This window comes from Chiloscyllium plagiosum, unplaced genomic scaffold, assembly GCF_037043375.1.
Source record: "Chiloscyllium plagiosum isolate Xiang-an unplaced genomic scaffold, Cpla_swu_hap1 HiC_scaffold_34, whole genome shotgun sequence".
Classification (NCBI taxonomy): domain Eukaryota; kingdom Metazoa; phylum Chordata; class Chondrichthyes; order Orectolobiformes; family Hemiscylliidae; genus Chiloscyllium; species Chiloscyllium plagiosum.
The window spans coordinates 9,420,919-9,492,832 of NW_028270172.1; the positions used below are offsets into that span (position 1 = coordinate 9,420,919).

General features: G+C 47.0%; 1 protein-coding gene across 1 annotated transcript; it reads left to right on the forward strand.

Annotated features, from left to right (window-relative positions):
• Window positions 1–337: 337 nt before the first annotated feature.
• Window positions 338–47,397, forward strand: LOC122564549 (uncharacterized). Its single transcript, XM_087978428.1, has 10 exons — window positions 338–406; window positions 4,278–4,356; window positions 9,725–9,850; window positions 13,661–13,804; window positions 18,550–18,643; window positions 25,218–25,306; window positions 37,063–37,170; window positions 38,135–38,196; window positions 40,806–41,466; window positions 42,345–47,397. Exons 1-10 carry the CDS (start codon window positions 338–340, stop codon window positions 42,794–42,796), a joined length of 1,884 nt encoding a protein of 627 aa, XP_087834554.1. The 3' UTR covers window positions 42,797–47,397.
• Window positions 47,398–71,914: the final 24,517 nt, after the last annotated feature.

The following is a 71,914-nucleotide window of genomic DNA, read 5'->3' on the forward strand; positions in this document are numbered from 1 at the left end:
CTGTAGTGATGCATTCAAAGAGAGGCTTTCCCCAATACACAGCCTGCACCACAGTCATTACGCCAAACCAGACTCACACACACACACTGTGGGGAGACAAAGTTAAAAATCACATAACACCAGGTTATAGTCCAACAGGTTTAATTGGAAGCACACCAACTTTCGGAGCGACGCTCCTTCATCAGGTGATTGTGGAGGGCTCGATCGTAACACAGAATTTATAGCAAAAATTTTCAGTGTGATGTAACTGAAATTATACATTGAAAAATTGGTTGGTGTGGGAAAAATGTGGGGAGACAGCGCTGCAGAGACCCCTATTGACAGCAGGGAATAGAGGATGGGGCTCATTACCAAAACTTTCAGAATTGTCAGTAAATCTCACAGGAGGGACGAACTGAAGCTGAAGGTAAACAAAGCAAATGGAAAATTCATCCCTCATTATTACTGCTGCTCCCAAAACTCTGCAAAGCCTCCCATCAAAGGGAATCATGAGGCTGTTGTGTGCTCTGTTTTACAGACACATGGCTCACTCCTCCTTCACCTGATTGTGCATTACAACCTGAGGGCTTCGTAATAGGCCACACGGCATCAGGGGTCTGCCCCATGACCAATACCTCAGGGTGCTCAGACGTGAAGACCCTATTCTCCAAACCCAGAATATCTAACAGTGAAGTACCATCTCTACCTCCTGCTGTGGGAGTTTACTTCTGCAAATCTGACAGCAATTTACATCCCACCACATGCGGAAACAGAGAGTGCACTCGGTGAAATGTACACTGTCAAAAATAGATGAAGCAGAATGTTCCAAGACCTTGTTCATTGTAGCCAGTGACATCAATTGGACCAACCTAAAGACCTCTCGTCCCACCAGAGCCCAAAATGTCCTGGACCATTGCTATGCAACTGTCAAAGTCGCCTACCACTCCATCCCCACCCTCCCAACCCATATTTTGGTAAATCGGACCATAAGGCTGTGCTGCGTCTCCTGGCTTACAGCAGAAACTGAAGCATGACAATCCAGGAAGAAAGTCAGACAATGCCTGGATGAGGGTACTGGAGCTCCAGTGTGTCTGCTTGGAGTCAGTGGACTGGTCCATATTCAAAGAACTCAGTTGCCAACCTAAATGAGTATACCACTACCATTACAGACCTCGTCAGTAAAGGGTTGCTTGCTGAAGAGGTTTATCCGAGGGTTCCCCACCTGGAAACCATGGATGAACCGAAAGATCCACTCCCTACTGAAGTCCAGGTCTCAGGCATTCAAGTTGGATGTCCCTGACCTACACAGAAAATCAAGGTACAATCTTCACAAAGTCATCAGGAGTGTCAAGAGACAATACCAGACTGAACTGGTGTCCCACACTGACCACTGGGGCGAGGCTAACATGATATAACAGGCTACAAGGTGAAATCAGGTAAGAATCACTGACAGCAATGAATCCCTCCTCAATAAGCATAATGCATTTTATGGTAGTGTTGAAGAAAAGGTGAGTGAAATGATGTCACCTGCTCCAACAGCCTTGCGTGCACCTGTACTCAGAGTCACCATCGCAGATGTCAGACCGGCCTTCTTGAGAGTGAACCCATGCACAGTGATTGGGCTGGGTGGAGTCCCTGGCTGTGCACTCAGATCCTGCGTGGACCTGCTAGCAGGAGTATTTGCAGATGTGTTGAACCTCTTCTTGCTCTGATGTGAGGTCCCCCCCTTGCTTCAAGACAACCACTATTATCTCAGTGCCAAAGCAAAATCAGGCAATGTGCCTTAATGACTACTGCCCAGTGGCTCTGATATCAATCATTATGAAGTACTCCGAGAGGTTAGTAATGGCACACATCATTCCAGCCTTCCAGATTTTCTTGATCCACTATAATTTGCCAACTGCCCATGGCAGGTACCATTTCCCTGACTCTAGAACATCTGGATAACAAGGACACCTATGTCAGACTCCAATTTATTGACATTAGCTCTGCCTTCAATACCATAATTCCAACTAAACTCAACTCCAAACTCCAAGATCGAGAACTCTGCTCCCTCCTCTGCGACTGGATCTGCACTGCTGCCACATCCAATGGAGAATGGCGGTGGACAATTAAAGAACTCACTGGAAGAGGAGATTCCACAAATATCCCCATTGTCAATGATGGAACAGTCCAGCACATCAGTGCAAAAGATGAGGCTGAAGCATTTGCAGCGATCTTCAACTAGAAGTGCTGAGTGGATGATCCATCCCAGCCTCCTCCAGTGATTCTCAGCATTACAGATACCAGTCTTCAGCCAATTTGATTCCCTCCATATAATATCAAGAAACAGTTGGAGACACTGGAAACTGCAAAAAGCAATGGGCCCTGGCAACATTTTGGCAATAGTACTGAAGACTTGTACTTCTGCAGGAGCTCCTCAGGGTAGTGTCCTAGCCCCAGCTATCTTCAACTGCTTCATCAATGACCATCCCTCCATCATGAGGTCAGAAATGGGGATGTTCAATGAGGATTGCACAATGTTCAGCATCATTTGTGATTCCTCACATACTAAACCAGACCACGTCCAAATGCAATAATACCTGGACGATATCCAGGCTTGGACTGAAAAGTGGCCAGTAACAATTGCGCTACATAAATGTCAGGCAATGACCATCTCAGACAAGAAAGAACCTAGCAATCCCATGACATGCAATTGCCTTTCTATCACTGAATCACTGGGCAGTAGTCATTAAGGCACATTGCCTGATTTTGCTTTGGCACTGAGATAATAGTGGTTGTCTTGAAGCAAGGGGGAGCCTCACATCAGAGTAAGGAAAGGTTCAACACATCTGCAAATACCCCTGCTAGCAGGTCCACGCAGGATCTGAGTGCACAGCCAGGGACTCCACTGAATCATCTTGAGGATTACCGTTGACCAGAAACTGAACTGGACTAGCCATATAAATACAGTTATAACAGCAAGTCAGAGGCTAGGAGTCCTGCAGGGATTAATGTAGATAAACAGAAAATAGGAGCAGGAATAGACCAGTCAGCCCATCTAACCTGATCCACCATTCAATATGATCATTAATGATTACCCACCTCAGTACCCTGTTCCTATTTTCTTCCCATACCCTTTGATCGTTTTAGCCCTAAGAACTATATGTAGTTTACCTCCTGTCTCCCCAAAGCTTGTCTACCATCCAGAAAGCACAAATAAAGAGAATGATGGAATACTCCCCATTTGCTTAGATGTGTTTAGTTCCAGCAACAATGAAGAAGCTTGCCACCATCCCCAGGTCAAAGCAGCCTGCTTGATTGGCACCACATCCACTTTCTCCAGCATCGACATTCGATAACAGCAGTATGTACAATCTATAAGATGCACTGCAGAAATACGTGAAGGCTCCTTAGACAGCATCTTCCAAAGACATGATCACTTCCATCTAGAAAGGCAAGGGAAGCAGATACATGGAAATACCACCAGCTACAAGTTTCCCTCCAAGCCAGTCACTATTCTGACTTTAATTTATTCATTCAGGGATGGGATGTGGGCGTTACTGGCTGAACCAGCATTATTGCTTATCCCTTGACAATACGGTGGTGAGCTGCCTTCTTGAACCATTACAGTCCATGTACTGGAGGTGCATATACAATGCTGTTAGGGAGAGAATTAAAGAATTTTGACCCAGCAATAGTGATGGAACCGTGACATATTCCCAAGTATGTCTGCCCAGCCAGCAAAGTCCACATCCCATTACTGAATTTTCTTTAGATAACTACCTGGGAATAGGCTATTTCAGATTCAATAATGCAAAAGTGGTAGGATAAATAAGAGAATTCATAGTTAAGGATCCACTAAGGTCTAGCAATTTAAAATTCAATTTGAGGGTGAGAAACTTGGGTCTCAAACCAGTGTCCTCAACTTAAATAAGGACAATTGCAGAGGTGTGACGAGTTGTCCAAAGAAAGCTGGGAAAATAGTTGAAGGGGAATGTTGATTTTGAGCAGGGAAACCGATAGTCCATAACACTGAGCAACAGGTTCTTCTCCCAGAGTGTAGTGAATGTCTGGAAATTGCTGCCCCAGAGAGAGATGGAGGCCAAGTCACTGAAAGAGGAGGTTTAAAGAGGAGATTGGTAAACCTTTGAAATATCAAGGAGCTGAGGACAACTAGGAATTGACATGAAAGAGAAGATTTGAGGTTGGATCAGATCAGATGTGATGCAAGTGGGAAGGTCTGAGGGGCTAAGTGGCCTGTTCCTGCTCCTGTTTCTTATGTTCTTACATTTCTAACTTGTTTTTACACTTTGCAGGTAAACCCACAGCATTCGAATGCAAGCTGTACCCAACATTATGACAAAAAAAATCATTGCTGCAATGAATGTCAAGCAGGTGAACCTTTTTCTCTCATTGTCTGTAATATTTCTCACTGTAGATGCTGCCGTAGTTGGAATGTTTTCATAATATTCCTGCCCTGTGACTCAGTGGTTAGCACTGCTGCCTCACAGCGCCAGGGACCCGGGTTTGATTCCAGCCTCAGGCAACTGTCTGTGTGGAGTTTACACATTCTCCCCATGTCTGCATGGGTTTCCTCCGGGTGGTCCAGTTTCCTCCCACAATCCAAGGATGTGCAGGTTAGGCGAATAGGCCATGATAAATTGCCCATAGTGTTCAGGAATGGGTAGGTTAGGTGCATTAATCAGGGGCAAGAGAGTGTTGCTGGAAAAGCACAGCAGGTCAGGCAGCTTTTCGAGCACCACACTCTTGACTCTGATCTCCAGTCCTCACTTTCTCCACAAGAGTTAGGGGAAAATGTACAGTAATAGAGTAGGATGAGTGGGTCTGGGTGGGTTACTCTTCGAAGGGTCAGTATGGACTTGCTGGGCTGAAAGGCCTGTATCCACACTGTAAGGATTCTATGATTCTATGTTTAGTGTCTGTCATCATAGAGGAGAGCATTCTATGATCCTTTTTGATTACATGTTGTACCGATGAAGTAACTTTTTGTGACTCTTGCATCAGAATGCCTAGACACCTCTGCACCAGACAATTCTACAGTTGTTCTCCATTTAAGCAATACTCTGCCTTTTTATTCATCCTGCCAAAATAAACAAAAGCACATTTCCCATATTATACGCTAATGCCAGATTTTTTGCCCAGACGCTACACCGTGTCTATCCATCTGCAAGTTTCTTCACAATGAGCTTTTTCTACCTTTCTTGGTGTCATCTGTGAAATTAGCTATCATTCCTTTGCTCCCCTCATCAGCGTAACTGGTGGATATTGGACAATGTTGAGGTCCTGAGCACAGAGGCCTGCATTGAGGAAGATTCCATCAGAACTAAAACGTTAACTCTATTTCTGTCTCGACAGATGCTGCCATTCTGTGAGTTTCTCCAACATTCTCTGCGTTTTACTCTATATTTATTCTTGTATACTGTGTTCCACATTGTGAATGCAGTTATAGAGTCATACAACGTGGATACATGCCCTTCAGTCCAACTCAACCAAGCACCAAGTTTCCCAAATTAAACTAGGCTCACTAGCCTCCATTTGGCCCATATCATTGGAAACCTTTCCTATTCATGTACTAAGTCAAATGTCTTTTAAATATTGTAAGCATACCTATATCTATCGCGACCTCTGGCAGCTCAGTCCACCTACGCATCACGCAGACTGTGAGGGATCCTGTAATGTAGATCACTCCACGGTACACTTCTCTCATCTCCTGTTCATCATGCTGTCCAATCAGATTCTACATCCTGATCTTCTGAACCAAGGTGATGTCTAGTTATTGCATAAATGCATTCCTTGATTAACACTGCCACACCTCCAGCTTTATGTAGCTTTCTTCTAAATAATACTGACTAATTACACAGTCCTCCCAGTCTGTTACAGTGATACTGATCCATTGCACACTCCTCCCAGTCTGTTACACCGTGATACTGACTCACTGCACACTCCTCCCAGTCTGTTTCACAGCAATACTGACCAATTTAGTTGCCGGCACGGTGGCACAGTGGTTAGCACTGCTGCCTCGCAGCGCCAGAGACCCGGTTCAATTCCTGCCTCAGGCGACTGACTGTGTGGAGTTTGCACGTTCTCCCCGTGTCTGCGTGGGTTTCCTCCGGGTGCTCCGGTTTCCTCCCACAGTCCAAAGATATGCAGGTCAGGTGAATTGGACATGCTAAATTGCCCGTAGTGTTAGGTAAGGGTTAAATGTAGGGGCATGGGTGGGTTGCGATTCGGCGGGGTGGTGTGGACTTGTTGGGCCGAAGGGCCAGTTTCCACACTGCAAGTAATCTAATCTAAAAATTTAATTGTGTAGCAGATTGGGAGGACTGTGCAATGGGTCAGTATTGCTGTGAAACAGACAGGGAAGAGTGTGCAGTGAGTCAGTATCGCTGTGTAACAGACTGGGAGATGTGTGTGGTGAGTCATTGTCATTGTGTAGCCAACTGGGAGGAGTGTACAATGATACTGACTCACCGCATTTTCCTCCCAGTCTGTTACAAAGCGATACTGGCCCATTGCACACTCCTCCCAGTCTGTTACACAGAGATACTGACTCACTGCACACACATCCCAGTCTGTTACACAGCGATACTGGCCCATTGCCCACTCCTCCCAATCTGTTACACAGCGATACTAACTCACCGCACACTCCTCCCAGTCTGTTACACAGTGATACTGACTCACTGCACACTCCCCCCAGTCTGTTACACAGTGATACTAACTCACCGCACACTCCTCCCAGTCTGTTACACAGCGATACTAACTCACCGCACTCTCCTCCCAGTCTGTTACACAGTGATACTGACTCACTGCACACTCCTCCCAATTTGTTACATAGTGATACTGACTCACCACACACTCCTCCCAGTCTGTTACACCGCGATACTGACTCACTGCACACTCCTCCCAGTCTGTTACACAGCGATACTGACTCACCACACACTCCTCCCAGTCTGTTACACAGCGATACTGACTCACCACACACTCCTCCCAGTCTGTTACACAGCGATACTGCCCCAATACACACTCCTCCCAGTCCGTTGCACAGCAATACGGTCTCACTGCGCACTCTTCCCAGTCTGTTACACAGTGATATTGACTCACCACGCACTCCTCCCAGTCTGTTACACAGCGATACTGACTCACTGCGCACTCCCCCCAGTCCGTTACACAGTGATACTGACCCACCGCACTCTCCTCCCAGTCTGTTACACAGCGATACTGGCCCATTGCACACTCCTCCCAGTCTGTTACACAGTGATACTGACTCACTGCACACTACTCCCAATTTGTTACATAGTGATACTGACTCACTGCACACTCGTCCCAGTCTGTTACACAGTGATACTGACTCACTGCACACTCGTCCCAGTCTGTTACACAGTGATACTGACTCACTGCACACTCGTCCCAGTCTGTTACACAGCGATACTGACTCACCACACACTCCTCCCAGTCTATTACACCGCGATACTGACTCACTGCACACTACTCCCAGTCTGTTACACAGTGATACTGACTCACTGCACACTCGTCCCAGTCTGTTACACAGTGATATTGACTCACTGCACACTCGTCCCAGTCTGTTACACAGTGATATTGACTCACCGCACACTCCTCCCAGTCTGTTACACAGCGATACTGACTCACTGCGCACTCCCCCCAGTCCGTTACACAGTGATACTGACCCACCGCACTCTCCTCCCAGTCTGTTACACAGCGATACTGGCCCATTGCACACTCCTCCCAGTCTGTTACACAGTGATACTGACTCACTGCACACTACTCCCAATTTGTTACATAGTGATACTGACTCACCGCACACTCGTCCCAGTCTGTTACACAGTGATATTGACTCACTGCACACTCCCCCCAGTCTGTTACACAGTGATACTGACTCACCACACACGCCTCCCAGTCTGTTACACAGCGATACTGGCCCATTGCACACTCCTCCCAGTCTGTTACACAGTGATACTGACTCACTGCACACTACTCCCAATTTGTTACATAGTGATACTGACTCACCGCACACTCGTCCCAGTCTGTTACACAGTGATATTGACTCACTGCACACTCCTCCCAGTCTGTTACACCGCGATACTGACTCACTGCACACTCCTCCCAGTCTGTTACACAGCGATACTGACTCACCACACACGCCTCCCAGTCTGTTACACAGCGATACTGACTCACCACACACTCCTCCCAGTCTGTTACACAGCGATACTGCCCCAATACACACTCCTCCCAGTCCGTTGCACAGCAATACGGTCTCACTGCGCACTCTTCCCAGTCTGTTACACAGTGATATTGACTCACCACGCACTCCTCCCAGTCTGTTACACAGCGATACTGACTCACTGCGCACTCCCCCCAGTCCGTTACACAGTGATACTGACCCACCGCACTCTCCTCCCAGTCTGTTACACAGCGATACTGTCTCACTGCGCACTCTTCCCAGTCTGTTACACTGTGATACTGACTCACTGCACAATCCTCCCAGTCTGTTACACAGCCTTACTGACTCACTGCACAATCCTCCCAGTCTGTTACACAGCGATACTGACTCACTGCACACTCCTCCAAGTCTGTTTTTACAGCAATTGTCTGTCTTTGGCACAGATGTCAAAGCTGATGGAGCATAGATGGAAATGTGAAATTCAGAACTCAGCCAGATTGGCCATGTGTATTTTGAGTGGCAGAGCGGACCCAAAGGGCCGAATGGTCTCCTTCTGCTCTTCTATTCCATCTTCATATGTAGCTGACCCCTGAAATTCATCACTGTTTCTCAGCGTTCACCAGTTTGCCGCTTGTTTTCTTCTCATCAACTCACCTTGAATCTGTATCGTTACATTTCCTCCCAAAATCTAAGACATTCAAGAACTGATGGTAGTGCTCTCCGGGTCAATCAACAAAGGCAACCAGCAGACTTTAGTGGAAAATTTTCTTGATGTGACCCAAATGCTTAAATGAACAACTGGAACATAGATTCTAACTGAGGGGAAGTCACTTCGTTTCATGTGCACATCATATTAATGGTCCCATCAAAAATCTCTAAATACATGACAATCACTGACGTAGTGTGTGTTCCTCACCGAGTGGGAATGGTGTTTGGTTTGGTGAGTCACTGGGAAAATAATCCAGTTCGATGAGTTAAGATCTTGATGGTTCTTTGTAATTGTATGATCTGTATGTGGGTTTCTGAGGTGGTCCAAAGAAGTTTCCCTTCCTCCCTCCAACATGCATGGAATGCCCAATTGGGAGCACATTTTAACCAAATGCTCTGACATAGGTAGCACACAGATTATTTTTATTCGTTCATGGGATGAGGGTGTCACTGGCTGGGCCGGCATTAATGGCCCACCCCTAATTGCCCAGAGGGCAGTTAAGAGTCAACCACATTGCTGTGGTCTGGAGTCACATGTAGGTAAGGATGGCAGTTTCCTTCCCTAAAGGACATTAGTGAGCCAGATGGGGTTTTTCAACAATTGTTAATGGTCATCACTAACCTCTTAATTCCAGAGTTTTATTGAATTTAAATTCCACCAGCAGCCATGGCAGGACTCAGACCGAGGTCCCCAGAACATTAGCTGGGTCCCTGGATTAACAGTTCAGGGATAATACCAGTAGACCATCACTGCCCCTTGCAGTAATATCCCTGAATAACTTTTCATTGGTGCCAACGAAGTACATTTGTGCCAGAAGACACATTCTGATATTAACCCTGTACCTTCTCTTTTAGGCTTCTACGTCACCATTCCATGTACAAAAGAGAAACCTGTGACCTGTCAGCCGTGCGGGGAAGGCGAATACCTGGACCACAGTAATTCTCAGACAGAATGTTTAAAACAGATCGAGTGTGATAACAGTTAGTATCTTTTGATAAACACTATGACTGATACAGCCAAGCTGAAAGTAGCTAACTATTCGAAAGGTTTGAAAATAATTACTATCGTCAATCATTACTTCTTTAGAGATGCTTAGAAACCAACACAGAACTGAGGAGAGGGAGTGAGTGTGTGCAAATATATTCAGATGTCGTACCCAGTACATCCCCGAACTCGAGATCATCCCAAACTCTGCTGCATTACTCACACTCAGAGTGTGGGACAGATATTTGGACCCAGAGAGAGCGCTATGCTGGGTTCAAGGGTGTGGCAGCACTGCTCGGATTGGGGGTGGGATCACTGTGCTTGGGGGCAGGGGGATGGGGTGGTTGTTTTATCAAATAAAAGGTACGGGTTCTGCAATCCAATTTCTAGCCGAGTGAGTTTTAGTGTAAGAGATACTTGGTACAGAGCATTCCAGGCTCTGAATGATGTGGACTATGGCAAGAAACCTGGGACAATTGCCTGGGAAGTCCAGCAAGTCCTTTCTCAATGCTGAAGCAACAAGCCACAATTTCCAACTAAGCTCTGGACCTGGAGACAAGGTTCTATCCCGTGAGCATCGACAGGCCCATTAACACGAACTATAATGGGGATTATTGCTCTTTGTCTCTCTCATTATTACTGCATTAATGTGCAGGTTCCCATTCTACCAAGAGAAACTAGACGCTGAGGATTCCTGAGATGAAAGTCAGAGCAGGTACCTGGTGACTCCAGATCACCACTTGCTCCCTCAGACATCTGTCTCGGATACCAACATCTCAGAGCACACTCCATGGCCAGCAGCTGTATCCACTCCAAATCTACAGGCCCTGGCATTCGACACCTGCCAGCCTTTCTGCATCAATCTCTCCAATCCACTTGCCGTACACTTCTGCACTTTAATGCTGCAAGGCAGCTGCAAAGGAAGCTGTGTGCTCAGCGACAGGCACCCGGCTCACAGACTGGACCAGGTTGCATCTCACTGGTCATGCTTTGTCAGTGCAAACACTCACTGAGCATGTTCCTGGATACTCGCCGCATTCCTGCTCTGCCTTTAGCACTTTGCCCCCTCAGCCTGAGCTAAAGGTACAAGGTACCCCGGTCCTGCCTTGCCTTTTTGTGCAGACAGGCGGCTTGTCCTGGTTGTTAGCAGTCATCAATGAAATGGGGTGGACATGTAACTGTATGGCACCATGCTGCATCAATCTCACACTGGTACCGTGTGCCAGCAGTGTACCTGGCAAACACGTGCTATGTGCTTCAACCAGATGGCCATGTCTCAAAATCACAACCCATTAAATCAAGTGCAGCCTCCAATCTCTGTTCAGGAGCTTGGGCACAAAGATTATGTCAGGATCCTCTCCTTGCATCCTCCTGTCCTACTGTGGGGCTGTTTTCTTCTGGAGTGAGAGAAAGGGAGGGTAAGAAAGCAGGCATCACAGCTGTTAGTGCTGGAGCAGGAGGTGAGGTTTCCTGACTGAGTGAGTAGACAGTGCAGATACCATGCACTAATCGTGGGGTGAGGGAATTGGGTGTATGGAAGTGAGTGAGGAATGACACTCCATGCAGTACTGACAGCAGTAGAGCATGAAGCATAATGTGAGGTGTCCCAGACAAACTGAGTAAGAGTTGGTTGCAGAGAGAAACTGGTGGTACTCACCCTGGTGGAGTAGGGAAGGTCATTGACCTTCATCCTGCTCTGCTGGGCATTCCTGTAGAGGGCTGGGATCACACTGACAGGAGTGGGAATGTCGGAACAGGCTGCAGGCTCTGGTGAATCCTGAGGGAAGAGGACATCTCACCTCCACACCCGAGCCTCCCATTTCCTGCCCGCAAGGCAAAGTGCCAATTTCCCCTTGTCTGCCACGTCCAGGGCAAATGTCACAATCCATGCAGGCAGCTCTGGACTGACTGCACTGCTCATGACAGTCTTTTAAAGATGGCACTGGTGCCATGGATCCAGGCAGTGACAAGATCTTCTGTCTGTGATGAGTAAGAGAATCAGGCTAGCGTCAGACCAGAAGAGCCCCATAGTTTCACGTAGGCACGTAAGGAGACAAGTTTGGGATGATACCGCGAGAAAGCTCACAAAGCTTCAAGAAGCAAAACCCTCCATCAAACTCCATGAAGGTAAAACTTTACCAAGGTATAGTAAGATTCAGCCCAATGAAAATAGCTTGAGAGAAGGAATAATGGAAAAATGAGACATCCTTCTTAAGATGCCACCAAACGTCACCATGTTATTCTGTCCTGAAGCTTGGCACATAGAGCAGAAGTTGCAATTTTTCAAACCATTGAAAACAGTAGGCCATTCAGCCCTTTGAACCTGCTCTGCCATTCAGTATAATCATGGCTGATCATCCAACCCGCTACCCTGTCTCCACTTTCTCCCCATATCTATTGATCCCTTTAGCCATAAGATCTATGTGGATCTTCGATTAGAAAATCATAAAATCCCTTCGGCCCAACAGGTCCACTCCCACCCTCCGAAGAGTCAGACCCATTCACCCTACATTTAACCCCTGACTAATCCTTGAACACTGTGAACAATTTAGCACAGCCAATTCACCTAACCTGCACACCTTTGGATTGTGGGAGGAAACCCACACAGACACAGACAGAATGTGCAAACTCCACACCACCAGTCTCCCAAGGGTGGAACCGAACCCAGACCCCTGGCCCTGTGAGGAAGCAATGCTAACCACTGACCCACCGTGCCACCCAAAATCCTTCTAGAAGTCATTCAATGTTTTGATCGCAACTGACCCTTTGAATGAAGAAATTTCTGCATATCCTCAGTCCTAAATGCCCTATCCTGTTTCCTTAGACTGTGGCCCCTGGTTCAGGATTCTCCAATCATGGAAATATCCTTCTGAAGAACATTCTTCGCTATACCTTTCTCCTCACTGCAATTTTAATTTGATACAACTCGGAATCTGCCCAAGGCTGTTGCAATAATATCTTGGCAATAAGGAACTTAAATATTTTATGAAAACTCTCAATTGAAAAACAAAATCTCTTGAGGGTTGAGTGAATTATTATAATCTGTGGCGTTATTAATGCATTGAAGAAAAGAGTTCATATTCTTCAAACAAATACATTATCAATTCTGACGCTAGCTCTCTGCTTCAAGTGGATGTCAGGGGAAAGTTTAACTTCCATGTAGACAGGTAGGCTTGGGTCAGAGGGAAAGTTAGAAAAGGCACAAGTGTCTAATCTGACCAATTTACATCAGATGCACCGAATGTGGTTTTAATGAGTTGACCAACTGATCTATTTTCAGGATGCAAGCTGCCCTTTGTTACAAGTTAAAGAGGAGTTCCAGCTGGATGTTATCACTTATCATTGAACTGTAACATTGCAGCAATCTTTATTCTTTCATGGGATATGGGTATCGCTGTCAAGTGATGTGCCCATCCCATATTGCCCTTGATCTGAGTTGCTCACAAGACCATTGCAAAAGTTAGTTCAGTGTCGACATATTGTTTGGAGTCACATGTGGGTCAGACCAGGTGAGGACGGCAGATTTCTTTCCCTGAAGGACATTGGTGAACCAGATGGGTATTTATGACAATTGGCAGCTTTGTGGCAACTATGGTCAATACGAGCTTTATTTTGCAGATTTTTATTAACTAAATTTAAATTCTACCGGCTGCCATTGTGGAATTTCAATCCGTGTCCACAGATTTCCTCTGGATTAATTCTCACCCCAGGACAGAACCACAACAGCCCCATTTCTTCCTGTGTATGTCAGCTGCGAGTGGTCATTAGTTATGATTGAGTCTGAGACTGTCTTGTTTCCTTTCTAGTGAAAGGATTTGAAATTCTGCATGAAGGAGATTCGATGACTGCCACACAGTGTACCTGTAAAGCCAATTTCCACTGCTCCCAGGATTGTGAATACTGCCTCAGAGACAATTCGTGTTTCCCTGGATTTGAAGTGGAGGTGAAAGGTGAGCAAGTATTGCATTGGAACGCTGTGGACTTGAGGCAAAAGTTAAATTCCATGAAAACATAAATGTGTAATGTTTGTGTAAATTGAACTGAAAAAAAGTTATTGGGAGTTAGGTATTTCTTTTACAGATCAACGTACTAGTGCTAACATCTTGTTAATTTGTGTTTCACTACATGATCAGTTTATAAACCTGGCCAAGTTGTCTGATATGTACCAGGAAGATGAGAGATGATGAGCTGGCTGTAGAATAGATGTATTATTAGAAAGAGTATTGTGTATTCATCACAGCAGGTGTTTGTAGGATCCTGGGAGGATATAACATAATAGTTAACAGTTCTGGGCAGATTTCAGATCTGGCGTTACCTCTAGGTGGTAATATAGGCATGGTATAATTAATAGGAAAAGATAATGTCACCATATCCTTAGCAGACCTTAGGGCTGCTCTCTCTTTAGAGACTGACAATGGTGGTGGTTTAACCTGAGGGTCACCACGCCTCAGGCAAGGGGAGAGGTTGAGAAGGAGAGTCCTTCATGGTCACCTCAACTGGTGTGGGAATTGTACCCCACACTGAAAGTGTCACTCTGTCACAACCTGTCTGTCCAGCCAACTGAGCTAGCCAACCCCCATAATATAATTAACCGTGACCAAATAATAAGAGCACAGTCGAATGTTTTCTCAATGTGTTAAAGAGATTTGATGACCAATCAATCAATCAACCCTTTTCTCTCATATATGTTGCTAGCAGTGTTTAATTACCAGAACTCTTAAATTGGCAAAGTAATAGTCACTGGTTTCTGTATGTCTCATCCTCTCCGATCTGTGGTATTAAAATAGCACAGATTGTATGTATGTGCCTGAATTGGACTTTGTGGCTGATGTGCACCAGTACACAGACTGAGAAGGCTCCCAAGCAAGCAATCCAAAACCTCTATGTAACTGGGACATTACAATTTCCCAGATTAATTTTATTTTGTCCAGCTGGCCTCAATTGCAAAATAGCATTTCTGAATTCGAAATATATCAGGAAACTATTTCATCCATGAAGAAGTTGTAAATACAGGAAATCTATCAGGTGCTTTGTTGTTTTCAAATCAGATCAATTGACAATGTGCAGCATTTTGACTGTCCTTCATATGAAAATAAAGCACATTGCAATCGAGTCACTCCTTTGAATTAAGGAGAAACACAGGAATACATTGATCTCATTAAGGACATGGGAATTTAGCCTCACTGCCTAATCTCCTATTCAATGAGATCATGGCTACTCTGTGACTCCATTCCAAATTTGTCCCTTATCCCAGGAGTGTTTCCTGATTTCACTCCTGAAAGGTCTGGTCATAATTTATTGACTCTTCCCAGCCCGTTCTAATCACCCTAAAGAGCAGAAGCAATTTCTCTCCGTCTTCCATATCTATTCCACATCAAAACACATCAATATTTGCACAAACAATTTAAAATAAGGCAAGTTTCGATTCTCAAAGCTATACATAAATAAAGTAAATCATGATGTGGAGGTACTGGTGTTGGACTGGAGTGGACAAAGTTAAATATCACACAACACCAGGTTCTAGTCCACCAGGTTCATTTGGAAGTACAAGCTTTTGGAGCACTGCTCCTTTGTTAGGTAGCTAGTGGGGCAGGATCACAGGAGACAGAATTTATAGCAAGAGATCATTGTATCATACAACTAATGCGATATATTGAATAAACCTAGATTGCTGTCTTTCATCTTTAAGAATGGGTTGCAGGTTTTGATTTATTAATATGTAAATCCCAGAACTTCTTACAAGTCACATTCCCGAGATAACTTAGGGTTTTATAAAAAAAGGTGACATCTCAGCCCAGACAATGCATTAAAGCTGTGAGGTTAGAGTCTGTCTGTATTCCAACCTTGAGTCAGACTGGTTCTATTTCCAAAGTAGGAATTTATAAAATGTCACATGGATTGACTGCCTGCAGATTGTGCGTTTTTTGAACAAAATAAAATGTACCCGCAAACACAAATTCACCCCATAGACATATGTGTATGTGTGTGCGTGTATGTGAGGGACAGTGTGTATGTGAGAGGGAGGAAGAGAGTGTTCATGTGCGCCTACTTGGTAGAGTGTGTGCATGAGTGTGATAGAGTATGTGCCTGTAAGAGGGTGTGAGCATGGGTGTGAGTGCAGGTGCGTGTTTGTGTCTGAGAGACAGCATGTGTATGAGAGAGGGTGTGCATGAGTATGTAAGTATGTAAGAGTGTGTGTGTATGTGTGAGTGTGTGTGAGAGTGTAGAGTGTAGTGGGGTCACCTGTAGTATGGCATGAATCCTACATGAAACCTGAAGTTATCTCAGGAATGTGACTTGAAAGAAGTTCTGGGATTTACATATTAATAAATCAGAACCTGCAACCCATTCTAAAAGATGAAAGACTTAACAGCAACCTAGGTTTCTGTTAAGTCTTTCAATATATTGCAGCAGTTGTGTGATACTATGATCTTTTGCTATAAATTCTGTGTCTTTTATGATCTTGCCCTACTAGCTACCTGAAAGCTTGTAGATTACTTACGGTGTGGAAATAGGCCCTTCGACCCAACAAGTCCACACCAACCCTCCGAAGAGCAACCCACCCAGACCCATTCCCCTACATTTACCCCTTCACCTAACACTACAGGCAATTTAGCATGGCCAATTCACCTAACCTGCACATTTTTGGACTGTGGGAGGAAACCGGAGCTCCCAGAGGAAACCCATGCAGACACGGGGAGAATGTGCAAACTCCACACAGACTGTTGCCTGAGGTGGGAATTGAACCAGGTCTCTGGCGCTGTGAGGCAGCAGTGCTAACCACTGTGCCACCATGCCGTACTTCCAAATAAACCTGTTGGACTATAACCTAGTTTGTAAAATAAATCATGGCTAATTTGTAGCTCCCACATCCCTAACCCTGATGTTTTGAAGATTGAGCGATCCTATACCAGGTTGTCAGTTTGAATTTCTATTCCTGATTCCCTTCCCAGTGACCCTGACATGAAGGTAAAAATGCCTCCTCAGTCAGGGCATGAAAACTCACTGCAAGATATTTCCATCAGATGATTGTTAAAGTCAGCAATCTGACAGTTCAGTTTGCCCATGAAAAAGCAGAGTGCCTTCCACACACTAAATACAAATTGGTCGCATGCTATTACCTGGCTATAATGGTAACCCTAACATCATTAAAGTTAGGGAGTTGTCCAAGATGTGGTGCAGTTGTGTAAAAAAATCAATCCCAAGTTGGCATTCATCTTCACAGCTTTCCTCATTTTACTGAGAGATTGCTAATGATTCTGTACCTGCGCGAGAATTATAATGGTAAAGGACAACAGGGATTCATTATATTGATCCTTGGGATGAGACTGTTGTCCCATGAGGAGAGTTCTATATTCTCTAGAGTTTGAAAGAATGTGAGGTGTTCTTAATGAAACATTAGATTTTGAAAGGACTTGGCAGGGTAGATTCGAAGATGCTGTTCCTTGACTGGATGGTCTCAAACTAGGAGGTGACTAGCGGGAAGGTCTGGACTTGAGGAAGTGACTTTCTTGGGTAAAGATAAGGAAAATTTCATCTCTGAGGATTGGAATTTTCTACCCCAGACAGTTATGAACGTTCGGTTACTGAGTCAAGGATGATAATCGATAGATTTTCATTCATGAAGGGACTTGAGGGACATGGTGATAGAATGGTAAAACCATCATGGAACTGAGTGGCAGAGCAGGTAGAAAGGTCCAAATGGCCTCTTCCTACTCCATTTTCCTGCTCATTCCTGATGAAGGGCTTATGCCTGAAATGTCGATTCTCCTGCTCCTGGGATGCTGCCTGACCTGCTGTGCTTTACCAGCAACACACTCCTTGACTCTGATCTCCAGCATCTGCAGTCCTCACTTTCTCCTACTCCTTATTCATGTTGATATTGAACTTAGTTTCAATTTGGAAAGGATGTTAATGGGATGCTGATTCGTTATTATCTTTTGGACATTACACACAACATTAAGATGTATCCACAAGTACGTTAGGCTTAATGGGCTCAGCTGTTTTTTGCGTTTGAGGTACTTTTCAATCAGTTGAGCAGTATGGGGCACCATTTGCTCAGTGGCTAGCACTACTGCCTCACAGTGCTAGGGTCCTGGGTTCAATACCACCCCTATCTGTGTGGAGTTTGCACATTTTCCCTGAATCTGTGTGGGTTTCCTCCTACAGTCCAAAGACATGTAGGTTAGGTGGGTTGGCCATGCTAAATTGCTCATAGTGTTCAGGGATATGTACGCAAGGTGGGTTAGCCATGGGAAATGCAAGGTTACAGAGATAGGATGGGTCTGGGTGGGATGCTCTTTGAAGGGCCTGCTTCCACACAGTCGGGATTCTATGAATAGGATGCATTCTGAAATTGTCAGTTCCTGCCTCAGTACTGTGAGTTCAGTAGTTACATTACTGACCATGAATCTGCCAGTTTGAAGTAAATCCCATTAAATTCCTTAATGTCCTTTAAGGAAATCTTCCATCCTAACCCAGTCTGGCTTCTATGAGCTTTGGGGTTGACTTCTAATTGCCCTCTGAAATGGTTTAGCAAGTGATCAGTTGCCTAGGGATAGAGAATAGTTGCCGGCCTTACCAATGACACCCATATCCTGGGAATGAACGACAAAAGTAAGTCTTTCATCACTGACCTTTTCTTCAAAATTTTGCTTGCATTCCGTTTTCTAATCATTATTATGATCTTTCACAGCAAACCGGATATCTGATACTAAATGTAGGCCGTGCCCTCCAATGCACTTTTCCAATGAGATCTCACTTACCCTGCGGTGTAAACCAAGGACCAAGTAAGTCTACTATTCATGATAAGAATCATAGTGTTACAGTGTGATAATTTTTTAAATGACTGATTTTGTTTTATTGTTCTTTAATATGTGTTGCAAAGAATTTTACACACACAGAAACAGGCCATTTGGCCTCGCTGATGTTTAAGTTCCACTCTTGCCCAGCCCCACTTGATCTTCATCCAACCTCATCAACAAATATCTCTATTGAGTGTTATGGACCAGGCCAGACATCCTCAAAACATTTCAATAAAGTAGCCCGGACCCTAACTTTGCTAGTTGTTTTAAGCAGGTGTGAAGATATCCCAGGAGAGATGCAGCTGGTCAAATCACTTAATTTTAAACAAAACAGAATTTATTTACAAGTTTGCTGAATGAAGCACAAACAAAAGAAAACAGAATACCGAATAACTTAACTTATCCAAAAACCCAGCAGATTATCCCAAGTTAACAATGCTGTTCCAAGTACTTGTTACAATCCCCACATACACGCCTTGGCACAAAAAGGAAAAATCAAATACAGATTCTTACAAGAGAGATAGCGGAGAGAGACGATCAACATGGACCTGCTCCTTTGGGTCCAGAAGCTTCACAACATGACTGCTTACTAAACAAGCCAAACCAGAGGAAAGCTGAGCTGGGAGAACTGGCCACTGCCCTTTCATTGGGAAAGTGTTTTTATTAAACTTTAAAGCCTTTTGCTTGAGGCAGTATCTGTTAGCTGTAATCCAATTGGCCCTAAAATTCATCCAAGCCAATCTTTTCAGAATCGCTGCTTTTATGACTTCTCTGAAAAAAAAAGCCACGGACAGCGTAACCATGTTAAAGGAGCAGCATCGTCACACTTGAGGTACTTTCATGAAACGTGGTTATGCCATAATACCTTTCTCGCAATATCATGACAATAGCTGAAAATGTGTTGCTGGAAAAGCGCAGCAGGTCAGGCAGCATCCAGGGAACAGGAGAATCGACGTTTCGGGCATAAGCCCTTCTTCAGGAATTGAATATCATGACAATATTCAATTGTGATCAACTTTGTTTTGCATTATGAAAGGTATTTTTTCAAATAACCTGATAGCAGTTTATGAATCTAAATCTTCACAACTTGAGCAAACATACTTTTCAGTGAACACTGTGACCTTTAGCTTATCCCACTGTTATGAAGTTGAAGGTGTGTACTGTACCTTTAAGAGAGAGAGTGAATGCTGTTTTGCACTAAGTGCCTACAAGCACCTGTCATGTGACTAACTAGCAGTCTCAGAGTGTATTGGAAAATTGAAAATATGTAACATTTGGCCGTGAAATGGATACCTGGGTTGGTTGCTGTTTTGCCAATAATTCAAATTTAGTCAATCAGTTTAAATTATGCCCCAGGATACTAAAACCCAATCGCATTTGAATTTATTGTTTTTGCCATCCTCAAACCAATGAGATGATCCAACGTTTGGGGATATAAAAAAAGTGGTGTAACTGCCATCGAGAAAGTCTGCCACTCAAAAACACTGTCCATCAAAAGTACCTTTCTTATATGAAAAATATTTGCAGTGAAAGAAAGAAGATGGCCCAGGGAGATCTTCATCTGGGAGAAGACAGACACAAATGACAACAACCGCTGTATGGTTTTGAAATTAAGTTGGTGTAATTTTAATAAGTTTTATTTATTGGAACAGAATATTGTTATAGAGTTAGAAGCAGATAATAAGCAGTTAAGAGAAAGGGGGCTTAGAGTTGTGAATAGTTGTTTAATGTTCACTTTTAGAGTTAAGGAATAAATTGATATTATTCTCTTTAAGTAGTGGAACTTGGGAGTTCTCTGTCACTCACATTTTAAGAGATTACGAGGCAAGCTGAGGTTTTCTGGGTGTTTGGTTTAATTAACAGAAGGGTTCACCGCTGTGTTATAACACCACCTCTAGGTAATGGGCTGTCATGGCTCAAATTAATTTTGCCAGAGCACCATGCAAAACAAGGGTTAGAAATCTGTTTTGGGCCTAAAATAAATAGAGCCAGAAGCCTAAGGCCAACTCAGTATTGACTCAGGGCTCTCTGCAGCATGTTATCCATCCATGAGATTAAAATAGAGCCCCACCGGCTCATTGAGTGGAATAGCTGAGGTGTTGTATTGGGCAAAACTCAATTATAAAGGTAGCGTTTCATGGGCTATAGCTTCTGCTTATTTGTACAGTTTCCCAGAAGGTTGCAAAAGATCATGGAATCTATCACGTTTTCATAGTCTTTAAAAACCATGGACTAGAATATTTTCCCACTCACCAAACTGGCCACGTCCATTAGATGTTTCCGCTAAATGTGCTTGTTTTCAGGACTTTAAGAAGGTTTTGGGAATCAAACTGGATCTTGTGCCCTAAGCCACTAATGGGCACATTTCAAAAGCTTTATACTAGCTCAAGATTTATTGTATCCAATATAATTAGCAAATGTTCTGTATGTTTCTTCAGTTATTTAAAATCAGGTCATTTATAAATGGTGCACACTCTGATTAAAATAATTATTTTTCATGATAAAACCATTTTTAGCTGAGTTGATCAAATGCACAAAATTGACACTCTTTAAACATCAGGAATTATTTTTGAACATTAGGTTTTGAAATGCTGCCTAATTGCTTTGTATCATTACACATTCATTGATATGCAAATATGTTTGAGTGAAAACTTGAAGGAAATGTATAGTTCTTAAAATTAGTGCATGTTTGGATCCAGCTTGCATGTAGATCACCTAGCCATCAAGTCCAAACCACAAACTCTACCCTGCATTGAGTCAGTTGACAGAGATAGCAAGCGAGCTGTGAAAGTGTGGGTAATGTGCCCTTGTTCTTTCTTCTTCCCCTGTCATTGTCAGTCTGACAGCACCAACCTTTCCTGCCACTGCCTCATTACACTAAGGCTTTAAGAGTCTTTTATGCAATGGCTCATGCTCTCCCCATGCATGGACAATATAAACGTTTTTCCTCAGTCTATCATTGTCAGGTAAACATCAACCCTTTGAGAATATGTTCCATGTCAGCTCATTTGCTATGTTCAATATTATCAATGAAGTCATATCACTTCTAATATGAAACACAAGCAATGTTATAATAATTTCATAGAACCCTACAGTGTGAAAGCAAACCATTCAGCCCATCGATTCTGCATCGACCCTCCAAAGAGCAGCATCCCACCCAGACCCACAAACCTGCATTTCCCATGGCTAATCCACCTAACCTGCACATCTTTGGGAAGAAACTGGAGCACCCAAAGAAAACTCACGTAGACTCAGAGAGAATGTGCAAACTCCACACAGACAGTCACCCAAGGTTGGGATTGAACCCAGGTGCCCGGTGCTGTGAGGCAGCAGTGCTATCCACTTGCTGGTGTACCTACTTTGCTATTGTAGTGTCCCTAGCTAGGTCAATATTTATTGCCCATTGCTAACTGCTCTTAAAGTTAGTGTAAGCTGCCTTCTTGAATCACTGCGGTTTCTGGGTGCAGGGACACCCACAGTGTTGCTATTCTGCCCACATCTCAGGCACTGCAGTGGTTCAATTGGTCTCTGTGCTTCCTATACATCACCACTAGTTGGAGTCACCCTTTCTCCATCAATTAATGAACTTGTGCTGCTGGATCAGGGGATTCTGAGAGCTGTCTCATAGCATGATAGATTTCCTTGGTGCAACCTTTACACACTGTGTGCTGCTGGAGGGGTTTGCTTTGTGGAACCTGTCTGCTGTATTGATTATACTCTGTGAATCTGTTGCAATTATACTTTTTACAATCCTGCTGTCTGTCTGGCCACATCCTCTGTGGATCACCACACTCTCTGAGTATGCAGAAGGCACAAGGGCTAAGAGTTCCACATTTTGCCCTATTTAGTCTGCAAAACAACCTTAGTGCTGTATCTCCCTCTCAGGATTAGATTTATTGGAGAAGCAGGAAAGAATTCAATGGTAATATTTTATGCCTCTTTAAATGTTATTGGTTCTTAGTTGCTTGACCTGTTATGTTGTTACAACAACCATATGAGGTCAGTTGTATAAATATGTAAAGTTCATTTGTCACCAATCTGAAAAGATATCTAGTACAGTGTATGTTACAGGCAACCTAAATGGACTTATTGCAAAAGTAGTTCTGATAATGAAGCATCTGCGATCTTTCCCAACACATTGAATCTGACACACTGTATTCTAACTATGGCCCAGCCAAACACAAATCTCAAATCATATTTCCCTATACTGCAACAGTGAGTACTCTTTGGAGGAACATCATTGGTTATAAAGCACTCTGGGATGCCTTGATGACATCAAAGCTTCTACATACAGTAAATACAAGCTGTTATTCCTTTTCCTGTATTTGCATTTTATGTAAATTAGAATGTTCAACTGTATTACTCTTGGTAATACTGTTCTCCAATCCCTGTTCCAATTTCCCAACCACACCGAAAAGTGCCTTCCTCTTTCCAAATTCCCAACATTTAAATATGGTACTTTTGTTTGGGAGGATATGTTGTGTGTGTAATAACATGTATATAACCATTGTAATATTTTGAATAATAATGACAGTTGCTATACCTGATTTTATTGAGAAATATTCTGGCCAATTTAGCCCTCAATCAACATCATTAAAATAATCTTGTCATTATCTTGTTACTGTTTGAGGAAGCTTCCTGTTTACAAATTGTCTGCCACATTTTGTAAGTTGCAACACACACTGTGGGCGGGACCTGAATGATGTGGGCTATGCTGAGATTTCTGGTAAAATCTTTCGCAAAGTCCAGCGAGCTGACCATGACATCAGGAGCCACTCACTGCATCTTTTATATTTGCGTAAGCAGCAAATTCTTGCTGGGCAGTGGTGAGTTATTGTTGAAGCTTACCAAGTGCCTCATTAATGCCACAATTTACCTCACTAATATTCTGCTTCCAAACTTAGCAAAACGTGCTGAACCAGCTGGACATTGCCAGTTCTCGACTTGAAAGTCGAACAGGCACCAAGTCCATTCAACTTGTTCCAAAGGAACTCCAAGTTGCTCACTGGGCACCAATATTCTCGGGCATGAGCCTGCCACATGTCGCCCACATCCACAGACATTGGCTTCCAACATGTGGTAGCCCCTAGGAGCCCTCATGGCATATCTCCAGGACACATCAGCATTTTAATGGTGCAACTTGGAGTGCAGCAGTAACTCTCATGGTAATGCTACATCAAGGACACTGTCCACTCAGGGACATGCTCCCAGCTTGAGGGCTGGATCAGGCTGTGTTTCCTACCTGTTTCCTTGCTGTCTGAGTGCTCACTCACTGTGAGTATCCCTTAGCCTTCCTCGATGGTCACAGCATTCCTGCCTTGCATTGCCTTTTGCAGTATTCCCCCTCAGCCAGTGATACCTGCTTCATGATGCAGCTATATTGCCAAGCCTTTTGGTGTAGTCACACTGCCCAGGAACCTTGTTATGGTTGTCGGCAGTCTCAGCCAAGTCAAGGGAGATAGACTTTGGTCAGGGGTAGGTCAAGGGCAGCCTTCAATATCCATCCAGGAGCTTGGACATAGTCAGTCAGCTGCTTGGGGTGATCAGTCAGGATGTCGGGATAAGGAAGTAAATATCAGACAACCCATCACCTACCTTAACCCTTTCTGCCCTACTGGGGAGTGTTTTTCTCCTAAAATGATAGAGAGAGGTAGGTATTGAGAGAGATGACAGAGGGTGACTTAGCTGTTACAGGGGGGAGGGGGGGAAGATGCCCCAAGTGAGTGAGAAAGTAACACAAGGGAGCATGCAGGGTTGATGATGTTGGAGATTGGGTGGTAATAGCAGCAAGGGAAGATATTGCAAGCAATGGTGAGAGTGGCAGAGCATGAGCCTTGGAGAACATTGGGTACAATAGCAGTGAAAGCGTGAGTGTGAGGTAAAGGAGAGAGGATGGTGGCACTTGTCCTGGCTGAGTGGAGAAGGCCATTGACCTTCTTCCTACAGGGTTGGGCATTCCTCCAGCTGTCTGAGACTGCACTGACCCGGGGTGGGGGGAGTGTGGTAACCCCAGGCCAGGCTGTTGTTGTGATCTTCACTGCTGGTCCTGGGGGAAGAGAATGTCCAATGTCTGCAATACCCAATCCTGCAGAGCCTCCAGGACCCTCCGTGCACAGTGGAGTAAAGATCTCCCCCTTGTCTGAGGTGTCTGAGGCAAATGTCAGGAACTTTGCAGAACAACTGATAGTGTTTTTCCAGGTCTGTAAGAGTCCTTATATAGATGGCATCAGTGCAGGATCCAATGAAGTCCGTGTACCCCAACAGTGGTGAATTGTTCTGGGAATGGTGTGCGAAATTGGGCAGGAGGGACACCATAGGGTTGGGGGCAGTAGTTAATGAGATGCATTTGGTAAAATACAGAGTCAATTCTCATGAGGGCTCAAGCCTTCCAAAAAAACTCAACACAATTAGCATTTAGCCCATAAAATCTATGATACCTGCATTTCAAAAAAAATATTTAGTTGTCTGTAAATTGGTTTGGGATATCCTGAGGTTCTGAAAAGTATTTATTATATTTAACTTTGCTTTTAACATTTTTATTGTATTTTATTTTCTATAGTTGCACAGCCCTGGGGATGGTGGAAAAGGCTCCTGGTAATGCCACTTCTGATGCAATGTGCATTCGTGCTTCAACACCACCCAGTCCAGGTACTGTGGCTGTAAAATCTATCAGGTGCAGTTAAGTACCATTTGGAGCTTTTCAGTGTAATACAAATATTGAGCCTTCAATAATATCATTTTTGTTTTATGTATTTTCTTTCATGGGATGTGGGTGTCACTGACAAACATAGACCATAAGGTATAGGAATAGAATTAGGCCATTCGGCCATTGAGTCTGCTCCACCATTTGATCATAGCTGATGTTTTTCTCAAACTCATTCTGCTTCTTTCTCCCTTTACCAATCAAGAACCTATCTATCTCGGTCTTGGGCATTTTATTCTATGAATGGGTGCTAGGTAGCACATGTCTGTGTGGAGTTTGCACATTCTCCCCGTGTCTGCGTGGGTTTCCTCTGGGGGCACCGGTTTCCTCCCACAATCCAAAGATGTGCAGGTCAGGTGAATTGGCCGTGCTAAATTGCCCATAGTGTTAGGTGCATTTGTCAGAGAGAAATGGGTCTGGGTGGGTTACTCTTTGGAGGGTCGGTGTGGACTTATTGGGCCGAAGGGCCTGTTTCCACACTGTAGGGAATCTAATCTAATTATCCATCCATCTCTCCACACCTCCCCCACCCACTCCCCTGGCAAGATTACTCACCAGCATGTTTCCCACCCTATCACAGGCCTTGACATTAGCAAACTGGGTTCTAAAGTCTGATCATCGTAGGAATCTGCTGACGATCCAGTGAAGAGAAAGTAAGTCTTGCTTTCCTTCTTCTCGTGAACGTCCTGAGTAAATGGGTTCATGGGATCATGGAAGGAAAGAGAAGATATGTGGCTTTCAGAGGCCACCTCTTCTCTCCACATTCGACTGTCCCCAGATTCCGGCAAATGGAAGTCAACACCTCGCCCTGGCTCGGCACATAGCTGTTTAAGTAGCTGTTTCTGTCCTACCAGGGATGCACACAATCGGGGGATGGCGAGCTGAGGTCTTTAAGTGACTATTTAATGACCCTAATTGCCAACAATTTAAAGGAGATGTACGATTGAGCCAGTATTTAATGCTGGCCTTGTTTGGGATTCCTTTCAATTTGTTCATGGGAGGTGGGTGTCACCGACTAGTCCAGCATTAAATGCCCAACCCCAACTGCTCAGTAGGTAGTTAAAAGTCAGCCACATTTCTGTAGGTTTGGAGTCACATGTAGGCTAGACAGGGTAAGGACAGCAGATTTTCCTCCCTAAAGATGGGTTTTTGTGCCAATGGTTACGTGATTCTAGATTTTGATTGAATTAATTCAAATTTTAACCATCTGACATGGTGGGATTTGAACCTACGTCCCCAGAACATGGACATGGAATTCTGGATTACTACTGACTGGGATGTCACCACTAGATCACCTCTCCCCCATGGAGCACAAAGGAGGTGAGTTTCTCTCCACAGTCAACTCGTCCAATTATTTCCCCTTTGTGCCATCGCTGTGCTCCTCTCCAGAAAGGGGAGAATTGTGGCTGGTTAATCATTATCTTAAAATGCTCATTACTAAGGCAATTAGCATTTGGTGTTTAATAATGGAATCAGAGATTGACCGGTTATATTTTGAGAGAAGTTGAATTTTTGTATGGCTTCACCCACTTGTCTGTAATTAAGACTTGTATGATTTCATAGCACAGAGGAAGCCACTCGGTCCATCAGTTCTGCACTGACTCTGTCTGAAGGAAATGCACAATTTAGTCAGCTGTCTTCAGATTTTTCCTTTAGCCCTTCACGTGTTCCAGATCGCATCAAAATTCTACGTGAAAAGAATCATATGCACTTCTCCTCCTCTTATTGTTCCGTGTCGCTGTGTAAAAATGTTTTTGGATCCAGCTCTCTTTTTAACATGTATTTTGAATGTGCTTCCACTACCCTTTCAAAAGGATTCAAAGAGTTTGGGCTCCCTGGCACCTGTGCTTTGGGCAAACATGCACACATCTGTCAGGATCCAGACCAGACTCCAACTCTGTGAGGGCCTTGCCAGTGTATACTAGAACAGTACAGAGTTGGTACATCGTGGTGTGACAATAAGACGTAGGAGCAGACGTATGTAAAAGCAGAAGTATTAATGCTAGTACGTGCCACCTTTTTCTAACACTATATTAAATTTGCACAGCTGAAGGTGAATTTGGCAAGAAAGAAGCCAATTTGGTGCCATTAAAAGGGATCCTCAACTAGTTTGGAGCTGATTAACTTCCACTCTGGCCCTGAGTTGCTCTGTTTGAGAAGGGCTGTCTTTCTGATCATGAGAATAAGGTGTTAATGTAATAGTGGTACTGGCAGACATGTGCTACACACTGAAGGAAGGATTGAATGGTCTGTGCTTTAAGAGATTTACTCAACAAGAACAGTGTTAAGCACAATCATGCAAGTTCGAGTTTGCAGAACTTTATAGAGTCACATCTGCCAAAGTACTTTGGGCTGACATGTGAAAGGGAGATGGCATAAAAGTGACAAAGAAGAGGAAGAGTTGTTCATAGAGGGAGATGAAGGAAGTTCTTCAAAAAGTGGAGTTGAGGATTATCAGATCAGCCATGATCTCATTGAATAGTGGAGCCGGCTCAATGAGTGAATGGAACACAACTGATCCTTCGTCTTATGGTTTTATAAGAGGCTTTAACGATTCAAGTCTTCAGGAAGTGATTGCCTCCCCAGAAGTTAAGCTAACTTTGCTCCATCAACACTCTTCATAACGTTAAATGCCTCTCTCCTAACCTTCTCAGCTCTGGGAGGAGAATATGACCAGCTTCTCCAATCACTGCACATAACTCAAACCCATCAACTTTATGTTTATCCTGCTAAACCTCCTCTATATTCTCTCCAAGGCTCTGATGTCCTTACTAAAGTGTGGAGCCCAGAATGGAACACAAGCTCCAGGAGAGCTGGAGGATCATTTAAACAGTAATTCACAGAAAACACTAAAGAAAACAGCAGTTATTTCTCTATAGTTGATAGTGTAATATTTCACCAAATGGAGAAACTCCAATTAGGAAGCAGTATGGTCTACTGAAGTTAAAAATTGCTTCCAGTATTCTTGATCATTACATCTGGAGCATGGTGCCTGTTGCAACTAATATTTATGTGGGGGAGGTGATGGTCTATTAATCCAGAGACCCAGGTTCAAATCCTGCCAAGGCAGCTGGTGAAATTTGAATTCAGTTTTTTTTTACTAGAATTAAGAGTCCAGTGATGACGTTAAATCCATTGTTAACCCACCTGGTTCACTAATGTTCTTCAGGAAAGTAAATTGCCATCATTGCCTGGTTTGGCCTACATGTGATTCCAGACCCACAGCAATGTGGTTGACTTTTAACTGGCCTATGGGTAATTAGGGACAGGCAATAAATGCTGCCTAGCCAGCAAAGCCCTCATCCTGTGAATGAATAAAAAAACTTATTTCAAAGACACTACATATTTAATATTGCTTAGATGACTTCAGTTTCGAAGTATTGTGAAAAATTTGGCTTATTTCAAGTTTCATGGAAATATTTGGAGGGTTTTATTTGAAAGAGGTCATTGAATTGTCATTGGACATTGGAGATTTAGCATAGCTTCTTAGAAATCACATGACTGACGATGACTGTTTTCTTTGCTGTAGACCCCTGCTGGATTATTTGAACAGTGACTAGATTTAGAGATTTGGTATTTAGTCTGCAAATGGGGAATAAGATGACTGTGTTGACTGGCTATCCAGTTGATCTCTCCCCTTTCAGGTAGTACTGTCATGTTGAGTTCAGAGTCTTATGAAGTTGAAGGTATGTACTGTACCTTTAAGAGAGGATGAAGGCTGTTCAAACCAGAGAGCTTACAAGCACCTGTGTGATATGACTAGATGGCACTCTCAGAGTGTACTGAAAAATTGAAAATATGTAACGTTTGGCTGTGAAGTAGATACCTGAGTTAGTTGTTGTTTTGACGACAATTCGAATTTAACCAATCAGTTTAAATTATGCCCCAGGATACTAAAACCCAATCCAGTTTGAATTTATTGTTTTGCCAACATTGAACCAATGAGACAATCTGATGTTGGAGATAAAAATGCAGGCATTTTGAAAATTAGAAACAGAGCAACAGATCCAAGAAATTAGGAAACACTCGTTATCAAAGGTACCTTTTCATATGAAACATATTTGCAGTAAAGAGAAAGAAGACGACGCAGAGAGATCCTCAGCCGGAAAAAGGCAGACATCAATGATGACAGCCGCTGGATGGTTTTGAAATTAAATTGGTGTAATTTTAATATTACTGTCTTATTGGAACAGCATATTGTCATAGAGTTGGAGGTAGGTAATAAGCAGTTAAGAGAAAGGGGAGCTTAGAGTTGTGAATAGTTATTGTTTAATGTTCACTATTAGAGTTAAAAAATAAATTGATATTTTTTCTTTAAATAATGGAATTTGGAAGTTGTCTGTCATATTTTAACAGATTACGAGGCAAGGTGAGCTTTTGCGGGTGTTTGGTTTCATTAACAGAAGGGTTCACTGCTGTGTAGAAACATTGATAGAACATAGAACAGTACAGTAGAGGCCCTTCGGCCCACGATGTTGTGCCAAGCATTTATCTTAATCTAAGATCAACCTAACCTTCACACCCCTCAATTTACTGCCATCCATGTGCTTGTCCAGCAGTTGCCTGAATATCCCTGATTCTCTGATTCTACTATCACCGCTGGCAGTGCATTCCACACACCCACCACTCTCTGCATAAAGAACCTACCTCTGACATCTCCCCTAAACCATCCTCCAATCACCTTAAAATTATGACCCCTCATGACAGCCATTTCTGCCCTGGGGAAAATCTCTGGCTGTCTACTCTATCTATGCCTCTCATTACCTTGTACACCTCTATCAAGTCACCTGTCTTCCTTCTTCTGTCCTGTGTGAAAAGCCCAAGCTCACTCAATCTCTCTTCATAAGACAACCCCTCCAATCCAGGCAGCATCTCCTGGTAAATCTCCTCTGCACCCTCATTAAAGCATCCACATCCTTCCTATAATGAGGCGACCAGAACTGGACACCATATTCCAACTAGGTAAAAACAATGACTGCAGATGCTGGAAACCAGATTCTGGATTAGTGGTGCTGGAAGAACACAGCAGTTCAGGCAGTATCCGAGGAGCAGTATATTCCAAGTGTAGTCTAACCAGGGTTTTATAGAGCTGCAGCAAAACCTTGCGGCGCTTAAACTCAATCCCCTGTTAATGAAAGCCAAAACACCATAAGCCTTCTTAACAACCTGATCAATTTGGGTGGCAACTTTGAAGGATCGATGTACATGGACCTTAAGATCTCTCTCTTCCTCCACATTGCCAAGAATCTTTGGCCTTCCAAAATGTCCAAGTTCAACTCCATCTGCCATTTCTCAGCCCATCTCTGCATCCTGTCAATGTCTTGTTGTAGCCTGCAACAGTCCTTGATACTATCTACAACCCCACCGACCTTTATGTCATCGGCAAACTTACTAATCCACCTTTCCACTTCTTCACCCAGGTCATTTACAAAAACTACAAAGAGGAGAGATCCAAGAACTGATCCCTGCAGGACACCACTGGTCACCGACCTCCAAGTGGAATACTTTCCATCCACTATTACTTGCTGTCTTCTTTTGGTCAGCTAATTCTGTATCCAGGCAGCCAAATTTCCCTGTATCCCATACCTTCAAACTTTCTGAATGAGCCTACCATGGGGAACCTTATCAAATGTTTTACTGAAATCCACGTCCACCACATCCACTGCTCGAACTTCACCAACTTGTCTTGTCACATCCTCAAAGGCTTGTGAGGCATGACCTGCCCCTCACAAAGCCATGCTGACTATCTTAAATCAAACTATGTTTTTTCCGAATAGTCATAAATCCTATCTCTCAGAATCCTTTCCAGTACCTTGCTTACCACAGACGTAAGACTGACTGAGCTGTAATTCCCAGGGATTTCCCTATTCCCTTTCTTGAACAGAGGAACAAAGTCATCTCCCTCCAATTATCCATTACTACTCACCAGGAGAGTGAGGATGCAAAGATCATCACCAGAGGTGCAGCAATCTCATTCCTCACTCTCATAGTAATCTTGGATATATCTGGTCTGACCCTGGGTGCTTATCTATCTTGATGCTTCCCAGAATTTCCAGCACATTCACTTTGTTAATATCAATCTGTTCAAGCCTATTAACCTGGTCCACCGTGTTCTCACTGTCAACAAGGTCCCTCTCTCTAGTGAATATTGAAGCAAAAAACTCATTTAGTGTCTCCCCTATATCTTCAGACCCAGGCACAAGTTCACTCCACTTTCTCTGATCATTTTCTTATTCCTCACATACATATAGAATGCCTTTGGGTTTTCCCTATTCCTTCTCACCAAGGCTTTTTTGTGCCCCCCACCTCGTTCTCCTCAGTCCATTTTTGAGTTCTTTCTTAGCTACCCTGTAATCCTTTAAACCTGTGCCAGATCCTTGCTTCCTTGACCTTAAGTAAGCTTCCTTCTTCCTCTTAATGAGAAATTCCTCTTCTCTTATTATCAAATGCTCTTTCACCTTACCATTCCTCGCCTGTCTTAGTGGGACTCGCAGCAAGTGCTCCTTAAACAGCTTCCACTTTTGTGTTGTGCATCTCCTGTAGAACACTTGTTCCCAAGTTATACTCAACAGCTCCTGTCTAATAGCAGTATAATTTCCCCTCCCCCAATTAAATACCTTCCCTGTTTGCTCCTGTCTCTCTCCATGGCTGTGGTAAAGGTGAGGCAGTTGTGGTCACTGTCACCGAAATGTTCCCCCACCGAGAGATCTGACACCTGGCTTGGCTTGTTTCCGAGCACCAAATCCAATATTCCCTCACCCACTAGTCGGCCTATCTACATATTGAGTCAGGAATCCTTCCTGGACACACCTGACAAAATTGGCTCCATCCAGACCATCTGCACTAAGGAGGTTCCAATCAATATTGGGGAAATTGAAGTCACCCATAACAACAAGTGTTACATCTGCACCTTTCCAAGATCAGCTGTCCAATCTGTCCTTCCATCTCTCTGTTGCTATTGCTCGGGGAGGGGGGGGTCTATGGGAAACACCCAATAAAGTGACTGTTCCTTTCCTGTTACTGACTTCTACCCTTACCGACTCAGTAGACAAACCCTCCTCAACAACCTCCTTTTCTGCAGCTGTGATGCACTCTCTAATTAACAATGCTACTCCCCCTCCTCTTTTACCCCCTCCCTGTTCTTTTTAAAAGATATAAACCCTGGAACATCCAACAACCATTCCTGCCCCTGTGAAATCCACGTCTCCATTATACCCACAACAGTTCCCAGTACTGATCCATGTTCCCAGTCCATAACTCTTATTCCTGAGATTCCTGGCATTGAGGAGAAAGTGAGGACTGCAGATGCTGGAGATCAGAGCTGAAAATGTGTTGCTGGAAAAGCGCAGCAGGTCAGGCAGCATCCAAGGAACAGGAGAATCGACGTTTCAGGCATAAGCCCTTCTTCAGGCATTCTCCTGGCATTGAAACAGAAACACTTTAACCTATCCCTTTGCCCTATCAACAGTGTATCCTTCCTGAAAGACTCGCTGCATTCTATTTCTGCCCATTCAACAATTCCCTCTCCTCTGATCTGTAGCTCTGGTTCCCATCTCCCTGCCGAACTAGCTTAAACCTTCCTAAAGTGATCGAGCAGCCAGGACATTGATGCCCCTTCAGGTTAAGTGCAAGCCATCCTTCATGTACAGGTACCTGAACATAACCCAATGATCTACGTATCTGAAGCCCTCCCTCCTGCACCAGTCCTGTAGCCATGTGTTTCGCTGCACTGGCTCCCTGTTCCTCGCCTCATTAACATGTGGCACCAGTAGTAATCCTGAGATTACTACACTGCTCGTCCTGCTTTTTAGTTTCCAACCTAACTCACTGAAATCAGGTTTTAGATCTTCATCCATTTTCCCAGCTAATGTGCACCACGACTTCTGGCTGCTCACTATCCCCCTTCAGAATCTTGTCGACTCGATCAGAGACTTCCCAGACCTTGATACCTGGGAGGCAACGTACCTCCTGGGAGACCCATTCGCGAGCACAGAATCTCCTGTCGTTCCTCTAACTATTGAATTTACTATCACTAGCACTTTTCTAATCTCCCCCCTTCCCTTCTGAGCCACAGAGCAAGGCTCAGTGCCTGAGACCTGGCCACTATGGTTTTCCCCGACAGGGCATTCCCCTCCCCACACAGCCGCTCCTCCAACAGTATCCACAACAGTATATATGTTATTGAGGGGAACGGCCACAGGGGATCCCTGCACTGTCTGCCGGTTCCCTTTCTATCCCCTAACTGTAACCCATCTACCTTTTTCCTGTACCTGAGGTGTGATTACCTTCCTGTAACTCCTCTCTCTTAGCCCCTCCACCCACGAATGATCTGAAGTTCATCCAGCTCTAGTTCCCTAACACAGTTTCCAAGGAGCTGGAATTGGGTGCACTTCCTGCAGATGAAGTCAGTGGGGACACAAGTGGTGACCTTTACCTCCCACATCCTACAGGGGGAGCATGCAACTGCCCTAACATCCATTCCCACGGTTCTGAATTTCCAAAGAGACAATTGAAAAAGCTCGTAATCTTACCAAATCGGCACACAGAACCTTTTTTTTGGCTAGAAGAGGAGGATGGGTGGCAGACACTACCTAAATAGTGTTTTGGGTAAAGCAACTGCCCAAATATATTACCTCACTTACTCAGCAGTCCCGTGTCTGCTCCTGCTCAGCGGCGCTCTGCCTATTTATGAGATAAGTTAATGATGGATTCATTTACCTTACTGGTCCTCGCTCTTACCACTCCCACTGCTGCTGCAGAAATGGAGGCTGCTGATCCCACAAGGTAAGTTTTTAAAGGATTAATTGACCTTCCCAGCAGCCCCCCGTCCTCACTCTCACCGTTTCCATTGCTCCTGCAAAAGAAAAGCGTAAAATCTATTTGTAATTCTAATAGATTGGGGAAACTTCTCAGCATTGAATTTCCTGAGCAAGCTGTGTCTGCCAAGACTCCAGCAACAACTGTGCAGTATTAGTGACTTGACTGTACATGCCAGACTTTGTATTATGATAAAGTTTATCCTTTTGCCTTCAAAATAACCCATTGGCTAAAATGGCCTTTTTTTTCAAAAAGTCAGTCTCTACAGAGAAATTATTTTTATCCTTCTCGTTTCCTGAAGTTTTAGGGATATTTTGAGTAATAAGCATGTATATTTCTACATTATGGACTGTGAATGTTAACTAAAAGTTGCATCCTTATTAAATAAGTTTTGTTTTGATAAACCAGATGTTATCTTTATTAAGAAACCTAGTTGATAGATCTTGTTGTTTAAAATATCATATAGTTAAGAAAATTAATTGACCATTATCGTAACTAGGGAAAGTGATTTTATTTCATGTTGTGATCCATGGAGCCATTGGACCAGTGATGGTGCACTCTCTAGCCTTGATCAGAAGAATAGACTATCAAATTTCCAATGGTCTTGCTCACAATAAAATCAGAAACTTTACAAGGACAGTAACATAAGGCATCATATTCTTCTGTCAGGTCTATCATGATCACAAAGTCTAATTCTAGCCCAAAATATGATGAGCAAATATCAGTCTGCAAATCACCCCGATCGAACAACAATTAAATTGAAAATGCTGTGTTCAGTCATAGTAATTAGATTTTCCAGTCCTTCAAGAATTAACCAAAGCTTCACATTGGCAGCAGAACAGCCTTATGCAGCAGACAGTGTAATATTCTCAGCATTATAAAACAGAGCGACTTGCTCAGACTAACGCCACTAGAGATCTGCTAACACATAAGTGCACACATTAAGGTGAAGCCAGATGCATTTGTAATAAATTTGCCCTTAGTCGTTGTTGGGAATGCAGACTCCAATTTTGTTACTTTCTTTTCATTTCTAATCTTATAAAGCTTGCATGAAAATAAATGCATTACATATGCATTTATGCCATCAATGAGTTCATGCTACCAATTGCAAATTACAGAAAACATAACTTTCTATATTCCACCTGTACAAGCATTCTCCATTCAACTGCCACCAGTCGTTTTATCCATGATGGAGTTTGGAAAGTTGAGGGCAGATCTAATTGAAACTTACAGAATATTGAATGTCCTGGACAGAATGGATATTAGGAAGATGTTTCCATGGTAGGAGAGACCAGGACCCAATGGGTCCTTAGAGTAAAGGGAATACTATTTAGAATGGAGATAAGGAGAGATCTCTTCAGCCAGAGAGTGGTGAATCTATGGAATTCATTGCCACAGAAGGCTGTAGAGGCTGGGTCACTGAGTATATTTAAGACGGAGATAGATAAGTTCTTAAGTATCAATGGGATCAAGGGTTATGGGGAGAAAGCGGGAGAATGGAGTTGAGAAACTTAACAGCCATGATTGAATGGCAGAGCAAACTCGATGGGCCAAATGGCCTAATTTCCGCTCCTGTGTCCAATGGTTTTGATCTATTACTTGAAGTTCAGGTACCTGTGCAACTGAGAACTCTTGACACTCATTCAGGAGAGAAACCCACCTCAGTGTGACTCCAAACAGGGCTGAAACCGAACTGGAAACTGACAGAGTGAAATTGAATGACAGTCACAGAGACAGAGAGAGAGAGAGAGAGAACTGCTCCCCTTCAGGTTGTGTGCTGTAAGAATCCAAGGGGAATCCCTTGCACAGGGCTTTTTCCTGTTGATGTGCAAACATCGATTCAGCCCCCTCCACAGCTTGCCATTCAATAAATTCACTTTGGGTCAGACGTGACGTGATAAAGACAAGGACGTTGCCAGGGTTGGACTACAGGGAGAGGCTGAATAGGCTGAGGCTGTTTTCATAGAATCACAGAATCCCTACAGTGTGGAAACAGGCCCTTCGACCCAACAAGACCAACCCTCTGAAGAGTAACCCACCCAGACCTATTCCCCCACCCCTATTACTCTACATTTACCCCTGCACCTAATCTACACATCCCTGAACACTATGGGGCAATTTAGCATGGTCAATTCACCCTAACCTGCACACCTTTGGACTGTGGAAGGAAACCGGAGCACTCGGGAGAAAGCCACACAGACACGGGAAAACGTGGCTGGAAGGGACCTGAGGGACAACTTTTTCACACAGAGGTTGGTACCTGTATGGAATGAGCTGCCAGAGGAAGTGGTGGAGGCTGGTACAATTACAGCATTTAAAAGGCATCTGGATGGGTCTATGAATAGGAAGAGTTTGGAAGAGTGTGGGCAAAGTACTGGCAAATGGGACTAGATTGGGTTGGGATATCTGTTCGGCATGGACGAGTTGGACCGAAGGGTCTGTTTCCCTGCTGTACATCTCTATGACTCTATAACATAGTGTACTTAATGTATCAGCTTTAACATAATTATTTATCCCTAGATCTAACATGAAAGGATGGATTGATTGTTCCATCAGTTGCAGTGTAATGGTGTGCCTGTCATGTAGCTAATTTATCCATGGAATTATAAAGCCTGTTCGATATAATTTTTAAAATGTCTTCTTTCTTGGAATGTGGGCATCATTTGATTAAGACCGCAATTGTTGCACATCCCTAATTGCCCTTGAATAGAGTGGCCTGCAGGACTATTTCATAGGGCAGTAGGTCTGGAGTCACCCCAATGTGTTTTGACAACAAAGTCACAACAACATTACCTGTGTCTCAAATTATTAGTTCAGCGATGTTACCAATTTCTATGCCACCATTTCTATTGCAATCTGATTCTGTTTTATTCTTCTGTTGTAGGTTACTCAATACTGGCAATCACTGTGGGCCTTGCATTTGGATGTGGAATAATTATATTGTTTATCTACACCTTAAGATCCCAGAGAAAGTATCTGACAACACTTACAGGTATGTTGTGACCATCCGTATGGTTTCATACAAAGTCATAAGTTAATGAAATGATAGTAAATCTAGATTGTCTTCGGTTGTGTCATTCCTGAGACGTTGACGAGAATATTCTTCAGAACTGCTCCCTCTGTCCCAGAATCCCATTGGTAGAAACCCAAACAGTTCCAAGGCAATTCCGGGCCAATACATTCTCTACAGTTAATGCATGCACTTTTATATTTGCCAGTGTGAAGGAATATTTTGTAAGTTTGATTGCCACAACATCTCTTCAGGACATATTTCTAAACCACCACTGCAAACTTTCAACAGAAATGCAAACTCTAACTGCGAGTGCATATGGATTTTCACCAAAGGTGATGAGGCTCAGAGCAGGAGAAGCCTGTCAAATACATTATAGGAGAAATAAGATTTGCAAGTGGTTTCAGTCAGGACTTTTCTGCTTTTTGTTATACAGTCTATCTCTTGTCAAGAGAGTAAATGTTACAGGCTGTGGTATTTCGTTGGGTTTTTCACTCCAGCAGTGGTAGTTCATTGTGTTTATTGCTCCTGTAGTGATAACCCATTAGGTTTATTCCCTAGTGGGTTTGTTGCCCTGGTAGTGGTAATTCATTGGGGTTTTTTTGCCTCACTACCAGCAATTTGTTGAGGTTATTTTCCTATTAGTGGTAGTTTATTGCCGCAGTACTGGTAGTACATTGAGTGTTTGCCTCAGTAGTGGTAGGTTATTGGATTTTTTTGCCTCATTAATGGTAATTCTTTGAGTTTATTGCTCCAGTAGTGATGATCCACTGGGATAATGGCGCCAGGAGTAATCTGGGTCAAGTTATGGGTCATTTTTTATTCTGCCTATACTTCACAATATAATGCAACTGTTTTGTTGGGAAATAAGGATTGATTTTAGTTACAACTTCTGGTTTTGATACTATATTACAATCTGATATTTGACATGTTACCTTCCATGTAGATTGTGTTCAACAGAGATTTGTTGATGCCTGGTGCAGCATTAGAGGAAAACAGAGAAATGAGGTGAGTTCAAACCAATTAAAACTGCAAAACTGTGTAGAACTGAAAAAGTAGTCAAGACTTTCATAATTAATAGAGCCCCTCAAATTCTCTTAAAGGGAAGTATGCTGCCCTGACATCTGAAACTATTATAAAAGGAGAGACATGAACTATTACAGTGGGTCTCAGTCCAATTTTAAGTTTAGCATAATAATTAAATTTGATGATGTAAAATCCATTAGCTAAGCTATGTGGTGTTATTATGCTGAATTACATGGGACAAAATTCCTCTTAAACTGTCTAATATGCCCAAAAACCTTGGGAAGGGGATATTTTCCAGTTCAGTCAATAAGCACCATCAAATGTCCAATAGTTGAATCTCGATGCTCAGAAGACTTTTGATTTGATTTGATTAGCGATTGTCACATACCTAGATACAGTGAAAAGTATTGTTTTGCATGCTAACTGGACAAATCAACTCTTACATAAGTACATCAGGGTAACAGAACAGAATGTAGTGTTACAGCTACAAAGAAGGTGCAGAGAAAAATCAACTCTAATATTTGAGAGGTCTGTTCATAAGTCTGACAACAACAAGGAAGACGTTATCCTTAACTCTGTTGGTACGTGTTTTCAAACGTTTGTATCTTCTGCCCAATGGAAGAGGATGAAAGAGAGTATAACCAAGGTGGGAGGGGTCTTTGATTACGATGGTTGTTTTCCCAAGGCAACAGGAAGTGTAGACAAAGTCAACTGATGAGCAGTCTCTTGGGGAGTTGGCATATCATTATTCCAATTTTCACAAGGACAGTTTTGCAGTTTATCTGGTTGGATTGTAATTTATACTGAGTTGGGAATGGTGGTTTGAATTTACGCCAGTGCCCATTGGAAGCTGAATCAAGAGTTCCCAAACTAATTTCATGAAGCAGTTTTGTAAGGATACTTTTGACCTCCAATCTGTTCTGATTTTAAAACATTGCAACCCCTGATTTCTGACAATGCAATACACTGTCAGTAAAACAACTCCCAAAAGGAAGCCAATTTTATTATCAAGTGACACAGACTATAAAATTTGAATCTACAACTCAGTTATTTAGAGATGTCTTGATAATGAAGAAAGTAAAGAACTTTTAGAAAACAGGAGAAAATATAGAGGAAAGGGATGGACAGAAGTAATTTTTTGAAGGTGAAGGATGTATTAACAAGAAAACCCAAGTTTATAACAAGGAAAGAAGAAGTCAGAAGATGCTACATTCTATTCATTTTTCATTATACCTTAGAAGGCAAAGTCTTTTCCCTGGGGTCAGGGAGTCCAGAACTAGAGGGCATAGATTTAGGGTGAGAGGGGAAAGATATAAAAGAGACCTAAGGGGCAACTTTTTCATGCAGAGGGGTGGTACGTGTATGGAATGAGCTGGCAGAGGAAGTGATGGAGGCTGGTACAATTGCAACATTTAAAAGGCGTCTGGATGGGTATATGAATAGGAAGGGTTTGGAGGGATATGGGCCGGGTGCTGGCAGGTGGGACTAGATTGAGTTAGGATATCTGGTCAGCATGGACGGGTTGGATAGAAGGATCTGTTTCCATGCTGTACATCTCTATGACTCTATGTCTCTATGAATAAGTATGGGAAAAAATTGTGCGCTTTGAAATGTGGCTACTCGGACATCTGCTAATCTTTTGTTGGTTCAGTATCCCATCTCAGATACCATTTCTTGGTGTATGGTTTCATGCCACGGTATAAGGTGGATGCTTTACAGATTGGTTGAGGAAAAAACAAAGATTATCTTCAGGCTTAGACTTCATCAAAATTATTCATTAAAAATGAATAATCTCATACATGATAGTTATAGACATACCAGGCACTGACTGACAGTTACATTAGGTAATCACTAGTATGTTTTCTTCATATGTTCATGTCCTATTGCTGTCAGTCTCTCTTCCAGGGAGACACATTCCAGCAGGGCCTTCCAGAAATCTCCCATCTTTCTCTGTACACTCTGGTATTTATAGTCCGTGATTTGCAGCCCTGAGGCATGTTAGCAAGATTGCTCTGGGATCCTGATGCCATTACACAACAGTTAACATTCCATGCATGGAACATCAGACCAAGGAAGAGGTACTTGAAATAACAAGAACCGAAGAATCTTAAAAAACTGCCAGCCAGAAAAGAAACTCTCAGTATTTTGAGCATTTGATTAGAGCTGTGCACGGCAGCACAGAGATCCCCTCCAGAGGACAAGGTAGAGGGCAGCATGAAAAGAGGTCAAACTAGGCATTGGTGGTTGGTGGACAGAAGTGACAGAGCAGTTGCACACATGCTACTCGTGATGTGTGGGGCTGGCACAACAAGATGACGTGGCATAGATTTCAGATCACAGTACTTATCACCGTACACCAGGATAGTACACCTACACAACACAATTACTATTTCAAGCCCATCAGCCTGAAGGGAACTTCTAAGACTTGTCAATGAATTAATTAATTTGCAACCTTAAGCACCAAAATGGACCAACATATTAACTCTGTTTAATTGCAGTTTTCTTGATAGAATCACAGGATTTGGTCAAACGTAATGTTTTCCTTTGATATCTTTGCCCATCACTCTGAAAGCGTTCTGTTGTTTTTCCAGAGACATCCACCTGCCGATCAAGCAAATAGTAGGTTGCCAATTGATAATCACCACTGGAATCCAGAGAGTGAGCTGTTTGTATTACCCAAGACTCCAATGAAGGCAACTGATCATCTCAGTGGCTCTGTATTTTATGCATTTTCAGAGCATCCAGTTTGTAACACTGCGTTGAAGTCTTGTTACGAAGTTGAGTCCCTGTGCAATGCCACTCATTTTTCAAGGATCCCAAGGGAGAATCCCGATGGCAAATGCTACGCTGGAAACCAAGGGGAAGGCTGCAGTGCTGCACATTTGGAAGACCCAAGCACAGGATCAGTTAAGCCCCTATTGCCCTCTGGGCATACAGTAGAAGAACCAACTCACCTTAATTTATCCACACAAGAAAGCAGACACAGTGTCAGCGCTGTCCCCTGCAGAGACTGCCAGGCAGAATCATCTGATAACCCTTGGACCTTGGGTAGCTCAACTCCATTGCATTCCAGAGAATCGACCAAAGGGCATACTATGAAGTGTGATTGTCAGACGAGTCGTCAAAGTAACTCTTGCAGATACAGTCAGAGCTCTGACAATACCAATGGAGACAGTTCTAACAACACAGACCCTGACCACCCAAATCTAAGTGATGAAAACAGTCAGAAGTCAGCCAATTCAACTCCATCTGGTAAACTAACCTCTATCCCTTAAACACTTGTTGGCTTAAAGAGAATGTAATATAAATATGTAGGAACTAGGAACAAGAGTGAGCCATACAGTTCTTCAAGCTTGCTCCACATTTCCAATGACCTTCTACATGAATTGTATCTTCCATAACCCTTGATTTCCTTAATGTCCAATATTTTGTTGACCTCAGATCTTGAACATACTCAAGATCTGAGTATCCACAACCTTCTAAGGATAATTCATGATTCAGAACCTTCTCCTCGTGTTTGTGTGGGTTTCTTCCGGGTGCTCTGGTTTCCTCCCACTGTCCTAAACTGGATTAGAGATGCTAAATTGCCCATAGTGTCCAGCGATGTGCAGGTTAGGTGGGTTAGCCATGGGAAATTGAGGGTTACAGGGATAGGATACTGAGGTGGGCCTGGATGGATGCTCTTCAGAGGGTCGGTGTGGACTTGATGAGCTGAATAGCCTGCTTTCGCACTGTAGGGATTTAATGATTCTCTCCATCCCAGTCCTAAATGACTGATTCTTTATTTCCAATACTCCTCATTGACTCTTTTCCCACTAACGCCCAGGTCTTTGTGACAATAATGTGCATTGTTACTAAATATTTGTTTCTAAAAGTATCTCCATTCTTTGCACTGACTTCCTCTCAGTGGATTCTCTTGATTCCCTGATGCAAATTACCCTTTGTATCTTTACATTTTGGAATAATGTACCATGGCTCCTATTTGTCCATCAAAACTAAAGATGTATTCCAAATGTTTGTCACTTCTCAAGTTACTGCTAATTTCCAATATGCTGATGTGGTGGTTCAAGTGTTTTAAACTTTTAAAAAAGCTGAAAAAACATTGAACTTTTTTTTGCTTAATTTGCCAGGATTTTGTTGCGGAGGTAATGCGACATACAATACAAGCGGTCAGTCCATGCTGAGTGTCGGTGGATCGGTTGTCTTCAATGTAATTGTCAAAGTGAACCACATGGCAGAGCAGAACAGCAAAGGAGACATGAATACAGGAGCTGATTTTCCTGTGAGGCAAGAAACCCACAAGGATAATGGCACTTTCCCTACAACAGAGGCAACGCCAGGCAACAGCTGTGAGCTTGGAGCAAATGCAGGCTTGCCTGTGCAGGAAGAAAACTTTGAGGAAAGTGTGTGTGTCCCTATCCAAGAGGAACAGAACAGTAAGCATGGCCATGAGGTTCACATTCCAGTGCAAGAAGAAAACAGCAGGGAAAACTTGGAAGGAAGTCTGGACTTGGCCAGTGGAACAGTCAGACAGGAAAATTGGGTGCATCCCAAAGAAAGTACATTCATTCCTGAGCAGTAAGATGGAAAATCTGAGCATTTACACCACAAGGAATAGAATTGGTGATTAAAACAGTTGGGATCGATATGAGTTTTTTTTTTGCACTTCTGGACTCTATCTTTTGCAAGTTACGTTAGACACATCTGAAGATTGTACACTAACACGCTGGGAGAGCTGCTATTTATCTATTTCTTCTAGAGACAGGTAATTGAATTGTTAGGTTTTGGTATGTTCACCAAGATATTTTACTTTTTTTAGTAGCCTATTGGAATTATTTCTTAGTCTCAGAGAAGTAAAAAAAATGGATGGGGGCATAGAACACAGTACAGGCCATTTGGCCCTCAATGTTGTACCGACCTGTGGAACCAATTTAAGCCCATCTAACCTACACTATTCCATTCTCATCTGTATGGGACTTCGATGTTGTGGCATTTCGGAGACATGGATAGAGCAAGGTGAGGAATAGACGTTGCAGGTTCCAGGGTTTAGATCTTTCATTAAGAACAGGCAAGGCGGCAAAAGAGGAAGAGACATGGCCTTGTTAGTCAAGGATGGTATAACGGTCGCTGAGAGAACTTTTGATGAGGACTTGTCTACTGAGGTAGAGTGGGCTGAGGTTAGAAACAGGAAAGGAGAAGTCACACTGCTTGGAATTTTTTATAGGCCTCCGCAGAGTTCCAGGGAGGTGGAAGAGAGGATTAGCAAAATTATTCTGGGTAGGAGTGAAAGGAACAGGGTGGTCATTATGGGGGGACTTTAACTTCCCCAACATTGACTGGAAATGCTAGAACTCTAATATGTCAGATGGATCAGTTTTTGTCCAATGTATACAGTGGGTTTCCTGACACAGTATGTCGAAGGGCCGACAAGAGGGGAGGCCACACTGGATCTGGTCCTTGGTAATGAACCAGGCCAGGTGTTTGATTTAGTTGTAGGTGAGCACTTTGGAGAGAGTGACCATAATTCATTTACGTTTAGTTTAGTGATGGAACGGGATAGGTACATGCCACAGGTCAAGAGTTATCAATGGGGCAAGGGCAATTATAATGCAATTAGGCAAGAATTTGGATGCATAGAATGGGGTAGCAAAATGCAGGGGAAGCAGACAATGGAAATGTGGAGCTGGTTTAAGGAACAGATATTGCATGTCCTTGATAGGTATGTCCCTGTCAGGCAGGGAGGAAGTGATAAGGTAAGGGAACCGAGGTTTACTGCGGAAACTGCATCTCTTGTTATGAAGAAGAAGGAGGCTTATGTGTTGATGAGGCAAGATCGTACAGATGAGGCGGTGGAGAGTTACAGATCAGCTGGGAAGGATTTAAAGAGAGAGTTAAGAAGAGCAAAGAGAGAACACAAGCAGTCTTTAGCAAATAGAATAAAGGAGAACCCTAAAGCTTTCTATAGGTATGTGAGGAATAAATGGATGATTAGGGTAGAAATAGGGCCAATCAAAGACAGAAGTGGGAAGTTGAGTGTGGACCCTGTAGAGATCGGAGAGGTGCTAAATGAACATTTCTCATCGGTGTTCACTCAGGAAAAGGAGAATATTGTAGAGGAGAAGAATGAGATACGAGATATTAGACTAGAAACGATCGAGGTTAGTTACGTGCAGGTGTTATCAATTCCAGAAGGAGTGAAAGTAGACAAGTCCCCCGGGCTGGATGGGATTTATCCGAGGATTCTCTGGGAAGCTAGGGAGGAGATAGCAGAGCCTATGGCTTTGATATTTGAGTTGTCATTGTCTACAGGTTTGGTTCCAGAGGACTGGAGGATTGAAAATGTTGTGCCCTTGTTCAAGAAGGGCAGTAGAGATGACCCAGGTAATTATAGACCAGTGAGCCTTACTTCTGTTGTAGGAAAGCTTTTGGAAAGGATTATAAAAGATAAGATTTATAATCATCTAGCAAGCAACAATTTGATTTCAGATAGTTAACATGGTTTTGTCAAGGGCCGGTCGTATCTCACTAACCTCATTGAGTTTTTTGAGAAGGTGACCAAGCATGTGGATGAGGGTAGGGCAGTTGAAGTGGTATACATAGACTTCAGTAAAGGCTTTGATAAGGTTCCACATGGTAGGCTGTTGGAGAAAATGCAGACACATGGAATTGAGGGTGATTTAGCAATTTGGATGAGAAACTGGCTTTCTGAAAGAAGGCAGCAAGTGGTGGTTGATGGAAAATATTCAGCCTGGAGTCCGGTTACTAGTGGTGTGCCACAAGGATCTGTTTTGGGAGCACTGATGTTTGTCATTTTTATAAATAACTTAGATGCAAGCATAGGTAGATGGATTAGTAAATTTGCAGACGACACTAAAGTCAGTGGAGTAGTGGACAGTGTGGAAGAATGTTGCAGGTTGCAGGGGGACTTGGATAAACTGCAGAATTGGGCTGAGAGGTGGCAAATGGAGTTCAATGCAGCTAAATGCGAGGTGATGCACTTTGGGAAGGATAACAGGAAGGCAGAGTACTGGGTCGATGGAAAGATTCTTGGTAGTGTGGATGTGCAGAGGGATCTTGGTGTCCATGTACAGAGTTCCTGAAAGTTGCCACCCAGGTGGATAGTGCTGTTAAGAAGGCATACGGTGTGCTCGGTTTCATTCGTACAGGAATTGAGTTCCGGAGCTGCAACTATACAAAACGCCGGTGCGGCCACAATTGGAATATTGTGTATAGTTCTGGTCCCCGTATTTCGGAAAGGATGTGGAATCATTGGAAAAGATGCGGAGGATATTTACCAGGATGTTGCCAGGTCTGGAGGGAAGGTCTTATGCGGAAAGGCTGAGAGACTTGAACCTGTTCTCATTGGCAAGAAGAAGGCTAAGAGGGGATTTGATAGAGACATACAAAATGATCAGAGGATTAGATAGGGTAGACAGTGAAAGTCTTTTTCCTCGGATGATGATGTCAGAGTGTACGAGGGGGCATAACTATAAATTGAGGGGTGATAGATTTAAGACAGATGTCAGAGGCAGGTTCTTTATGCAGAGAGTGGTAAGGGGGTGGAATGCCCTACCTGCTAATGTAGTCAACTCAGCCACATTAGGGAGATTTAAACAATCCTTGGATAAGCACATGGATGATTTTAGGATAGTGTAGGGGGACGAGCTGAGAATAGTTCACAGGTTGGCGCAACATCGATGGCCAAAGGGCCTGTTCTGCGCTGTATTGTTCTATGTTCTATATGCGTATCCAATGAGCATTTAAATGCCCTTAAAGTTGGCGAGTCTACTACTGTTGCAGGCAGTACATTCCACGCCCCACTACTCTCTGAGTAAAGAAATTACCACTGACATCTGTCCTACATCTATCACCCCTCAATTTAAAACTATGTCCCCTCATTCTAGCCATCAGCATCCAAGGAAAAAGGCTCTCACTGTCCACCCTATGTAACCCTCTGATTATCTTATATGTATCAATTAAGTCACCTCTCAACTTTCTTCTCTCTAATGAAAACAGCCTCAAGTCTCTCAGCCTTTTCTTGTAAAATCTTCCCTCCATACCAGGCAACATCCTAGTAAATCTCCTCTGAACCCTTTCCAAAGCTTCCACATCCTTCTATAATGCAGTGACCAGAAATGTATGTAATACTCCAAGTGTGGCCGCACCAGTGTTTTGTCCAGCTGCAGCATGACCTCATGGTTCCGAAACATAACCCCTCTACCAATAAAAGCTAACACACCATATACCTTCTTAATAACCCTATCAACCTGGTGGCAACTTTCAAAGATCTACATACATGGCCTCCGAGATCTCTTCGCTCATCTACACTTCCAAAGATCTTACCATTAGCCCAATACTCTGCATTCCTGTTACTCCTTACAAAGTGAATCACCTCACACTTTTCCACATTAAACTCCATTTGCCACCTCTCAGCCCAGCTCTGCAGCTTTTCTATGTCCCTCTGTAACCTACAACATCCTTCTGCGCTGTCCACAACTCTACCAACCTTAATGTCATCTGCAAATTTACTAACCCGTCTTTCTATGCCCTCATCTCTGGCTAGATCAGCATTTATTGTCCATCTCTAATTATCCTTGAGAAGCTGGTGGTGAGCTTCCTTCTTGAGCTGTTGCAGTCCATAGGGTGTAGGGGCACCTCACAATATCCTTGAGGGAGTTCTCTCCCTCAAGGAGGATTTTGATTTCGCGACAGTGAAGGAACAGCTCGTAGTTCCAAGTCAGGGTTGTTTGCTATATCATTTGTGGCAATGTCAGTTGTAGAGAGATTTCTTTACAATATTATAGAATAGTAGAACATTAAAAAGGAGCAATCTGCACTTCAGCAAAACTTGTATTTCTGATATGTCTTTAATGTTGTAAAATGTCTTCATGGGATAATTATTAAGCAAAAGGTCATATTGAAACAGAAAGCCAAAGGTATGTTTTAAGAACATCTTTAAGAGAAAACTGAAGCTGAGAGGCTCCTAGGTTTGAGTGGGAGGGTAATTCTCGAACCAGTGGGAAGGTGGGAGCCTGTGAAACTGAAGGCATGGCTGCCAAAGGGGAAGCAACTAAATCTAGGGATGCTCAATTCTTATTGACAGTTCTCTCTATTCCAAATTTTCATGATCAAAATAAGAAACCAACTCAAATTAAATTAAGACACTAAGACACATATTTTTAAATGATAAGCCAATTACCAAGCATTTGCATAGGTGGAAAAGAAATTCTGTCCTATTGCTTAGTGGGGCGCGTGGGGGGGGGGGGGGGGGGGGGGGGGGGTGGGGGAAGGTAAGGGAAGGGATTTAACTTTTTGAGAAACTTTCATCAGGTTGTCAGTTTGCTGGCTGAGCTGGTGGGTGTGTTCTCAGATGTTTTGTCACCATGCTAGGTAACATCATCAGTGAGCTTCTAGTGCTGATGATGATACCTAGCATGGTGATAAACATCTGAGAACATACCCACCAGCTCAGTGAGCAAACTGACAATCTAATCCACAACCTGATCTACAAATCTTCTCCAAAATCTCAATCTTTCATCACTATTAGAGTGAAGAGACGTGAATGTACAGGGTGGATGAGGTGATTACTATAAGAATTATGGGTCCATCTATTGGTAAAAATTATACTAACCGTGCTTTCACTTTCATGCTCTAAGAGAAATAAATTAATGAATTAAAATGCCACTTATACAGAACATTTGAGATGGACAGTAAAGTTGCATATAAGTAGAAAGGTTTGATTGTGTACTACTGTAGAATGATTGAAACAAAAGGATAAATGTTAATTTGCATCTTTTTATTTTATATTGTGATAAATTTTGTTCAATCAGCTTTGTGTATAACTCGCAAAGATACAATGCTAAATGCCTATGTTACAAAGTATAACCTTGGGACTTGACTTCCCAATGTTCATTTTGTTGGACTTGGTAAACAACTAGAAAGACCTCATCTCAAAAAGCTCTTGTTTGACACTTGGTTTTATTTAAAGCTGGTAACTTATAAGAAGCCAAAGTAGTGGCAATTTTCTATATCAGTGACTCTAATGTCAAAGAGAGCAATAATGGTTGGGTTTAGTAAATGTCTTGTTCGAATTGAAAAATGAAATCCCAAGGTCAGCAATGCAAGTGATTGCAGAGATTGAAAAGAAGATAGAAAATGATGAGACAATATATTGTGTTTAAAAACCTGATGAGAAGTTTCACTGAAAGCAGTAACAGGTATTAATAAAGTTATTTTTTAAAAAAATCAAACATATCTTTAACTTTTCAATTCTTATAATTCTTATAATCTTAGCAACATCTTATAACGAGCTGTGAAGGATCAAGCAAGTGATACAGCCTGTGTTGTGAAAGTGCATAGCGGCTGAAGAAATGCCCATTTTTTGCATCAGATGCTGATGCCATTTTAAAATAGCAACTGGCCAGTTCCAAGCCAGCAATTAAAATTCCTGCTCAGTGTAGAGATGGACCCTCATTTCTGGAAGGACTTTTCAAGGCTTCAAATACGCCAGTATCTACAGTCAGAGTAATTATTAACTGTCTGATTTTCCAATTTACTCACTCTATCTCCAATCTTAAATTAGACAATAGACAATAGGTGCAGGAGTAGGCCATTCTGCCCTTCGAACCTGCACCACCATTCAATATGATCATTGCTGATCATCCTTAATCAGTATCCTGTTCCTGCCTTATCTGCGTAACCCTTGATTCCACTATCCTTGAGAGCTCTATCCAACTCTTTCTTAAATGAATCCAGAGACCTGGCCTCCACTGCCCTCTGGGGCAGAGCATTCCACACAGCCACCACTCTCTGGGTGAAGAGGTTTGTCTTCATCTCTGTCCTAAATGGTCTACCCCGTATTTTTAAGCTGTGTCCTCTGGTTCGGCACTCACCCATCAGCGGAAACATGTTTCCTGCCTCCAGAGTGTCCAATCCTTTAATAATCTTATATGTCTCAATCAGATCCTCTCTCAATCTTCTAAACTCAAGGGTATACAAGCCTAGTCGCTCCAGTCTTTCAGCATAAGGTAGTCCCGCTATTCCAGGAATTGACCTCATGAACCTACGTTGCACTCCCTCAATAGCCAGAATGTCTTTCCTCAAATTTGGAGACCAGAACTGCACACAGTACTCCAGGTGTGGTCTCACCAAGGCCCTGTACAACTGCAGAAGAACCTCTTTGCTTCTATACTCAATTCCTCTTGTTATGAAGGCCAGCATGCTTCTTTACTATATATAACTCCGCAAGTTGACCTTTTAGATTGTATCGAATATTTATCATTTTGTTCTGACTCACTGAAATATTTCAGCATTGTCGTTAATGAAAAAGGAACAGTTTAATCTCAAGTCTTAGTTTCAAAGAAAAAACCTTCTTCCACTGACACTGTCATATTGAATACTAATTCACAGCCACAGCCACGTTTATGTGATTCCCATTCAAAGAAGATCTTGAATATTCAGCTATGCTGTTATCTCACTTTGAAAACCCTTTTTGAAATTAAAATCAGTAAGCGAATGCTATAAATCAGAAATAAAAACAGAAAGTCTGGAAAAGCTCAGCAGGTCTGGCAGCATCTGTGGAGAGAAAGCAGAGCTAACTTTTGGGTTAAGTGACCCTTCCTCAGAACTGAGGTCTTGAAAGTATTGAAAATCATCGCCTCACATCTTTCTTGGACAACACGAGGTATCGGGAGTTGAATTCTCACCAGTGAATGGCAATGTTAATTGAAAAGATAATTCAAAGTGGGCACCTTGTTTGATGAGGAGTTGAGACCTCTCCTCCACAGGGGAAAAATGGGACTTAGCTCTGTCTCCATTCCTGTCCCAATTTCAATCATCCTTTAATCTGCTCCCACTTTGTTCACTGCCCTCAGTTTCTCTCCAACATCGTTTATTTCCTTGAGTCAGTACCACTTGGTTTACTGCATCTGATTTCCTTGATTACCAGCATTAAAATATAAGGCGATGTTAATCAGAGAAAATTAGCACACACTAGTAAGATTGGGTGAAGAATGTGATTAATGTTATTTTTAGCTTACTTCGTTCTTACAAATATTCTGGTATTTCTTCTGATAATGTGATGAGTGACACTCTAAGTAATAATTTTTTCTCCAATGCACATAACCACAAGAATATGCTTGTTACAATAAAATGTGCAACAGAAATATTAAAATGCGGTTAAAGACCTCATAACTTGCAATAATTGTTTCAAGATTTTAATATACTCTGTGCAGAGATACTTTGTAGTTCTGGATCAATTAACAGGGTTAAAGTCAAGTTCATAATTTTACTTTACAGGAGACCAGCTGTAGCTCTCATGACTAGTGTAGTGCAGGAAACTCAGCAGCCAAGTAGTACACAACATGGTCCCACAAACTGAAATGTAATAATGATCTACAATGGCTCCGAGCAACTGGTCCCATGCAATCTTCTACATTTCACTTCATTAATTACACAACCTGGCTTTAAGGCACCTTTCTCTGGGAACTGTGTGGCCAGAAACGCAGAAGTGATCATCACTTATACAATCATGCAGTGTACTAGCCGCTGGTATAATTTCTAAAGCCCAGCTCCTCACCATCTCACTGGGAGCCATGCAGGAACTCAGCCTCACCCTGTAGTACTTGAGCTTCATTGTCCAGAACATGGCCCTAAGGGAAGAAAAACATGCTCCCCGTTTTACAAACAATGACCTGGAGGTGGTGCTGGATGGGGGGATGCAGGGATAGTGAGGAGTGTCCGGATGGAGTGATGGTGGGGAGGGCTGGGGGGGGTATGGAGAGGAGTCTCTGGAAGGGGGGATGGAGAGGAGGGCCCGGGTGAAGGAATGGCGAAGAGTGCACAGTGGGGGGATGGAGAGGAGTGTCTGGATGTGGGGGATGGAGAGGAGTGACTGGGTGGGGGGAGGATGGAGAGGAATGTCTGGATGGGGGGAATGGAGAGGAGTGACTGGGTGGGGGTAGGATGGAGAGGAGTGTCTGAATGGGGGGGATGGAGAGGAGTGTCTTGGTGGGATGGAGAGGAGTATCTGGATGGGGGGGATGGAGACGAGTGACTGGGTGGGGGGAGGATGGAGAGGGGTGCCTGGGTGGGGGGAGAATGGAGAGGTGTGCCTGGGTGGGGGGATGGAGAGGAGTGTCTGGGTGGGAGGATGAAGAGGGTTATCTGGGTGGGGGAATGGAGAGGAGTGTCTGGGTGGAGGGGATGGAGAGGAGTGTCTGGGTGGGAGGATGAAGAGGGTTATCTGGGTGGGGGAATGGAGAGGAGTGTCTGGGTGGAGGGGATGGAGAGGAGTATCTGGGTGGGGGGATGGAGAGAAGTGTCTGGGTGGAGGGGATGGAGAGGAGTGTTTGGTGGGAGGATGGAGAGGAGTATCTGGGTGGGGGGATGGAGAGGAGTATCTGGCTTGGAGGAATGGAGAGGAGTGTCTGGTGGGGGGATGAAGAGGAGTATCTGGGTGGGGGGGGTGGAGAGGAGTGTCTGGGTGGGGGGATGAAGAGGAGTGTCTGGGTGGGGGGATGGAGAGGTATCTGGGTGGGGGAGGTGGAGAGGTGTCTGGGTGGGGGGATGGAGAGGTATCTGGGTGGGGGGGATGGAGAGGAGTGTCTGGGTGGGGGGATGAAGAGGTATCTGGGTGGGGAGATGGAGAGGAGTGTCTGGGTAGGGGGATGTAGAGGAGTGTCTGGGTAGGGGGATGGAGAGGTATCTGGGTGGGGAGATGGAGAGGAGTGTCTGCGTGGGGGGATTGAGAGGAGTGTCTGGGTAGGGGGATGGAGAGGAGTGTCTGGGTGGGGGGTTGGAGAGGAGTGTCTGGGTGGGGGGATGTAGAGGAGTGTCTGGGTAGGGGGATGGAGAGGAGTGTCTGGGTGGGGGGTTGGAGAGGAGTGTCTGGGTGGGGGGATGAAGAGGAGTGTCTGCGTGGGGGGATGGAGAGGAGTGTCTGCGTGGGGGGATGGAGAGGAGTGTCTGGGTAGGGGGATGTAGAGGAGTGTCTGGGTAGGGGGATGGAGAGGAGTGTCTGGGTGGGGGGTTGGAGAGGAGTGTCTGGGTGGGGGGATGAAGAGGAGTATCGGGTGGGGGAGAATGGAGAGGAGTATCTGGGTGGGGGGATGGAGAGGAGTATCTGGGTGGGGGGATGGAGAGGTGTATCTGGGTAGGGGGATGGAGAGGAGTGTCTGGGTGAGGGGATGGAGAGAAGTGCCTGGGTGGAGGGGATGGAGAGGAGTATTTGGGTGGGGGGATGGAGAGGAGTATCTGGGTGGGGGGGATGGAGAGGAATACCTGGCTGGGGGAATGGAGAGGAGTGTCTGGGTGGGGGGGATGGAGAGGAGTGTCTGGGTGAGGGGATGGAGAGGAGTATCTGGGTGGGGGGATGGAGAGGTATCTGGGTGGGGAGATGGAGAGGAGTGTCTGGGTGGGGGGATGGAGAGGAGTATCTGGGTGGGGGGATGGAGAGGTATCTGGGTGGGGAGATGGAGAGGAGTGTCTGCGTGGGAGGATGGAGAGGAGTGTCTGGGTAGGGGGATGGAGAGGTATCTGGGTGGGGAGATGGAGAGGAGTGTCTGGGTGGGGGGATGGAGAGGTATCTGGGTGGGGAGATGGAGAGGGGTATCTGGGTAGGGGGATGGAGAGGAGTGTCTGGGTGAGGGGATGGAGAGAAGTGCCTGGGTGGAGGGGATGGAGAGGAGTATTTGGCTGGGGGGATGGAGAGGAGTATCTGGGTGGGGGGGATGGAGAGGAATATCTGGCTGGGGGAATGGAGAGGAGTGTCTGGGTGGGGGGGATGGAGAGGAGTGTCTGGGTGGGGGGATGGAGAGGAGTATCTGGGTGGGGGGATGGAGAGGTATCTGGGTGTGGAGATGGAGAGGAGTGTCTGCGTGGGGGGATGGAGAGGAGTGTCTGGGTAGGGGGATGGAGAGGTATCTGGGTGGGGAGATGGAGAGGAGTGTCTGGGTGGGGGGATGGAGAGGTATCTGGGTGGGGGGATGGAGAGGGGTATCTGGGTAGGGGGATGGAGAGGAGTGTCTGGGTGAGGGGATGGAGAGAAGTGCCTGGGTGGAGGGGATGGAGAGGAGTATTTGGCTGGGGGGATGGAGAGGAGTATCTGGGTGGGGGGGATGGAGAGGAATATCTGGCTGGGGGAATGGAGAGGAGTGTCTGGGTGGGGGGGATGGAGAGGAGTGTCTGGGTGAGGGGATGGAGAGGAGTATCTGGGTGGGGGGATGGAGAGGTATCTGGGTGGGGAGATGGAGAGGAGTGTCTGGGTGGGGGGATGGAGAGGAGTATCTGGGTGGGGGGATGGAGAGGTATCTGGGTGGGGAGATGGAGAGGAGTGTCTGCGTGGGGGGATGGAGAGGAGTGTCTGGGTAGGGGGATGGAGAGGTATCTGGGTGGGGAGATGGAGAGGAGTGTCTGGGTGGGGGGATGGAGAGGTATCTGGGTGGGGAGATGGAGAGGGGTATCTGGGTAGGGGGATGGAGAGGAGTGTCTGGGTGAGGGGATGGAGAGAAGTGCCTGGGTGGAGGGGATGGAGAGGAGTATCTGGGTGGGGGGGATGGAGAGGAATATCTGGCTGGGGGAATGGAGAGGAGTGTCTGGGTGGGGGGGATGGAGAGGAGTGTCTGGGTGGGGGGATGGAGAGGAGTATCTGGGTGGGGCGATGGAGAGGTATCTGGGTGTGGAGATGGAGAGGAGTGTCTGCGTGGGGGGATGGAGAGGAGTGTCTGGGTAGGGGGATGGAGAGGTATCTGGGTGGGGAGATGGAGAGGAGTGTCTGGGTGGGGGGATGGAGAGGTATCTGGGTGGGGAGATGGAGAGGGGTATCTGGGTGGGGGGGAATGGAGAGGAGTGTCTGGGTGGGGGGATGGAGAGGAGTGTCTGGGTAGGGGGATGTAGAGGAGTGTCTGGGTTGGGGGATGGAGAGGACTGTCTGAGTGGGCGAATGCAGAGGAGTATCTGGGTGGGAGGGTGGAGAAGAGTGTCTGAGTGGGGGGGGGAATGGAGAGGAGTGTCTGGATGGGGGGATGGAGAGGAGTATCTGGATGGGGGATGGAGAGGAGTATCTGGGTGGGGGGATGGAGAAGAGTGTCTGGGTGGGGGTGATGGAGAGAAGTGTCTGGGTGGATGGGATGGAGAGGAGTGTCTGGGTGGGAGGATGGAGAGGGTAATCTGGGTGGGGGGATGGAGAGGAGTATCTGGGTGGTAGGATGGAGAGGAATGTTTGTGGGAGGATGGAGAGGAGTGTCTGGGTGGAGGGGATGAAGAGAGTGTCTGGGTGGGGGTGGGGAGATGGAGAGGAGTGTCTGGTTCGGGGGATGGAGAGGAGTATCAGGGTGGGGGGGAATGGAGAGGAGTATCTGGGTGGGGGATGGAGAGGAGTATCTGGCTGGGGAGAATGGAGAGGAGTGTCTGGGTGGGGGGATGGAGAGGAGTATCTGGGTGTGGGGGTTGGAGAGGAATGTCTGGGTGGGGGGGGATGGAGAGGAGTGTCTGGGTGGAGGAATGGAGAGGGGTATCTGGGTGGGGGGGAATGGAGAGGAGTGTCTGGGTGGGGGGATGGAAAGAAGTGCCTGGGTGGGGAGGATGGTGAGGAGTGTTTGGGTGGGGGGATGGAGAGGCGTATCTGGGTAGGGGGATGGAGAGGAGTGTTTGGGTGGGGGGGAGAATGGAGAGGAGTGTCTGGGTGGGGGAATGGAGAGGAATGTCTGCGTGGGGGGATGAAGAAGAGTGTCTGAGTGGGCGAATGCGAGGAGTATCTGGGTGGGGGGATGGAAAGATGTATCTGGGTGGGGGTGTGGAGAGGAGTGTCTGGGTGGGGGTGTTGGAAAAGAGTGTCTGGGTGCGGGAAGGGAGAGGAGTGTCTGGGTGGGATGGAGAGGAGTGTCTGGGTGGGGGTTGGTGTGGATGGAGTGGAGTGTCTGGGTGGTGGGATGACAGGTGTCTGAGTGGGGGATGGAGTGAAGTGCCTAAGTGGGGGGATGGAGTGGAGTGTCTGGGTGGGTGGATGGCGAGGAGTGTCTGAGTGGGGGGTTGAGAGGTGTCTGAGTGGGGGGATGGAGTGAAGTGTCTAAATGGGGGAATGGAGCAGAGTGTCTGGGTGGGGTGTGGGTGGGATGGAGAGGAGTGTCTGGGTGGGGCATGGGGGGATGGAGAGGCATGTCTGAGTGAGGGGATGGAGTTGAGTGGGTGGGGGGGTATGGAGGGGAGTGTCTGGGTGGGTGGTTGGGGGGTTGGAGAGGAATGTCTGGGTGGTGGGATGGAGAGGAGTGTCTGAGTGGAGGGATGGAGTGGGGTGTCTGGGTGGGGGGGATGAAGAGGAGTGTCTGCGTAGGGGGATGAGAGGAGTGTCTGGGTGGGGGTGTGGAGAGTAGTGTCTGGGTGGGGGGGTGGAGAAGAGTGTCTGAGTGGGGGGATGAGAGGTGTCTGAGTGGGGGATGGAGTGGAGTGTCTGGGTGGAGGAATGGACAGGAGTGTCTGGGTGGGGGGTGAGGGGGATGGAGAGGAGTGTCTGGGGGGGTGGGGCGATGGAGAGGAGTGTCTGAGTGGGGGAATGGAGAGGAGTGTCTGGGTGGGGGTGGGTGGGATGGAGAGGAATGTCTGTGTCAGGGGATGGAGAGGAGTATCTGAGTGGGGGGATGGAGAGGAGTGTCTGGGTGGGGGGATGGAGTGGAGTGTCTGGGTGGGGGTGTTGGAGAAACGTGTCTGGGTGGGGGGGATGGAGAGGAGTGTCTGGATGGGGATGGGGGGTGGAGGAGTGTCTGGATGGAGAGGAGTGTCTGGGTGGTGGTGTTGGAGAGAGGTTTCTGGGTGGGGGGATGGAGAGGAGTGTCTGGGTGGGGATGTTGGAGAGACGTGTCTGGGTGGGGGGATGAAGAGGAGTGTCTGGGTGGGGGTGTTGGAGAGATATGTCTGGGTGGGGGGATGGAGAGGTGTGTTTGGGTGGGGGGGAGAATGGAGAGGAGTGTCTGGGTGGGGGGATGGAGAGGAGTGTCTGCGTGGGGGGATGAAGAAGAGTGTCTGAGTGGGCGAATGCAGAGGAGTATCTGGGTGGGGGGATGGAGAGGTGTGTCTGGGTGGGGGGTGTGGAGAGCAGTGTCTGGGTGGGGGTGTTGGAAAAGAGTGTCTGGGTGCGGGAAGGGAGAGGAGTGTCTGGGTGGGGGTTGGTGTGGATGGAGCGGAATATCTGGGTGGTGGGATGACAGGTGTCTGAGTGGGGGAATGGAGTGAAGTGCCTAAGTGGGGGGATGGAGTGGAGTGTCTGGGTGGGTGGATGGAGAGGAGTGTCTGAGTGGGGGGTTGGGGGAGATGGAGTGGAGTGTCTGAGTGGTGGGATGAGAGGTGTCTGAGTGGGAGATGGAGTGAAGTGCCTAAGTGGGGGGATGGAGGGGAGTGTCTGGGTGGGTGGATGGAGAGGAGTGTCTGAGTGGGGGGTTGAGAGGTGTCTGAGTGGGGGGATGAAGTGAAGTGTCTAAATGGGGGAATGGAGTAGAGTGTCTGGGTGGGGTGTGGGTGGGATGGAGAGGAGTGTCTGGGTGGGGCATGGGGGAATTGAGAGGCATGTCTGACTGAGGGGATGGAGTTGAGTGGGTGGGGGGGTATGGAGGGGAGTGTCTGGGTGGGTGGTTGGGGGGTTGGAGAGGAATGTCTGGGTGGTGGGATGGAGAGGTGTGTCTGAGTGGAGGGATTCAGTGGAGTGCCTGGGTGGGGGGGATGGGGAGGAGTGTTTGGGTGGGGGGATGGAGAGGAGTATCTGGGTGGGTGGATGGAGAGGAGTGTCTGCGTGGGGGGATGAAGAAGAGTGTCTGAGTGGACGAATGCAGAGGAGTATCTGGGTGGTGGGATGAGAGGTGTCTGAGTGGGGGATGGAGTGAAGTGCCTAAGTGGGGGGATGGAGTGGAGTGTCTGGGTGGGTGGATGGAGAGGAGTGTCTGAGTGGGGGGTTGAGAGGTGTCTGAGTGGGGGGATGGAGTGAAGTGTCTGGGTGGAGGAATGGACAGGAGTGTCTGGGTGGGGGGTGAGGGGGGTGGAGAGGAGTGTCTGGGGGGGTGGGGAGATGGAGAGGAGTGTCTGAGTGGGGGAATGGAGAGGAGTGTCTGGGTGGGGTGGGTGGGATGGAGAGGAATGTCTTTGTCAGGGGATGGAGAGGAGTGTCTGAGTGGGGGGATGGAGAGGAGTGTCTGGGTGGAGGGATGGAGAGGAGTGTCTGGGTGGGGGGTGGAGAGGAGTGTCTGGGTGGAGAGGAGTGTCTGGGTGGGGGTGTTGGAGAGAGGTTTCTGGGTGGGGGGATGGAGTGGAGTGTCTGGGTGGGGATGTTGGAGAGACGTGTCTGGGTGGGGGAATGGAAAGGAGGGTCTGGGTTCGGGTGTTGGAGAGACGTGTCTGGGTGGGGGGGATGGAGAGGAGTGTCTAGGTGGGGGTGGGGGTGGAGGAGTGTCTGGGTGGAGAGGAGTGTCTGGGTGGTGGTGTTGGAGAGAGGTTTCTGGGTGGGGGGATGAAGAGGAGTGTCTGGGTGGGGGTGTTGGAGAGACGTGTCTGGGTGGGGGGATGAAGAGGAGTGTCTGGGTGGGGGTGTTGGAGAGATATGTCTGGGTGGGGGGATGGAGAGGAGTGTCTGGGTGAGTGGGTGGGGGGAATGGAGAGGAGTGTCTGGGTGGGGGGAAGGAGAGAAGTGCCTGGGTGGGGGGGATGGGGAGGAGTGTTTGGGTGGGGGAATGGAGAGGAGTATCTGGGTAGGGGGATGGAGAGGAGTGTTTGGGTGGAGGGGAGAATGGAGAGGAGTGTCTGGGTGGGGGGATGGAGAGGAGTGTCTGCGTGGGGGGATGAAGAAGACTCTCTGAGTGGGCGAATGCAGAGGAGTATCTGGGTGGTGGGATGAGAGGTGTCTGAGTGGGGGATGGAGTGAAGTGCCTAAGTGGGGGGATGGAGTGGAGTGTCGGTGGGTGGATGGAGAGGAGTGTCTAAGTGGGGGGTTGAGAGGTGTCTGAGTGGGGGGATGGAGTGAAGTGTCTAAATGGGGGAATGGAGTAGAGTGTCTGGGTGGGGTGTGGGTGGGATGGAGAGGAGTGTCTGGGTGGGGCATGGGGGGATTGAGAGGCATGTCTGAGTGAGGGGATGGAGTTGAGTGGGTGGGAGGGTATGGAGGGGAGTGTCTGGGTGGGTGTTTGGGGGGTTGGAGAGGAATGTCTGGGTGGTGGGATGGAGAGGAGTGTCTGAGTGGAGGGATGGAGTGGGGTGTCTGGGTGGGGGGGATGAAGAGGAGTGTCTGCGTAGGGGGGTGGAAAGGAGTGTTTGTGTCGGGGGATGAGAGGAGTGTCTGGGTGGGGTTTGGAGAGTAGTGTCTGGGTGGGGGGTGGAGAAGAGTGTCTGAGTGGGGGGATGAGAGGTATCTGAGTGGGGGGATGGAGTGGAGTGTCTGGGTGGAGGAATGGACAGGAGTGTCTGGGTGGGGGGTGAGGGGGATGGAGAGGAGTGTCTGGGGGGGTGGGGAGATGGAGAGGAGTGTCTGAGTGGGGGAATGGAGAGGAGTGTCTGGGTGGGGGTGGGTGGGATGGAGAGGAATGTCTGTGTCAGGGGATGGAGAGGAGTGTCTGGGTGGGGGGATGGAGAGGAGTGTCTGGGTGGGGGGTGGAGAGGAGTGTCTGGGTGGAGAGGAGTGTCTGGGTGGGTGGATGGAGTGGAGTGTCTGGGTGGGGGTGTTGGAGAGAGGTTTCTGGGTGGGGGGATGGGAAGGAGGGTCTGGGTGGGGGTGTTGGAGAGACGTGTCTGGGTGGGGGAATGGAAAGGAGGATCTGGGTGGGGATGTTGGAGAGACGTGTCTGGGTGGGGGGGATGGAGAGGAGTGTCTAGGTGGGGGTGGGAGTGGAGGAGTGTCTGGGTGGAGAGGAGTGTCTGGGTGGGGATGTTGGAGAGACGTGTCTGGGTGGGGGAATGGAAAGGAGGGTCTGGGTTCGGGTGTTGGAGAGACGTGTCTGGGTGGGGGGGATGGAGAGGAGTGTCTAGGTGGGGCATGGGGGTGGAGGAGTGTCTGGGTGGAGAGGAGTGTCTAGGTGGGGATGGGGGGTGGAGGAGTGTCTGGGTGGAGAGGAGTGTCTGGGTGGTGGTGTTGGAGAGAGGTTTCTGGGTGGGGGGATGGAGAGGAGTGTCTAGGTGGTGGTGGGGGGTGGAGGAGTGTCTGGGTGGTGGTGTTGGAGAGAGGTTTCTGGGTGGGGGGATGGAGAGGAGTGTCTGGGTGGGAATGTTGGAGAGACGTGTCTGGGTGGGGGGATGAAGAGGAGTGTCTGGGTGAGGGGGTGGGGAGAATGGAGAGGAGTGTCTGGGTGGGGGGATGGGGAGGAGTGTTTGGGTGGGGAGATGGAGAGGAGTATCTGGGTAGGGGGATGGAGAGGAGTGTTTGGGTTGGGGGGAGAATGGAGAGGAGTGTCTGGGTGGGGGGATGAAGAGGAGTATCTGGGTGGTGGGATGAGAGGTGTCTGAGTGGGGGATGGAGTGAAGTGCCTAAGTGGGGGGATGGAGTGGAGTGTCGGTGGGTGGATGGAGAGGAGTGTCTGAGTGGGGGGTTGAGAGGTGTCTGAGTGGGGGGATGAAGTGAAGTGTCTAAATGGGGGAATGGAGTAGAGTGTCTGGGTGGGGTGTGGGTGGGATGGAGAGGAGTGTCTGGGTGGGGCATGGGGGAATTGAGAGGCATGTCTGAGTGAGGGGATGGAGTTGAGTGGGTGGGGGGGTATGGAGGGGAGTGTCTGGGTGGGTGGTTGGGGGGTTGGAGAGGAATATCTGGGTGGTGGGATGGAGAGGAGTGTCTGAGTGGAGGGATTCAGTGGAGTGCCTGGGTGGGGGGGATGGGGAGGAGTGTTTGGGTGGGGGGATGGAGAGGAGTATCTGGGTAGGGGGATGGAGAGGAGTGTTTGGGTGGAGGGGAGAATGGAGAGGAGTGTCTGGGTGGGTGGATGGAGAGGAGTGTCTGCGTGGGGGGATGAAGAAGAGTGTCTGAGTGGACGAATGCAGAGGAGTATCTGGGTGGTGGGATGAGAGGTGTCTGAGTGGGGGATGGAGTGAAGTGCCTAAGTGGGGGGATGGAGTGGAGTGTCTGGGTGGGTGGATGGAGAGGAGTGTCTGAGTGGGGGGTTGAGAGGTGTCTGAGTGGGGGATGGAGTGAAGTGTCTGGGTGGAGGAATGGACAGGAGTGTCTGGGTGGGGGGTGAGGGGGGTGGAGAGGAGTGTCTGGGGGGGTGGGGAGATGGAGAGGAGTGTCTGAGTGGGGGAATGGAGAGGAGTGTCTGGGTGGGGTGGGTGGGATGGAGAGGAATGTCTTTGTCAGGGGATGGAGAGGAGTGTCTGAGTGGGGGGATGGAGAGGAATGTCTGGGTGGAGGGATGGAGAGGAGTGTCTGGGTGGGGGGTGGAGAGGAGTGTCTGGGTGGAGAGGAGTGTCTGGGTGGGGGTGTTGGAGAGAGGTTTCTGGGTGGGGGGATGGAGTGGAGTGTCTGGGTGGGGATGTTGGAGAGACGTGTCTGGGTGGGGGAATGGAAAGGAGGGTCTGGGTTCGGGTGTTGGAGAGACGTGTCTGGGTGGGGGGGATGGAGAGGAGTGTCTAGGTGGGGGTGGGGGTGGAGGAGTGTCTGGGTGGAGAGGCGTGTCTGGGTGGTGGTGTTGGAGAGAGGTTTCTGGGTGGGGGGATGAAGAGGAGTGTCTGGGTGGGGGTGTTGGAGAGATATGTCTGGGTGGGGGGATGGAGAGGAGTGTCTGGGTGAGTGGGTGGGGGGAATGGAGAGGAGTGTCTGGGTGGGGGGAAGGATAGAAGTGCCTGGGTGGGGGGGATGGGGAGGAGTGTTTGGGTGGGGGAATGGAGAGGAGTATCTGGGTAGGGGGATGGAGAGGAGTGTTTGGGTGGAGGGGAGAATGGAGAGGAGTGGCTGGGTGGGGGGATGGAGAGGAGTGTCTGCGTGGGGGGATGAAGAAGACTGTCTGAGTGGGCGAATGCAGAGGAGTATCTGGGTGGTGGGATGAGAGGTGTCTGAGTGGGGGATGGAGTGAAGTGCCTAAGTGGGGGGATGGAGTGGAGTGTCTGGGTGGGTGGATGGAGAGGAGTGTCTGAGTGGGGGGTTGAGAGGTGTCTGAGTGGGGGATGGAGTGAAGTGTCTGGGTGGAGGAATGGACAGGAGTGTCTGGGTGGGGGGTGAGGGGGGTGGAGAGGAGTGTCTGGGGGGGTGGGGAGATGGAGAGGAGTGTCTGAGTGGGGGAATGGAGAGGAGTGTCTGGGTGGGGTGGGTGGGATGGAGAGGAATGTCTTTGTCAGGGGATGGAGAGGAGTGTCTGAGTGGGGGGATGGAGAGGAGTGTCTGGGTGGAGGGATGGAGAGGAGTGTCTGGGTGGGGGGTGGAGAGGAGTGTCTGGGTGGAGAGGAGTGTCTGGGTGGGGGTGTTGGAGAGAGGTTTCTGGGTGGGGGGATGGAGTGGAGTGTCTGGGTGGGGATGTTGGAGAGACGTGTCTGGGTGGGGGAATGGAAAGGAGGGTCTGGGTTCGGGTGTTGGAGAGACGTGTCTGGGTGGGGGGGATGGAGAGGAGTGTCTAGGTGGGGGTGGGGGTGGAGGAGTGTCTGGGTGGAGAGGAGTGTCTGGGTGGTGGTGTTGGAGAGAGGTTTCTGGGTGGGGGGATGAAGAGGAGTGTCTGGGTGGGGGTGTTGGAGAGATATGTCTGGGTGGGGGGATGGAGAGGAGTGTCTGGGTGAGTGGGTGGGGGGAATGGAGAGGAGTGTCTGGGTGGGGGGAAGGAGAGAAGTGCCTGGGTGGGGGGGATGGGGAGGAGTGTTTGGGTGGGGGAATGGAGAGGAGTATCTGGGTAGGGGGATGGAGAGGAGTGTTTGGGTGGAGGGGAGAATGGAGAGGAGTGGCTGGGTGGGGGGATGGAGAGGAGTGTCTGCGTGGGGGGATGAAGAAGACTGTCTGAGTGGGCGAATGCAGAGGAGTATCTGGGTGGTGGGATGAGAGGTGTCTGAGTGGGGGATGGAGTGAAGTGCCTAAGTGTGGGGATGGAGTGGAGTGTCGGTGGGTGGATGGAGAGGAGTGTCTAAGTGGGGGGTTGAGAGGTGTCTGAGTGGGGGGATGGAGTGAAGTGTCTAAATGGGGGAATGGAGTAGAGTGTCTGGGTGGGGTGTGGGTGGGAGAGGAGTGTCTGGGTGGGGCATGGGGGGATTGAGAGGCATGTCTGAGTGAGGGGATGGAGTTGAGTGGGTGGGAGGGTATGGAGGGGAGTGTCTGGGTGGGTGTTTGGGGGGTTGGAGAGGAATGTCTGGGTGGTGGGATGGAGAGGAGTGTCTGAGTGGAGGGATGGAGTGGGGTGTCTGGGTGGGGGGGATGAAGAGGAGTGTCTGCGTAGGGGGGTGGAAAGGAGTGTTTGTGTCGGGGGATGAGAGGAGTGTCTGGGTGGGGTTTGGAGAGTAGTGTCTGGGTGGGGGGTGGAGAAGAGTGTCTGAGTGGGGGGATGAGAGGTGTCTGAGTGGGGGGATGGAGTGGAGTGTCTGGGTGGAGGAATGGACAGGAGTGTCTGGGTGGGGGGTGAGGGGGATGGAGAGGAGTGTCTGGGGGGGTGGGGAGATGGAGAGGAGTGTCTGAGTGGGGGAATGGAGAGGAGTGTCTGGGTGGGGGGATGGAGAGGAGTGTCTGGGTGGGGGGTGGAGAGGAGTGTCTGGGTGGAGAGGAGTGTCTGGGTGGGTGGATGGAGTGGAGTGTCTGGGTGGGGGTGTTGGAGAGAGGTTTCTGGGTGGGGGGATGGAAAGGAGGGTCTGGGTGGGGGTGTTGGAGAGACGTGTCTGGGTGGGGGAATGGAAAGGAGGATCTGGGTGGGGGTGTTGGAGAGAAGTGTCTGGGTGGGGGGGATGGAGAGGAGTGTCTAGGTGGGGGTGGGAGTGGAGGAGTGTCTGGGTGGTGGTGTTGGAGAGAGATTTCTGGGTGGGGGGACGGAGAGGAGTGTCTGGGTGGGGATGTTGGAGAGACGTGTCTGGGTGGGGGGATGAAGAGGAGTGTCTGGGTGAGGGGGTGGGGAGAATGGAGAGGAGTGTCTGGGTGGGGGGATGGGGAGGAGTGTTTGGGTGGGGAGATGGAGAGGAGTATCTGGGTAGGGGGATGGAGAGGAGTGTTTGGGTTGGGGGGAGAATGGAGAGGAGTGTCTGGGTGGGGGGATGGAGAGGAGTGTCTGCGTGGGGGGATGAAGAAGAGTGTCTGAGTGGGCGAATGCAGAGGAGTATCTGGGTGGGGGGATGGAGAGGTTTGTTTTTACATTACATTACAGTGTGGAAACAGGCCCTTCGGCCCAACAAGTCCACACCGACCCTCCGAAGCGAAACCCACCCATACCCCTACATTTACCCCTTACCTAACACTACAGGCAATTTAGCATGGCCAATTCACCTGACCCTGCACATCTTTGGACTGTGGGAGGAAACCGGAGCACCCGGAGGAAACCCACGCAGACACGGGGAGAACGTGCAAACTCCACACAGTCAGTCGCCTGAGGCGGGAATTGAACCCGGGTCTCAGGCGCTGTGAGGCAGCAGTGCTAACCACTGTGCCTCCGTGCCGCCCACAAAGGTGTGTCTGGGTGGGGGGTATGGAGAGGAGTGTCTGGGTGTGGGTGTTGGAAAAGAGTGTCTGGGTGCGGGAAGGGAGAGGAATGTCTGGGTGGGGAGTGGAGGGATGGAGAGGAGTGTCTGGGTGTGGGTTGGTGTGGATGGAGTGGAGTGTCTGGGTGGTGGGATGAGAGGTGTCTGAGTGGGGGATGGAGTGAAGTGACTAAGTGGGGGGATGGAGTGGAATGTCTGGATGGGGGGATGGAGAGGAGTATCTGGGTGGGGGATGGAATGGAGACGAGTATCTGGGTGGGGGGGTGGAGAGGAGTGTCAGGTTGGGGGGATGGAGAGGAGTATCTGGGTGGGGGTGATGGAGAGAAGTGTCTGGGTGGATGGGATGGAGAGGAATGTTTGGTGGGAGGATGGAGAGGAGTATCAGAGTGGGGGGGAATGGAGAGGAGTATCTGGGTGGGGGATGGAGAGGAGTATCAGGATGGGGGGGGAGTGGAGAGGTGTGTCTGGGTTTGGGGATGGAGAGGGGTATCTGGGTGGGGGGGAATGGACAGGAGTGTCTGGGTGGGGGGATGGAGAGAAGTGCCTGGGTAGGGGGATGGAGAGGAGTGTTTGGGTGGGGGGGAGAATGGAGAGGAGTGTCTGGGTGGGGGGATGGAGAGGAGTGTCTGCGTGGGGGGATGAAGAAGAGTGTCTGAGTGGGCGAATGCAGAGGAGTATCTGGGTGGGGGGATGGAGAGGTGTGTCTGGGTGGGGGGTGTGGAGAGGAGTGTCTGGGTGGGGGAATGGAGAGGAGTGTCTGGGTGGGGGGATGGAGAGGAGTATCTGGGTGGGGGATGGAATGGAGACGAGTATCTGGGTAGGGGGGTGGAGAGGAGTGTCAGGGTGGGGGGATGGAGACGAATATCTGGGTGGGGGGATTGAGAGGGGTGTCTGGGTGGGGGGATGGAGAGGAGTGTCTGGGTGGGGTGGTGGGGGGATGGATAGGAGTGTCTGAGTGGGGTTGATGGAGAGACGTGTCTGGGTGAGGGGATGGTGTGGAGTATCTGGGTGGGGGGAATGGAGAGGAGTGTCTGGGTGGGGTTTGGGGGGGTGGAGAGGAGTGTCTGAGTGGGGGGATGGAGAGGAGTGTCTGGGTGGGGGGTGTGGAGAGGAGTGTCTTGGTGGGTGTGTTGGAGAAGAGAGTCTGGGTGCAGGAAGGGAGAGGAGTGTCTGGGTGGGGGTTGGGGGAGATGGAGTGGAGTGTCTGAGTGGTGGGATGAGAGGTGTCTGAGTGGGGGATGGAGTGAAGTGCCTAAGTGGGGGGATGGAGTGGAGTGTCGGTGGGTGGATGGAGAGGAGTGTCTGAGTGGGGGGTTGAGAGGTGTCTGAGTGGGGGGATGGAGTGAAGTGTCTAAATGGGGGAATGGAGTAGAGTGTCTGGGTGGGGTGTGGGTGGGATGGAGAGGAGTGTCTGGGTGGGGCATGGGGGGATTGAGAGGCATGTCTGACTGAGGGGATGGAGTTGAGTGGGTGGGGGGGTATGGAGGGGAGTGTCTGGGTGGGTGGTTGGGGGGTTGGAGAGGAATGTCTGGCTGGTGGGATGGAGAGGAGTGTCTGAGTGGAGGGATGGAGTGGGGTGTCTGGGTGGGGGGGATGAAGAGGAGTGTCTGCTTAGGGGGATGGAAAGGAGTGTTTGTGTCGGGGATGAGAGGAGTGTCTGGGTGGGGGTGTGGAGAGTAGTGTCTGGGTGGGGGGGGTGGAGAAGAGTGTCTGAGTGGGGGGATGAGAGGTGTCTGAGTGGGGGGATGGAGTGGAGTGTCTGGGTGGAGGAATGGACAGGAGTGTCTGGGTGGGGGTGAGGGGGGTGGAGAGGAGTGTCTGGGGGGGTGGGGAGATGGAGAGGAGTGTCTGAGTGGGGGAATGGAGAGGAGTGTCTGGGTGGGGTTGGGTGGGATGGAGAGGAATGTCTGTGTCAGGGGATGGAGAGGAGTGTCTGAGTGGGGGAATGGAGAGGAGTGTCTGGGTGGGGGGATGGAGAGGAGTGTCTGGGTGGGGGGATGAAGAGGAGTGTCTGGGTGGGGGGTGGAGAGGAGTGTCTGGGTGGAGAGGAGTGTCTGGGTGGGGGGATGGAGTGGAGTGTCTGGGTGGGGGGATGGAGAGGAGGGTCTGGGTGGAGGGTGGAGAGGAGTGTCTGGGTGGAGAGGAGTGTCTGAGTGGGGGATGGAGAGGAGTGTCTGGGTTGTGGTGTTGGAGAGAGGTTTCTGGGTGGGGGGATGGACAAGAGTGTCTGGGTGGGGGTGTTGGAGAGACGTGTCTGGGTGGGGGAATGGAAAGGAGGGTCTGGGTGGGGGTGTTGGAGAGACGTGTCTGGGTGGGGGGGATGGAGAGGAGTGTCTAGGTGGGGGTGGGGGTGGAGGAGTGTCTGGGTGGAGAGGGGTGTCTGGGTGGTGGTGTTGGAGAGAGGTTTCTGGGTGGGGGGATGGAGAGGAGTGTCTGGGTGGTGGTGTTGGAGAGAGGTTTCTGGGTGGGGGGATGGAGAGGAGTGTCTGGGTGGGGATGTTGGAGAGACGTGTCTGGGTGGGGGGATGAAGAGGAGTGTCTAGGTGGTGGTGGGGGGTGGAGGAGTGTCTGGGTGGTGGTGTTGGAGAGAGGTTTCTGGGTGGGGGGATGGAGAGGAGTGTCTGGGTGGGGATGTTGGAGAGACGTGTCTGGGTGGGGGGATGAAGAGGAGTGTCTGGGTGGGGGTGTTGGAGAGATATGTCTGGGTGGGGGGATGGAGAGGAGTGTCAAGGTGAGGGGGTGGGGGGAATGGAGAGGAGTGTCTGAGTGGGGGGATGGAGAGGAGTGTCTGAGTGGGGGGATGAGAGGAGTGTCTGAGTGGGGGGATGAGAGGAGTGTCTGAGTGGGGGGATGAGAGGAGTGTCTGAGTGGTGGGATGGAGAGGAGTGTCTGAGTGGGGGGATGAGAGGAGTGTCTGGGTGGGGGGATGGAGAGGATTGTCTGGGTGGTGGGATGGAGAGGAGTGTCGGGGTGGAGGTTGGGGGGGATGGAGAGGAGTGTCTGAGTGGGGGAATGGAGAAGAGTTTCTGGGTGGTAGGATGGAGATGAGTGTCATGGTGGAAGTTGTGGGGGATGGAGAGGAGTGTCTGAGTGGGGGAATGGAGAGGAGTGTCTGGGTGGTAGGATGGAGATGAGTGTCGTGGTGGAAGTTGTGGGGGATGGAGAGGAGTGTCTGAGTGGGGGAATGGAGAGGAGTGTCTGGGTGGTAGGATGGAGAGGAGTGTCGTGGTTGGGGGATGGAGAGGAGTCTAGTTTGTCTTGCAGCTGACAATCAATCACAGGAGGCCATGACCCCAGACAAAGCCTGCCTGGATCTAGATAGCAACCCAAGTCAGTGCCATGCCCCAATAAAATGGGATGCCCAGCACTACAGGAAGGTCAATCAGCTTCTTTGCTCACCAAGGGTAAGTACCTCTCATACCCACACCCATAACACACACTCTGTCACTGCACAAACCTCTCACCAAAACTCATGTAGCACAGCTCCCACTGTTACAAGCATCATGACCATTCAACAACTCTCACCCACCTCATCCCCCACAATGACTAACATGCCCTCCGCACTGCCTATTCATCATGAGGAACCTGTCTTCCATCTCCTGCTCATCTGCAATGAGTAACCACTTGTTCATTCACCGTCATCATAGCTATCCTTTTATCTTATTGAAGGATAAAATGTCCCACAGACTGAGAGGTCTGAGACTATGCTTCTCAGTCCCTACAGGGTGAGACTTCTAGCGTTGGCTGGGGAAGAGTGTGATTGCTCATGTGGGGGTAGAGGAACCTCAATAAACAACCTACACAGTCAGCTTCCTGGTGATGTGCTGCCCTGCTCTCCCATTGCCACCACTGCTCATTCAGTGTTAATCTGCACAAGCTTTCATCTCTGTTCAACAACTCAATCCCTCTCTTGTCTAATGCTGGCACAGTCAGCATCTAACTAGCCTCCACAAAGAGGCCAACACCGGACACTCTCAGCTCCACCATCACTTCTGAGGGGGGAGCCACTAAGCATTCAGAGGTGGCACCAGCAAGGTATTCACTAAACCCTATACCAGTTCAAAGACACTCTCCTCTGTAGCTACTCTTTCACAATCAGACCCAGGAACACAGTCTGATGAGCACAGCACTGACACACTTCCACAGTCAGTCAAGGAAGGAGCATACATAGAGAATGCTGGAGAAACTCAGCAGGTCTGTCTACACCTGTGGAGATAGAAATAGAGTTAATGTTTCAATTTTTAAAAATTCATTTAAAGGATGAGGGCATCGCTGACCAGGCCAGTATTTATTGCCCATCTCTAATTGTTTCGAGGGCAGTTTAAGAATCAACCCCATTGCTATGGGTCTGGAGTCACATGTAGGCCAGACCAGGTAAGGATGGCAATTTCCTTCCCCAAAGACAGGAGATCAGATGGGCTTTCCATACAATCGACAATGGATACATGGTCACCATTAAACTCTTAATTTCAGATTTGTTTGAATTCAAATTTCACCCTCTGCCATGGCAGGATATGCAACCAAGTACCTAGGACTTTACCTAGCTCTCTGGATTAATAATCTAGTGATAATACCACTACGCCATTGCCTCCCCAGTATGGGAATATAGTATGACTCATTCCAGAGTCTGGTATGACTTTTCTTCAGAAGGAGTCTCCCAGTTCTCTGACACTTAAAGGACTTCCAGGGACCCAACACCTCAGTTGGCCCAGCTCCAGAGAGAAGACAATCCCATGGTGTTGGTCATCCATCATTCCATGAAAATACATAGGGCAGACACAGGAACAACAGGCAGACACAGAGGTCTGAGGAATAGTCTGACTGGACTCAAAACATTAACCCCGTTTCTCTCTCCACAGATGTTGCCATACCTACTGAGTTTCTCCAGCAATTTCTGTTTATTTTTTAGATTTCCATTATCTGCAGTATTTCACTTTAATGAAAGAAGTTGTATTGGCTGAACATTGCTCATCTCCCATGAGTATCAGACCCCTGGACAGCAAATAACCCCAGACCATAATACAGCCTTGATTCAAACATGGACAAAAGAGCTGAATTCCAGATGGGAGGCGAGAATGACAGCTCTTGATGTCAAGGTCAAATGAAAATCTGTTCAAAGTGCTGCCCCTCTGACGTTCAAAGCTTTCTTATAGGATGCTCAAGCATTTCAGGGTATCTTAGTAGTCTACGAGAACTCTGAAATATTGAAGGGTCAAAAGGAGATTAACAGTGTGAAACAGCAAGCTTGACCTGTTGCTCAAACTTTTGAGATACTTAAGGATTCCAGGGGAATCTGAGGTTGATTGGGCATTTGTCAGGAAACAAAGTGACAGCCTGCCATTCATGAATGAGTCTATGTGATATACAGTGAGAAATGATTGATCAGTGTCATCATTATCCCACAAGGTGGCATTCTATTTCAACATCAAGCTTCAACTTCAGAACATACTCAACTTCAGTCCTTCCAGAACACAATTAAATTGCCCTGGATGGTGTCAGCGCTGAAAATGAGTTGCTGGAAAAGCGCAGCAGGTCAGGCAGCATCCAGGGAACAGGAGAATCGACGTTTCGGGCATAAGCCCTTCTTCAGGAATTCCTGAAGAAGGGCTTATGCCCGAAACGTCAATTCTCCTGTTCCCTGGATGCTGCCTGACCTGCTGCGCTTTTCCAGCAACACATTTTCAGCTCTGATCTCCAGCATCTGCAGACCTCACTTTCTCCTCCTGGATGGTGTCAACCTTCTTGAGTATTGTTGGACCCCCCACTCATCCAGCCAAGTGGGGAACAACTCGTCACAATTTTGACTTGTTTCTCATAGATAGTGGACAGGCTTTGGGGAGTCAGGAGATGAGTTACACACTGCAAGATTCCTAGCCTTTATTAGTGTTTAATTCACTTGTACTTCTCTTCCAGAATGATTACATTGAAAAAGTTCTTCTGTTTCCAGTGGCAGAATTTCAATTTTCTCTCAATAAAACTTATAACATCTGAGACACCTGAACTATTAATGCTAGTTTTTCTCTTTACAGATGCTTCCTGCCCTGCTGAGTATTTTCAGTATTTTCTTTTCATATTTCAGATTAATTAGATGGGCTGACATTGGTCAGATAGTATATGTTCTGTGAATAATTCAGACTTGATCGGTCAAGCCAAATTTATTTTTGCTCTGTTCTCAAAAAGTGAGCATCCCAGAAATAGCTTTATTTTCAATTTGAATAGATTAAGATTTTGCAAACAACACCAGCAGCTCAAGTTCCCCTCCAGGCCACTTCTGACTTCGGAATTTATTGTTGATCTTTCAGTGTCGTTGGATAAAAATCCTGGAATTCCCTCCTTAACAGTATTGTGGTCAACCTACAGCCTGGAGACTATATTGGTTCAAGAGAGAAGCTCACCACCATCTTCTCAAGGGCAACTCGGGTTGGGCAATTAATGCTAGCCAAACAGAGACTCCCACATCCCATGAATGAATATAAAACAAAGTTGTGAGTTAATTCCAACAGAGGGAGCCTTTACATCACATTTGGCAATTAGGCCTTTGCAACACTTTACAAATTGTGCGTCTCGGGATTTGTGTTAATTCCAATAAATATTAAACTATTCAAAACTGAATAAGCTGGGAACACTTTATTGTTCTGAGTATTAAGAGAGCACTTAGAAAGATCACTACTTTTAGTCACTGTCTGAAATGCAATGCTGTGGTGAATTTTAATTCCTTTATAAACCATTAATGTGAATAAATGATAGGAAAGAGAGAAGTAACTCCCCTCAACATCCCCCACCCACCGTTATATTGTTTTCTGTGTTTGGATTAGATAAAGTACCTGCAAAGTACTTGTGTCTCTTTGGTATTGTAAGAATGTCATCACAACTTTGCACTTGAAGTGATATTCCATTGTTTTTAGAGCACATAACACACCAAACTCTGTCCATTCTCTATAATTATTTGACAAGGTCCATTGAAGTTGCAGCAAGTTGATTTGGTCAGTGTTCTGTAACAATTTAAAATTTCGGATCAAATACTATTCTGAGCACCATTTACAGTACAGTAGCACCTCGACATACAAACGACCCCGTTCGTGAACAAATCGGTTTACTGAACAGGATTGTACATAAAATTTTGCTTCAACGTACGTACGAAATTCAAGGTACGAACGCAAAAAACCCTGTGTTCGACCACGTGGTTTCATTGTTCTGCTTTGCTACGCGCGCTTTGAACGCAAAAGCTCTCGGGCCCCCGTGATCTCATTCAGTTCGTCTTTGGCGCATGCGCTGTGAACATCGTTCGTTGCTATGTCCAAGCATTCTTACGCTATCCGAACAATGGGAAAAATTGATTCAGTTCGCGAACTTTTCGGTTCGCCAACCGGGTCCCGGAACGGATTAAGTTCGTAAGTCAAGGCGCTACTGTATTATTATTATTAAAATACTGATTTAAGGGAAAAGCCAACATTTATACTGTGTGAAAGGAGACTGCTGTGTGATTGTTAAGTGGGCAGCCATTAGGGGACAGCTATTTGCTGGGTCATTGCTTTGGGCAATGCTTTGATTGACTAGAGTCAACCTGCCTGATTTTAACCTTAAACAAAGACTGTCAGTTTTCATTGCCTTGTGCATTCTCTGCAGTTACTCCTGTACCAAACAGAGGTCAGCTACAAACCAATCATGATTTTCATCTCCTGCAGTATAAATATTGGTACTCCCCTCAAATTAGTATTGTTGCAAATTGTCCTGATAAGTGTAAACTTTAAAAAAAAATTTTTTTTCTAGAAATTTTCAAATTCTACACGACTAAACAAGTAATTGTTATAACAATATTACTTTACAATATTTCAGAACCAACAGAACACCTCACTGGGGCTAAACCAGAAGCATTGTACAGGTTTTTGGCCTCTATATTGAAGGAAGGATATAGTTACCTTAAAAGAAGTGAGATAAATAATCACGCAATTGATTCCTGGAATAAGGGGATTGCTGAATGGGGAGAAATTGAATAGAATGGTGTCCATACTCTATGAAGGTTTGAAGAATGAGAGTTGGTCTAATCAAAGTTTATTTTAATGTACAAGATGAGGGTGTCGCTTGCTTG

Bases quoted from the DNA above. Each gene is read 5' to 3' on its own strand.
- LOC122564549 (XM_087978428.1), top strand. From the start codon at position 338: ATGGGGCTCATTACCAAAACTTTCAGAATTGTCAGTAAATCTCACAGG. The intron at 13,805-18,549 runs GTGAGCAAGTAT...GATCTTTCACAG, and splicing joins ATTTGAAGTGGAGGTGAAAG to CAAACCGGATATCTGATACT. The intron at 25,307-37,062 runs GTACTGTGGCTG...CTTCTGTTGTAG, and splicing joins TTCAACACCACCCAGTCCAG to GTTACTCAATACTGGCAATC.